This window comes from Nicotiana sylvestris, chromosome 3, assembly GCF_000393655.2.
Source record: "Nicotiana sylvestris chromosome 3, ASM39365v2, whole genome shotgun sequence".
Lineage (NCBI taxonomy): Eukaryota > Viridiplantae > Streptophyta > Magnoliopsida > Solanales > Solanaceae > Nicotiana > Nicotiana sylvestris.
In genome coordinates, this window is record NC_091059.1 from 176,635,393 (window position 1) to 176,707,481 (window position 72,089).

At 38.6% G+C, this 72,089-nt stretch overlaps 2 protein-coding genes across 2 annotated transcripts; both read right to left on the bottom strand.

The window, feature by feature from the left end:
- Positions 1 to 35,731: 35,731 nt before the first annotated feature.
- Positions 35,732 to 36,922, bottom strand: LOC138888407 (uncharacterized mitochondrial protein AtMg00810-like). The gene is made up of 2 exons (XM_070170265.1): positions 36,755 to 36,922; positions 35,732 to 36,622 (listed from the first exon to the last, which is right to left on the bottom strand). Exons 1-2 carry the CDS (start codon positions 36,920 to 36,922, stop codon positions 35,732 to 35,734), a joined length of 1,059 nt encoding a protein of 352 aa, XP_070026366.1.
- Positions 36,923 to 37,083: 161 nt separating this feature from the next.
- Positions 37,084 to 37,794, bottom strand: LOC104223386 (uncharacterized). The gene has a single exon (XM_009774816.1). It carries the CDS (start codon positions 37,792 to 37,794, stop codon positions 37,084 to 37,086), a length of 711 nt encoding a protein of 236 aa, XP_009773118.1.
- Positions 37,795 to 72,089: the final 34,295 nt, after the last annotated feature.

Genomic DNA, 72,089 nt, shown 5'->3' on the forward strand with positions numbered 1-72,089 from the left:
AGTCAATACTGTTTCCTTTTCAAATGTGTCAAAATTGACCAAACTACACATGTCTGATTCTCACCAGATGTGGGATATGTAGGCAACCTACATAAGGTTCGGTCTTATTTTTGAAAAAAAAAGAGTAATTGGTCAAATAAATGTAGTTTGGGGTTTTGGTCAAAATAAGCCAATCCAACTTTGGTAGTGTCTTAAGTCGTTCTTGCCGAGATAGCCTTAGAGTATCTTCAGTTGTCGAAAGGCTATTTTCATAAAAGAATGGACAAGTCCGGTAAAGTGTCATTTTTCCTTAAAATAGTTCTCCCCGGCCTCAAAATTTATTCGGAATTGGATAGGGTCCACGTTTGCAAAAACGATCATTTTTGCTAAAATTAGCATATAGGGGAAGGAATTATGGTCCATTGATTTTTCTTTTAAAAATTGAAAACCTGTTTTACAAAAAAGGGTCCACCGGAGTCAAATCTAACCTTAATCTCCCACGGGTACAAATGAACACTGCCCAGAACCCGTTATAAGTGGTCAGAGAACAGGCTCAGTTGCAGTTGCGTATGTGGTGGAATAATCTAGATGAAGATGGTCAGAAGTGGGTGAAAAAATAGTTGGGTACCCTTATAAACATTTTGGAAATCAAACCACGGGAAGATTTGATCAAGGCTTTGGTAACTTTTGGGGACCCTGTCCACAGTGTTTTTCGTTTCTCGGACTTTGAGATCACCACTACATTGGAGGAAATGGTCGGGTATATTGAGTTTGGCCGGGATTTGAGGAAACAACAACTTATATTTCAAAGTCTTCTTTGGTGCACAAGTTCTTTGACCTCCTGAATATCAGTAAACAGATGAAGAAGGCCCATGTAAGCAAAGGGTGTTGCTCTTTCCACTTCTTGTACTTCAGGTTTGGGCACTTAGCTGGGTTCGAAATGCATAAAAAGGGTGTGAGCAACAAACAAGATAAGGGCCTTTGGCAAATTCATTGTCGGTTCGCTTTTATTGTAGTGTTTTTGGGGATCATGGTCTTTCCAAATGCAGAAGGGACAGTGGATACTTGTATGGTCAGAATTGCACAAATCCTCACTACCAAGGAAAATCATACACTTGTCCCATTAGTGCACGCAGACATTTATCGAGCATTGACATTATGCAAAGCTGGGGCTCAATTCTTTGAAGGTTGCAATATTCTTCTACAAATGTTGTTGATCGAGCATCTCTGCCAAGCTCTCAAAGCAAGTCAGGTCGAGTAGACTATAGGATGGTTCCCAATGACAGAAGCCATATACATGACGGCTACTAAGGGTTACCTGAGGTTGATGAGTATGAGGAGTATCAAGCCATATGCACCACAGAGGATCTTAAGGCAGTTAGGAAGATATCAGGTGTTGCTCGAAGATGAAGATCTAACCACCCAGGTCATTGAGCTGCATCCAGAAGCTGCATTGCCTGAGACTTAGGTTCAGTAGGATTGGAATGGTTGCCGTTATTTGAAAAATGGCACCCAGGTACCAGATATTGCAAAGGGGGAAGTGGATCCAGGTTACGCTGCATGGTTTGAGAAAAGGTCTTGTGTAAACAATGAGCCTGAGCCTGAGCCCGAGAGGCCTGCCAAGAGACCTCATGTTCAAGCTTTTGATGAGAAAATCCAAGAAAGGTTGGCTTGGGGAGAAAAGGAGAAAAAATATCAAGCCGCAATTCACACCTTGGAAGAGAAGCTGAGAAACATGGAATTCAATAATGATCTCCAAGCACAAGAGGCTGAAGGTGAAAGAAGAAGGTTGGCCTAAGAGAATGAAGCTCTCCGAGCCCAAGTTCGAAAAATGAGAATAGCAACTGAGAACCTGGGCAGAAGCAGAAAAGATGAAAAGCTCATCTACAACCTTACACAAAAAGTATGTGACTATGAGGAGGATTTGCAAAAGACTGAAGCAGAGCTAGCAAATGCCCGAGCCAAGTTAGCTAAGAATGTGGAGGGACGGGCTAGTTTCATCCGGCAATTGAAGGAGAAGTATGACAAAGGAATGGTGAGTGTAAAGAAAAAGGTCAATGTCCTTGAGAATGAAATTGCCAAGCAGGCAAGAGACTTCAGAGCAGAAAGGGAGCACTGTTATGCCCCGATGTCATAGCTAGAGAAAGACCTACAGCAGCTTCAAGAGCAAAATTATATAGCCGTACAAGTTTTGGATGCCATATCTCAGCAGATCGAACGGTTGCTATATGAGAAGGGTATTATTAGGGAAAAGGTTAGGAGAATTGCGGACTACATTGTGATGAAGTGCAACGAGTGTAAAGACATGACCAGGTCCATATTCTTCGCTTCAGTTATGATTTTTGTCCGACAGATTATGGATGACTTGTTTCGCCTCCAAGAAGATATGGCGCAAAGGCCCGCAGCAAGGCCAACTGGAGCAGTAGTTGAGGCACTTATGTATTCTTGACTTTTTTTGTTCGAGTCTGTATTTTGTTAGTTTATTTTTCGAGTTTGTATTGTTAGTTTGTTAGTCTATTTCTGAGTTTGTATTGTCAGTTTGTTAGTTTATTTTTGAGTCTGTATTTTCAGTTTTCTTTTGAAGTTGTTAGTCCACTCATCAAGTCTGTCAGCTTTTATATTTAAATTTGTAATGGAAGGTGTCATAATCAAGATGTTTTATTTTATTTTATGAAAATTTGAAAACCCCAAAAAAAAAAATTATTATTTTATTTCGCACGTGTCCCAGAACTATGCTTGGTCTGATTCATGCAGCGTCATGATACGTAGGCAATCCCCATAGGATTCGATCATAACCATGAAATGAAAAGAAAAAAAGGGAGAGAAAATAAGAAAACTGTGGAAAAGAAGTAATGGCAAAACAAGAAAGGAAAAATGAGAGAATAAGAGAATAAAAACGAGAATCAAGCAAAGAAAAGCAGGAATGAAAAAAAAAGAGAAAAAGAAATTGGAAATTAGTGAAAGCCGGAATGATGTAAGCGGCCATTCAAATGCATAATAGAAATGGTTAACTGCTTAGGTGCATTGCATCCCCAACTTGCGGTTGCCTATCTGTTAAGATCTAATCGCTAACAAGTTTGTTAGTTGTCATCAAGTCCATGCAGGTGGTTAGTTTGATTGGCATTCTGGCAACTCACCCGTACAACACCAGGTCCAAAGACAAGTTGATCATGACTAGCCAAGAACTGGATGCAAGTGTTATTGATCCGTCAAGGGAGGGGGAAGAGTCTGATATTAATATGAAAGAGGAGTTACATAAGTTGAAACACCAGATAGCAGAGATGTACCAGGCATGGGTGAAAGGGCATCCACCACCATCATACCCCGCCAACGCTGCTTTCGTCCCGCCGCTGGCTCAATCCCAAGAGCTTCCCACTGTTGATTCATCTCCAGGCTTCCCCATGTACCACCACTACCAAGGTACCACTTCCCAAACCCCACAAGCACCACCACCCAAACCAATCCCATACCCCCCTCTGCCAGCCACCCTTGTTTTCGTGGCACCACCACCCACTACGCTCTATTGATCCTCCAGTGAGCCCTTATTCCAGACCCAAGATAACTAATACTATCCCCTGGAGCCTACTTTCAAGGCCCCATAGCACTACTCCTACACTCCTCGTTTCGACCTCCCTGTCGAGACTGAGAAACCACCTAAAAACCCAGAGTAGTAGGAGATGTTCAGGAAGGTAAGAAGACTGGAGCAGTCGTTCAGAAACATGTAGTGATTGGGAGGCTAGGTGAGCGAAGCCTACAAAGATTTGTGTCTATTCCCCGATGTTCAGTTGCCTGTGGGGTTTAAGATGACGAAGTTTGATTTGTATGACGGGCACAGAGACCCGGTGTCCCATTTGAGGAATTCTGCAGTAAAATGAGAGGAGCCGGTGGGAAAGATGAGCTATTGATGGCATACTTTATCCAGAGTCTGAGTGGCGCGATATTGGAATGGTACACTCATCAGGATCACAGCAGATGGTATACCTGGGATGATTTGGCCCAAACATTCGCTCGTCATTTCCAATACAACATCGAGATTATTCCAGATCGTTTGTCTTTGACTAAGATCGAGAAAAAGCCTAGTGAAAGTTTCAGAGAATATGGTTTTCGCTGGAGAGAAAAAGCGGCAAGAGTTAACCCCCCCCCCCCTCTCATGGAGGAAAGCGAAATGGTGGAGTACTTTCTGCAGGCTCTGGAGCCTACTTACGTTGGCCATTTGATATCAGCCATAGGCAAGTCTTTCAACGAGGTAGTGAAGACGGGTGGCATGGTGGAAGAAGGACTTAAGTCAAGCAAAATAATGAGCTACTCGGCCATCAAAGCAACTACCCAAGCCATTCAAAATGGTATTGGAGGAGTGATCAGAAAGAAGAAAGAAGATGTGGCAACAGTTGATTCAGGATCATGGTTTGGACCTAGGGGCCTGTCACACCATTATACCTAGCCTCGACCCCATCACCGAACCTACACCCAAACCCTATATAATTCACCCCAACACTACTTCCCATCACCAGACCCTCAGATTTCTGTCCACCACACCCAGACATATACTCAACCCCTTGCTACTCACAATGGCATGCCCCAGCCCCACAAAACACCTATCCAGCTCCACAAAATGCTTACCCACCTCTACGAGCCTACCGAAACCCTACGGCCTAGGTTTCCGATCCAATCCAGCATTAAAAAATGAGAAGTTGCAGCGAAAGAAAACTTTCACCCCGTTGGGGAAGTCTTATACCAGTTTATTCCATAGATTGAGGCAGTTGGATATGCTGATGCCAATTGAGTCGAAATTGCCAAACCCTCATCCAAAGAATCTTGATTACTCCATGAGCTGTGAATATTGTTCTGGTACTCCGGGGCAGAAAAAGTGCTGGCACTTGAAAAATGCCATCCAGGAGCTCATTGATACAAACCGGATTGAAGTTCAAACTCCAAAGGCACCCAACATCAATCAGAACCCATTGCCAACCTATGAGTGAACAAACATGATCGAGATAGTACACAAGGGGGGAGGGGGGAACCCAAGAAGCCTTCATAGTTCGTCATGATGATTCGGTCCAGTGAGGTCAAGCCAGTCAAGAAACCAACGGTTGATGGATCAGTGAACAAGTCGAGCATGACAAACGGTGAACCATCTGTGGTAGTTAAGAAAAGATCCCCAAGTGATGTTATAGCAAAGCAAGAAAAGTCAAAAGAGGTCGTGGGTTGGCAAACAAGCCTATCATAATTGTAGAGGGTGACCGTACGGATCCTGTCATCATCAAGCCTGTAACCCAGTTGCCGGTAATCAACACCAAGGCTATCCCACGGAACTATGAACGGGTGATAGTGACATATAAGGGGAAAAAGTGAAAGAATAAGTCAATGAGGCCCAGGGATTAACTCGTTCGGGAGATGCTTTGCCTCGGAATTGTTAAGGAAAGCTAAAACATACAGAGATAATCCAGTTCTAGTAAAGAAAGCAGTCACTGAAGAAGAGGCTGAGGAGTTTCTGAGAAAAATGAAGGTACAAAATTATTCCATCGTGGAGCAGTTGAGAAAGACGCCCGCTCAGATTTCCTTGTTGTCATTGTTGATCCACTCAGATGAGCATCGTCGGGCCCTGATGAAAATTTTGAACAAAGCTCATGTCCCTGACAAAATTTTAGTGAACCATCTGGAGAAGATCGCCAATAAAATATTTGAGGTGAACAGGGTCACCTTCTCTGATGACGAGTTGCCTGTGGAAGGTACTGAACACAACAAAGCTCTCTATCTTACGGTGAAATGTGAAGATTCTATGGTCACCAGGGTGTTAGTTGATAATGGTTCTAGTGCAGACATCTGCCCTCTCTCTACTCTAAACAAGTTGAAAGTTGTTGATGAGAGGATTCACAAGAACAACATTTGCGTCCGAGGTTTTGACGGTGGAGGGAAAGACTTGGTTGGTGATATAGTGCTTGAATTTACAATAGGACCGGTGGAATTCACCATGGAGTTCCAAGTATTAGACGTAGCCGTCTCTTACAATTTGTTGTTAGGTCGGCCTTGGATACATGCCGCCAAAGCAGTCCCGTCCACTTTGCACCAGATAGTCAAGTTCGAGTGGGATAGGCAGGAGATCGTCGTGCATGGTTAGGAGAATTTGTGTGCTCACAGTGATGCCTCCGTCCCGTTCATTGAGGTTGAAGATGACAAAGGGCCCTAGGTCTATCAAGTTTTTGAAACAGCGCCGTTCGAGAAGGTTCCAGAAGGGAAATGTGTTCCAACTCCAAAGATAGCCTCGGCATCCGTCATGGTGGCCTCTGAAATGCTGAAAAATGGCTTTGTGTCAGGTAAAGGTCTGGGTGCATCCCTGCAGGGCATCATACAGCCAGTGTCCCTCCCTGAAAATTTGGGTACGTTCGGTCTTGGATTCAAACCTACAGCGACAGATGTGAAAAAGGCTAAAAGGTTAAAACAGAAGGCGTGGGCACTTTCGAAGCCTATCCTGCATCTCTCCAGGTCTTTTGTCAAGCCCGGTGCCAAGAAACGCCCAGTGACGACAGTTCCAAGTTCTGTGGTTGACATTGATGAAGAGTTACTACCATCATCAACCAAAACTACCACCAACTATCGCCTCTAGTCGGCATTCACCTGTTAGCCATCACCACCAATAACTATTATATTTTAAAAAATTATATATTTTATTGATAGAATATTAGATTAGTTAGTATTTCATTTGGATTTTATATTTATTAATTTTCAAATAAAGATAAATTTTATACATTCGGATGTTAAAAATCACACAGTCTTAACTATTTAGTATTCAGATCTTAATACACATCTTAATATATTCAGATTCAGATGTCTTAATCTTAATACACATCTTGATATTCAGATGTGTATTCAGATTTAGACGTCTTAATCTTAAAAAAAAATGAGGCCGAATTAATCTTCAACAGAAGGAGCGGAGATAGTGTCGGGAACGAGTTCGACCAAACCCAGTAACTTTGGTACATACTTTATATTTGTCTTACAAAAATTTTTAAATATATAAAAATTATAAATTTCGAACCCAATAACTTAAAAGAATTAAAATTCCGAACTAATATGTTTGAAATTCTGATACGCCTATGCTAAATAGATGCGAAGAAAGAAGCCCTTAGATAAAAGCACAAAATGGTTCTGCTGGTAAATGGACAGATATTAGCTGCAAGTCAATCTCCTGCACATTCAGAGAACCATCAAATCGGAGAAGAAGTCTTCAAATATGAAATGACCAAACAAAAATATTTATTATTTTCAAGATCATTCGAAGCACTAAAGCCGCAGGAATTTATAAAAGAAGTTGTCAAAACGAATTAACGACACCAAATTTGTCTAACTAGCTTGAAGGATCCAAGGATGGAATCAATTTTTCGAACTCAATGTAATTTCAACTTCAAAAGTTCAAACCACGAAATCCCTCTAAGAAAAATGGGCTTATATTATTAATTATTTTGTTTATACTTAAATGTCCGATTTTAATGATAGTCCATAAACGTAATTCCAATTATAAGTGGGATAATTAATTATTGGGCCGTGTACGTTATGTGCTCGGTGAATCTTGTATGACAATGAGTGTAGGCTCAACCTAGTAAGCCCCATAATTGAAGAGCACGTCAGAATTTCATTAATTGCAGCTAGGTTCTCTTTCTAAATATATAAACACGTAGCCAAAAGTTATTTTATATATTTGTTGTGTGTGAGATAGTTATTTTATTGATGCCGACAATATTGACTAAGAGAATAGAGAGGAAGACGTAGTCTTTCATTTGGCTCAAACAGGTACGTAAATATCTGTGCTAATTTAAATCAATTTCGTATCCTAATATCATGTTTGATTAATATTTTATTGTTCTTACAATCCTATTATAGTTGTTTTACAACAGCATTTGCAAGACGGCGAACTCTACCTTAATAGGAGAGGCAAGACACAACATGCAATTTATGTGATTCAATTGATTTCACTTATGACTTTCATCTAGCACCTTAAACTAATCAAAATCTGTTTAATATTCAGCTGGAATTGAATTTTGATTCTAAGTTCAAATAAAAGTAGCATGGCTGTACTAATGTCTATAATACAACATATTTGTGATTTCACTCGGAAGCATTGTTGGCAGAAAAGAAAAGGGATGAAATTTTGTTAAAAAAGGGAATTACAATTGAGAGGCACTATTGTGACAACTGACAAAGGGTTAGGTCATAGAGAAGGTAAAAATAGTACGGTATAGCCAGTTTTCGGACTGGTCACTCAAAAATAGTCAGTATTTATGAAGTCAATGAAAAATAGCCACTATTTTGCTGCAACAGAGACCGGTCCAGCATAATATACTGGAGTTCGGTGCACCTATGTATGAACTCCAGCATATTATGCTTGACTGGTATACTTTGCTGACTCCCGTATAATATACCGAAGACTGAAGCACTCGCGCTCCAAACTCCAGTATATTATACTGGATAATTATACTTGCTGGAACTCCAGTATATTATGCTGGAGTTCTAGTGTACTTATGTTGGAACTCCATCATATTATGCTGGAGTTCCAGCATACTTATCTTGGAACTCCAGTATAATATGCTGGAGTTCAAGCATACTTATGTTGGAACTCCAGTATAATATACTGGCGTATTTTCCGGGTTTTGAACAGTGTTTTTGCTCAAATTTATTTTTACATAAAAAGTAGTTAAATTTCGATTACTTTTGAAATTGGGCTATTTTTGAACGACCAGTTGTAAATATAGCTATTTTTGAATTTCTCTCTAGAGAAGTGGGGATTATCAATATTATAAGCCTTGTAAAGACTTACCAGCTGCAATTTGGGCCAAGCCTTTATATTGGAATTGATAAAATATGAAAACTTTGGACCGCAAGCAAAAACTTCATTTCCTTTTCAAAAGGCATTTCTATTTTGACCACGAAATTGAGCCCTTACGTAAAGAAAGTCCTACATAAAAAGTAGAAAAGAAAAAATATTTATCTATAAAGTAATGAATATTCTAATGGTGTAAGATCTTTTGAATAAAATAATGCAGGCTTGATCCAAAGCATACAATATTACCCACATAGTAAGGAGTCGTTTAAACAAGAATTTTATTTACATTTTCCGGGGATAATTTTTCACTTTATTTCAAAATTAGTATTTGGTTATAAAGTTTTTAAATCCAACTTAGACTTGCATTCCAATTTTAGAAAAGTGCTCTGAACCTGTTTTATAACTCCATCTTCATAAATTTCAAAGTGCTCTTCCCTTCTTCATAAAACGTATAATCGACACAACTTTATCTTCAACTTCAACTTCATAAATTTCAAATAAAATGAAAAATATTTGAAATCTATGGCTAAACGCCTACTAAAAGTATTTTTAGGCTGTTTTAGCTCAATAATTGACACCAGAGTCCATGGTTTAGCAGGACTAGTATGAAAATGGCGAAAGGTAGCATAGGGCCCGGTTTACAATCTTTGCCCGTCTACAGGCCGGTTTATCCGTAGCTTTGAAGATGCATACACAATCTTTATCCGGTTTAATGCATACACAGGCCGGTCTACAGGACTAATATATACGCTATCTCAATGGGTAATTTTTTTTAAAAAACATACAATATTGACAAAAAGATGCTTGGTGGCTAATTTCTGTGGTGAATATTATTAACCTTTCTTTATTATACTATTTGTTACTTTTTTCATCCCAATTTGATTGTCTAATTTTAATTTTCTGATATTATAAGAAAAAAGGAATTCAAAATATTTATATTTCTCTCAAAAATAATCTTTGTTTTATGAAAACAAGAACGTTGAAAGAAGTCATGAACGTCCATTATGGTTCCTTCTTCTACAGTATATTAAGGATATTGTAGTTAGTATATTAAGGATATTGTAGTTATGGAAAGATTTAAACTCCTAAATATTAATAGTTCTTACATAATTCAAATAAAGAAAGTTTTAATAGTTAAAATTTTAGTTAATTTAAAAGTCCTAAAAATTAGGAAAATAATAAGATGACAATGACTATTTTGTCCAGCGTGAACTTTATTTTAAAAGGGTAAAAAAGACGAACGATATTTTGTTAAGGGCCTTCGTGCTTTTAATAGAGTACTAGTCTCTATGTACGTGCGTTGCACGCAAATATTTAGTCGGTTATTTATACGTAAAAGAGCGAAAATTAAATTTATCATAAATGTATGAAAAACAAGGAATTAGATTTATTAAAAGTTACATACAAGAAGGAAAAATCATTAAAAAGCAATTGTCTCAGTAAAACTACAACAATCTTTTAAATTGAAAATCAATCATATTATCAACATAATAGTTGAATTCAAAAGGAATGAACATCGTATTAAAAGCATGCTTTGAAAAAACAAATCATATTATCAATGTTTGTCTTTTCTGTAAAGCATTTCTAAAATTATTCCTGAATTTTATTATAATTTTCCTACATTAAATAATTAAGCCATTTGAAGAGGATACTCCTTCAGTCATGTTAGTGAGTCATATTGCTTTCAAAAAATTATGAGTTTTTTTTTTTTTTTTTTGCTAAAGAGTAAGTTTTGTTACGCATGCCAAATAAGAGATTAAGAAGGAAATTGTTATGAAATAAAGACTATAAAGTAAAGACAAGTATAGAGAGAAACTGATATATTATTCGAATTCAAACTGATGTACATAATGAACTGAAATCTCTTCTATTTATAGAAGAAAGGAAGTTGCTCTGTAAGCTGTGTCACACCTCCTTTTTCCGCACCCGCGGGGGCGCAAGGGAGTTTTTCCAATTAAAGGACAATCGAAACGGGATTTGTTTGTTTATTTCAGAGTCGCCACTTGGGAGATTTAGGGTGTCCCAAGTCACCAATTTTAATCCCGAATCGAGGAAAAGAATGACTCTATATTACAGTCTACGTACCAGAAATCCGGATAAGGAATTCTGTTAACCCGGGAGAAGGTGTTAGGCATTCCCGAGTTCCGTGGTTCTAGCACGGTCGCTCAACTGTTATATTCGGCTTGATTATCTGATTTTAAATATAATTATGAACCAATGTGCCAATTTTAACTTTTTACTGCTTCATTATTATTATTTTTAAGGAATGTGAACATCGCTTAAAACATATCTTTGGATTGCGTCACATGAAATGCACCCACAATCCGAGACATATTTTATTTGATGTTTTGGGATTTGGATTTGGGTCGCATGAAATGCACACCCAATTTTAAGAAAGTAGATTATTAAACACGCGCTTAAAGAGACTATCGTGTTATTATTTTGGGGAAGGCCGTGAAATTCGCTAGACGACCCTCCTGAATTCTAAGTAATTTTAAACAAGTATTTACTGAGGACCCCGCAATTTGCATTTTTTGTTTGTCGAGGCTCGTCCCATTTATTATTTTAAAAATGAATTTGCAACGTCATGGAAATGCATCTCAAACCACGTCACAGTCAATGTACCCGTGATTAGAGACACATTTCGATTTCGTTGAGACTTGGATTTGGGTCACATAAATGCGCACCCGAGTTTAAGGATAATAAATTATTAAATGCACGCCTAAAGCAACTAGCGCATTATTATTTTTGGGTAGGGCCGTGAAATTTGCTAAACGGCCCGTCCCAGAATCTAAGTATTTAATATATACATTTAGAGGGCCCCGCAACTTGTTTTTTTTTTTATTTTTGGCGAGACTCGTCTCATTTTTTATTATTTATTTATTTTTCTTTTTTTTCTTTTAGAAACAGGACAAGGCTAAAATAACTACGTATATAGTCATTTATATATAACGTAATTTATAAAATAACCACGTATATCGAAATTTGTCCCTACAACTTAATTTACACAAGGGACGAAAGGAACAAAGTATACTAAAACATATATTAGTCATTTAAGACACAAACATCTTTAAAATATCACTGTGCCATTCCTAAACACTATTACTACATAAAAACTTTGCAAAATTCATTTGAGCTAATTAAAATAATTTGAGAGGTGAATATATATGAAGGTAAAAAGCAAAGAGAAACAATCCATCTGCCAAATAAGTTACCTACTCTAGCATTAGAACATCTAACCCCAGAAACAAAGAAGTCACGATAAATAAGAATAAAAAAAAAACCTTAGCAGAATAGTTCTCTTTCAAAATCTACGCTCATGTAAAGGATGTAGAAGGCTATGTTCACTATCCCAAGCCTCATAGAGAGGATAGAAATACCCATCTACCATATAACTTCATTTCATCAAAATTTACTACACGAAATTTGAAAAGAAAGACGAGTAAGAATCTAACCTTAAAAGAATGAATTTGAACCTTGGTTGTTTGACAGCTTTAAGACCCAAAAACGAACAGAACCACGACGGAGCTTCGAACCTCGACTGAAACTCTTGTGTTTTAGTGATGGGAGCTGCTGTTTCGGGTTATTTTGGCAGCATTTTGTTTGCTAATTTGCAGCTGATTTTCGCTGCTCCTCTTGGCTGTTTTCGCCGTTGGTCGACTGGGAGTTGGTGGCTGGTTCAGCTACTGGCTGGACTACGGAGAAGGGGGCCTGTTGGTGTGACGGGAGGCTGGTTGTGGTCACCGAACGTGAGGATGGAGCTGGTTTCAATGGAGGAAGAAAGCGAGCTACTGGTTTTCCGACGAAGAAAGGGGTCGTGTGCTGGTTGTTACGGCAGGTGGTGATGGAGGTGGAGTTCCGACCGGGGCAGTGACGACGATGAGGGAGCTGCTGGTTTTTGGGTTATGGTCGCTAGGGTTTTTTCCTAGGTTTTCTTGAGGAGGAAGAATATGGGGAAGGTGACAGACTGGTTGCGATGGAGTTTGGGGGGAGACGGGGTGGTCGTTTGGTGGTGGTTTGGGCAGTGGTTGACGCGTGAGGTTGTTGATGGAGTGAGTAGGGTTTTCTCTTCTTCTTCTTTAGGAAGAAGAAGCTCGAACAGTGGAAGGGTCTATTTGGTGCTGCTGGAGGGGTCGTGACGGAGTGGTCGTTTGGTGGTGTTCGCCGGTGAGTGACAATAGGGTTGTTGATGGTGGTTTTGGGGTGTTGGTTTTTCAGTTGCTAGGGTTTTTTGCTTCTTCTTCTTTAGGAAGAAGAAGCGTGAACAGTACCCGTGCAAAAAATTTCAGAACCCCCTTGCTTTGGCCCTTTGTCCGTGTATTTGATACACAATGCCCAGAAAAATGAGCCCCACGCATGGTGGGGTTCAAGGTTTGTGTCCCCCACGCGTGGTGGGGTTCTCCATGTGTCCTGGACACGGTTTATTATGGGCTAGGTCCGAAATTAGGCCTAAAACCGGGTAGTTTGAACCCGAATATTATTCTTTTGCCCGGACCCGAGAAATAGGAACACGTTGCTTAACTAGTCCTATGTAAGCAAAATAACTACCAAAAATAAGACTAGTATTTAAACAAAACTATATCTTTTTTTAAATATTTTTCAAGATTTAAAATAGCTACAAAATATTAATAAAACTATTTTTTTTTGTAATTTTCGTTTTTATATAAAGATAAAATATAAAGTAATATTTTTTGCATTTTTTCCAAATTAAAATGACTACAAAACCTTAATAGAATTATATTTTTTGTAATTTTCGAAATTATATAAAGTACAAAAATAAAGTGCAATTTTTGTATTTTTCAAGTTTATGAGAGATACATAAACTAAAATTTATATATATATTTTTTGAAATTTTTCTTTTTGCAACGAAATAAAGTAAAAATAGTTAAAATAGCTATACTAGACCCAATTTCACATATTCACGCTAAAAATGTGAAAATTCTCGGGGAGGGTCAAAAATCACGTGCTTACAGCTGCCCCTCTTTGACTGGAAACACGAAGAGTTTTCCGACAAAGAACGACTAGACGTGTTTTTGACCCGACCATTACTTGGACGGACTACACTTAAGGAAAGGGAGGGAATGTGACCGAGCCCTGGTATCTGAGCTGCCTACATATCCTTGGTTTTACAGGAATCAGGCCACGTGTAGTTCGGATATGAGAGAGATAGTGAAGTGTACCGAGGTGAAGAGCCGATCGAGGTGTCGTTCCATTGAGGTTCCGGTCCGCGGTCCTGTCATTACAACAAAAATGAAAACTAAAAAGACTAACTAAACCTATCAGCTACTAGTTACAAGGATTCCTATCTCTAAGTCTTCTGAAACTTGATCTTGAGTCTTGAATGGTGCTTCATACAGACTTTGGATTTGAACCTTGATACTTGCTAGTTGTAGGCGCTAGTTCCTGAGCAGATCACATCTGTTCTCCACTTCCGTATTTTTCTCCTTTTTTGTTTTTCTCTTTTCTTTTTTCTTGTTTTTTTGTTTTGTTTTTGTGACCAGCTTCTGTTGATCATCCCAGACTATTGATTCGCGTTCTTGAGGCGAGCTTCTAACTTGCATTGAATGCTGGGGATTTCTGTTGTAATCCTTCTGCTTTCCAGTGGGTCACTGCTTGATCTTTGACAGGCGGACTCCTGACTTCTTCGATCTTTGACATACCACAAACTCCGTTCTACAGCCGGGTCCCTGACAATCAAAACAAACAAAACAAACAAAATTTCCTAACCCAGTTTGCACTGGGGAGGTTTGTGAGTCGTTAGCAAAATCGTAGCCCACTGATACTACTGGTGCAGTGCTGAGAGTGAACTAAACACTAGATTAGGATGTATTCTCTTGTTATGCAGGTGGGCGCCTAACTTCAATGCTTGAAATGTAAGGACTGAAATGTATTCCTCTCGTTATACAGGTGGGCGCCTGGCAAGAAATTTAAAGACTGGAATGTATGCCTCTGTTCTATGGGCGGGCTCCCAATTTCAACACTTGAAAGTAAAGACTGAATGTATTCCTCTGTTATTATGGGCGGGCTCCCAATTTCAACACTTGAAAGTAAAGACTGAATGTATTCCTCTGTTATTATGGGCGGGCTCCCAATTTCAACACTTGAAAGTAAAGACTGAATGTATTCCTCTGTTATTATGGGCGGGCTCCCAATTTCAACACTTGAAAGTAAAGACTGAATGTATTCCTCTGTTATTATGGGCGGGCTCCCAATTTCAACACTTGAAAGTAAAGACTGAATGTATTCCTCTGTTATTATGGGCGGGCTCCCAATTTCAACACTTGAAAAGTAAAAACTGAAATGTATTCCTCTCGTTATACAGGTGGGCGCCTGGGACAACAAAATGTATTCCTCTCGTTATACAGGTGGGCGCCTGGCTTTAGGAATGCAAATACTAAAATGTATTCCTCTCATTATACAGGTGGGCGCCTGGTTTTAGGAAAATGACTTTTTTCAAAATGTTTTTTTTTTAGCATCAAGATTCATCGGACTAAGATTTTGATCCTAGGAGAAGGTTCGTCAGACTAGGTCTCTATCTTAGGAGAAAAATTCGTCAGACTAAGTCATTTTTTGTTTTTGGTTATCTTAGGAGAAAGATTCATCAGACTAAGATTTTGATCCTAGGAGAAGGTTCGTCAGACTAGGTCTCTATCTTAGGAGAAAAATTCATCAGACTAAGATTTTGATCCTAGGAGAAGGTTCATCAGACTAGGTCTTTTCTTTTTGTTATCTTAGGAGAAAGATTCATCAGACTAAGATTTTGATCCTAGGAGAAGGTTCATCAGACTAGGTCTTTTCTTTTTGTTATCTTAGGAGAAAGATTCATCAGACTAAGATTTTGATCCTAGGAGAAGGTTCATCAGACTAAGATTTTGATCCTAGGAGAAGGTTCGTCAGACTAGGTCTCTATCTTAGGAGAAAAATTCGTCAGACTAAGATTTTGATCCTAGGAGAAGGTTCGTCAGACTAGGTCTCTATCTTAGGAGAAAAATTCGTCAGACTAAGATTTTGATCCTAGGAGAAGGTTCATCAGACTAGGTCATTTTTTTGTTTTTTGGCTATCTTAGGAGAAAGATTCATCAGACTAAGATTTTGATCCTAGGAGAAGGTTCGTCAGACTAGGTCTCTATCTTAGGAGAAAAATTCGTCAGACTAAGATTTTGATCCTAGGAGAAGGTTCATCAGACTAGGTCATTGTTTGTTGTTTTTTTTTATATCTTTAACAACCACTTAGGAGGAAATGCATCTCCTATGGGTAAAACTAAACTTAGGAGAAAATGCATCTCCTATGGTTAAAACTAAACTTAGGAGAAAATGCGTCTCCTATGGGTAAAAGTGAAACAAACTTAGGAGGAAATGCATCTCCTATGGGTAAAAACTTTAATGATTTCAAATTAAGAAATGCGTCTCCTATTAATGACATATTCACTTAGGAAGTGCGTCTCCTATGCGTGAACCATTTCCTTCTTCTTCTTTTTGAATTATTTACTTACCTGTGTTATCTTCCCTCGAAACTGTTGGGGATTATTTAGACGGGGATGACTTTCCTTTCTTTTTTTCTTTTTTTTTATTCTTTTTGTTTTTCTTTTTATTATTCTTTTTTTTTATTATTCCCTTTTTGTTTTGTTTTTGCATAGCTTCTTCTTTCAAAGACTACCTCCCTTGATTTACTTACCTGTTGGGGGGTAAAATGTTATCAGCTGGGGGTACCTGACTTCCAGAAAATTTTTCTAAATGGAAGGAAAATTTTCCGCCCCAGTTTGATAATATCCCTTGTGGCATGCGTTTCTGCATCAATGCCGTTTCCTTTACCTGTTTCAAATCAAACAAAATTGTTAGTTTAAAACATGGTGGTTGGTTGTGATACTCCCAACGGGATGGCTTTTCCTTTTTTCCTTCCTTGCTTTGCGTTGCACAACTTGTTGGGGACGATTTTATTTGCTGGGTACAATCCCTTTCTGCTGGGGATATCCCTCTTCTTTTGTGGCATAGCTCGGAAACTGGCATTTCCCCGACCTTTTAGTCTAGTATGGATTTCGCCAAATCATGCTCACTGCTTTCCTTGCTTTGTCCATGGGCCTTGGCCTTGAGGTTTATAACTTTTGATAAAGGCAACGGTATCCCTCTTGACGCTTGTCAATCCTTCTGTCAATTCCCTTTTGCTGGGGATATCTTTTTGACACTGGCCTCGCGTTTGTTCCCTGCTGACTATACCACTTGGATGTACTAGTCAGATCTCATTTTGGAAAGCTGATGGCCTATTTGAAGTCATTTCATACTTGTTCTGACCAGACAGACTCTATTGGGGATTTTCTATGAAAGGAAAAAGATAAAAGGGAACAGAATAAAAAGACAAAGGAAAAAAACATGACTCTTTAACAAAAGAAACTATAAATAAAAACCCTATCAAATGCAGATACCGACTCTAATGGCCATGACATGCGTATGTGGCTTATCCTCTACCGTCAATCATCTTTCAAGATCTTCAATTGGCGATTCCCCATCTGATTCTCAATCTTATTCGACTTGTAGTGCCCGGAGGGTTTTCACTATCAAGTCTCTCTCATTTTTGGGTTCTTCTCTCAGCTTTCATCGCCTTATGGTGCCTGTGAAGGTTTTCACCGATAAGACTCTCTCATTTGTATCACTTTCCAGCTGGGGATTTGGAGTGTCGCCGGTATGACTCTTTCTGCTGGAGATTAGAGTCCTTTCTGCTGTGTTATGTTCGCCGGTAAGACTCTTCATTTGTCTGACTTGGCATCTTTTGAAGACTGATCGGAAGGTCTTTCTTTGGACCGTAATGTGGGTTTTGGATAGGGCTAGAAAGAAAGGGTATTAAAGGCTCAAAAAATGCATTAATTTTGGGTTATTAATTACAACCTTCGGAATTAGATTTATTTACATCAAACGCAACTTTTGCCCCAGTTTCTTGCTTGGGGATATTTTAATTGATTTTTTTCATTTTTCAAAACTATGACCGAGCCGTGAAGCGCCTACGTATCCTCTTTGAGGAATCAGGTCAAACGTAGTTCCCAATTCCTCTTTTTCATTTGATTCTTTTTTTCTTTGTTATCAATTTTCTTTTCTTTTCTTTTCTTTTTTTTCTCTTTTTTTTCGTTGTTGTTTTCTTTCTTTCTCTTTTTTTTCGTTGTTACTGATTCCGAACGAGGGGTATGAAAGAAAAATAAATAAGGCTCAAAAGGGGTAACGAAGGATAAAGTGTTTAGGTAGCAGAACAAAATGCCTTCGTCATTTCAGTCTTCAAAACATGCCAAGTGCAAACAACACACTTTAAATTTGTAGTCTCTTCTGATGGTGCTGGACTTGACAATTATGTTAAACATTTTATTTTTCCTTTGTCATTTCTAAGCACCGTTGGGCGACACTCTCATTATCATGACCGACCCTCATGCCAATTTGGCGAATCTTGCTTTTAACGGTTTTCTTTGTGCTTAACTTGCCCCAGTTCCACATGACTCGAGCTCTGAATAATCTCAAACCGTCCTTATTTTCTTTAAATGGTCTGATCGCCTTTCCAGGGTTTTATGATTAACTTTAAAAACTAGGCCCAAAGTGTGTGCACATGTCATGTCACTAGAATCGGCACTGAACAAAATGACAAAAGGACTAAACAAAAGATGACTGGATATAATATAAGACCGGATTTTGCATTAGACCGGTGAAATGGTTTGAATAACAAAACAAACCAAATAAACCAGAACAAAATCCTGAAACAAACTGGACAAAATTTAAACAACCACTATAAAAAAAATGGAAAGATAAGAAAGTTTGACACAGGACAAAATCCGAATTATAACCCTAACAATCCGAACAACAGAAATGACCACAAAGTAAGCCACCACAAGCTTCTCTCTTGCTGACCAAGGAACGAAGTGTCCTCCCACTTTATCAAAACCTGGCATCTTAGCCACTGAGCTTTGCATCAATACTGCCAAGACCATTACCCGCTTCAACATCATCACCCTCCGTCAACAAGTTCTCGATAGGGTTCGAGTGCTCCATGTCACTGTTATTGATCACAATCCATCCTTCTTGGATCATTCTTTCTATCTCTTTTCAAATCCCGACAGCTTTCAACATTGTGCCCCTGGGCATTGGAATGGTATTCACACCTTTTAGAAGGGTCAAAGCTTCTTGCACGTGGGTCCACACGATTTGGAGGAATAGGTGCAATCATGTCATGATTCTTTAACTTCTCAAATAAGCTTTCATAGGACTCTCCTATTGGTGTAAAATTATCTTTCAACCTTTGCTCCCCTTTATACCACTGGCTTGGATGTGGGTTATAGGGCATCTGAAAATTTTGTGGAGACTTCTGGAGATTTTGTGATGCTCGTGCTCGCCTCCTGGGGTGTTTTGGTGGCTGGACAACATACTGAGGTGGAGCGACAGAGTATTGAGCGTCCTGAGGTGGATAATACTGCTCAGGGGAGCCATAAAAAATTTGAGGAGGCTGCTCATACCCTCGAGATGTTCTCCTGGGACCCCTTTTAGACCCTGATGTTATCATGATTTCTTCAATCTCCTCATTTGTGTCGCTAAGATTATCTGACTCAACCCGGACAGCCTGAGTTGCGGCCTTAAGAACAGCTTGACTTATAATTTTGCCTGTCTTAAGACCATTCTCTACCATTTCTCCAATTTTGATTGCTTCCGAGAAGGTTTTGCCAACTGCGGACACCATGTTTTGAAAGTAATCTGGCTCTTGCGCTTGAAGGAAGACAGTAATTAGCTCGTGGTCATCCATGGGTGGCTTAACTCGAGCTGCTTGCTCTCTCCATTTTATGGCATATTCCCTGAAACTTTCACTTGGTTTCTTCTTCAGGTTTGAAAGGGAAATGCGGTCTGGGGGAATGTCGATGTTGTATTGGAACTGTCTGACAAAGGCCTGTGCCATGTCATCCCAGACATACCAGCGAGACGTGTCTTGATCCATAAACCATTCGGAGGCTACTCCCGTAAGGCTTTCCACAAAATAAGCCATCAACAATTCTTCATTTCTTCCCGCACCTCTCAGTTGATTGCAATACCTTTTCAGGTGGGCTATGGGATCTCCATGTCCATCGTACTTTTCAAATTTTGGAGTCTTGAAACCAGGCGGCAAGTGGACATCGGGGAACATACATAGATCTTTGAAGGCAACACTCTTTTGGCCTGCCAACCCTTGCATGTTTTCCAACCATTGTTCTAAGCTTTTCACTCTTTGGGTCATTTCTTCCTGTACCATCTTTCGGGCAGGCTTCTCAGTTTTTGCAGCAAGATCAAACGAGTACGAGTGGTACTCAGGAGAGTGGTACTGCTCTTGTTGTATCGCAAATTGTGACTCATGACGAGGAACCCTCCGACTCTGAGTCTCTGGAGCACTTGTAACAGCTTCGACGTTAGTTGTCATTTTTCTTTGAGGCACAAACAGACCACCTCAACTTTCTTCACAATTCAACACCAAATATGTTAGAATAGACTCAGTCGGTCCTTATTATTATCAACATATATATATATATATATATATATATATATATATATATATATATTTATTTATTTATTTATTTATTTATTTACCTTTGTTTTTCTTTTTCTTTTTTTCTCTTTTTCATCATTTTTTTTGTGTGTGGTCGAATCTTATGGAGATTGACGTATCATGACCCCGCATGAATCAGACCTTGCGTAGTTCGGACTAATAAAAGATAAACAATAATAAACACATTTTTTTGGTATTTCCAACTTTCAAATTAAAACCAACTTGATTGCAAAAGTTTAAAAACTAGCCACACTATTGACAAGAGACAACAAACGGACTCGAAAATCAAACTAACTTGCACACTCTAATCAAAGAATTACCAACTCCAAACAGATAGCCAGTTCGTTTCCCCACTTGCTAAATGCAACCAAACAGTTATTTTTTGCTAATGTGGCCCCTTCCAAATTTCATATAAATTTTGAGGTCGGGGAGGATTATTTTATGACACTTTTACCAACTTGTCCATTCTATTACGAAAACAACCTTTCGACAACTGAAAGATACTCTAAGGCTATTTCGGCAAGAACGGTTTAAGACGCGGCCGAAGCTGGCTCGGTTTATTATGACAAAATTCAAACGGTATTCACCTGACCGCCGACTCTTTGTTTTTTTTTTCAAATTATAAATAAACCTGGTGTTGCAAACACGGCCCTTCAGCGCCTCGGGGGCGAAGATTTATAAGGCTGTGTGGGTTAACTCAAAATGACCCAAAGGTGGCTGTTTATGCCAAGTCAGTCTTCTGGCGTCCCTTTCGGGAGCATTGGGCTATTTATGACAAAACAGCATCACCTGACTTATTTATAACTCTTTTTATCGTTTTTCAAATTAGAAAAGTCAATATTGCAAACACGGCCTGTCAACGTCTCGGGGACGAAGATTTTTAAGGTTGTGTGGGTCAACTGGACCAAATCTTAAAATGACCCAAAGGTGGCAGTTTATGCAAAGTCAGCCTTCCGGCGTCCCTTTCGGGAACATTCGGCTATGTCTTGATAAAACAGCGTCACCCGACTTCTTTATGACAAAAACTAAAATTTGACATGTATTTTTTGTTATCATTATTATTATTTGTTTTTTGGCTTTTTTAGCAAAAGATGGGGTTGGACCCGATGAGGGTTGCCTACGTATCTCACATCCGGTGAGAATCAAACCCGCGTAGTTCGGGCAAAAGAACTACTTTAAAAGAAGAAAGGAAGCATTTTTTGATTGATTTTCTTTTTACAAGAAACACTTCTAAGATATATTTTTTTGAATTTTCATTTGCTTTTTTTTTCTTCATTCTAAAGAAGAAGAAAATATTTTTCGGAATTTTGCTTTTAATAAAAGAAATGCTTCTCAAAAAATGTGTTTTTTTTTTGAATTTTCTTTTCAATTTTGAAAAAAAAAAGAATCAAATATTTTCGGATTTGTTTTTTTTTATATTATTTTTTGAAAACAATTAGAAAGACTTCCTAAAGAAGTCAATAATGGAGAAAATATTTTTGGATTATTTTAATTTTGTCATTTTCATAAACAAACAAATAACACATATTTTAAAAACAATACTCTTTTTTTTTCATCTTTATGGCAAGACAAACTATTTTCTTTTCTATTAATGTTTTTTTTTTAAAATAAAAAGAAAAAAAATAAGACAAAACAATGATTATTTTTTCTACTTTTCCTTTGCTTTAATAAAACAAACTAATAAGACATATATTTTTTTTTTCTCAAAATTTCGGCAGAGTTTCGATACTACTTGGACATTGCTTTTTCTAAAAATAAGTAGTTATATCTCTACACTGTTATTTTCTCCTCTTTTTTCACGATTTTCTAATTTATGAAAAATGATGACAACATACAAAATCTTTTGAATTTTCATGTTTTTTTTTTATTTTATATATATATATATATATATATATTTTTTATATTTATTGTATTTTTTCAAAAATGTGGCATGGGGGACATAGGAAATTCCAAGACTTCTTGGATTCCGCAAATGTTCCCCTTGTGCTTTTCCCAAAAATGAAGCATGGGGGACATAGGGAATTCCAAGACTTCTTGGATTCCACAAAGGTTCCCCATGTGTTTTTTCCCAAAATGTAAAGCGTGGGGGACATATGGAATACCAAGGCCTCTTGAATTCCACAAATGTTCCCATGCTTTTGATTAAAATAAGATCATGCTGGAAAAACGTGCGGCCTTCTTATTAAACGTGATCAACATAACAATTCACCCTTGAATAAGTACAACATGTAGCACATAGGATGCCAAAAGATGGTCTATTATTTTCAGGTTGCTTGTCCTAGACGGACCCAACCCCTGTGTTGAGTCCCCTAAGTCAAATGCACATGATGCAAATAAACGTTCCTACTAGGGATCCAGCATGTGGCTTTGTTATACTAAGTTCAGAACCTCGGTATTTGTTCTAGACATGGCTTACCCGAGCGGACAGCTCGAGCCGGGGGGGGCAGCGTACCGGGAATACAGAAGCTTCACCGGCTTAGCAACTTGTCCGAACCTCGTTCTAAATTGGGATTTGACACTATACAGAAAAGAAGTCGTACGAAGTACACCCTTCTTCATGATTTAGAAGACTCAGAAAGGATAGGGGTTTCGGCACAATTTATATACAGTTCACGTAATATCAAAGCAGTAAAAGCAGCATTTAGCACATTAGGCTCAAAACATGTAAAAATCAGATAATAAATAAAGCCAAATAATAACAATTATTTTAAGCTCGAATTCTTAACCCTGAACCAGTGGTTCTGGGTTTCATTTATCTTCCCCAGCAGAGTCGCCAGAGCTGTCACACCTCATTTTTCCGCACCCGCGGGGGCGCAAGGGAGTTTTTTCCAATTAAAGGACAATCGAAATGGGATTTGTTTGTTTATTTCAGAGTCGCCACTTGGGAGATTTAGGGTGTCCCAAGTCACCAATTTTAATCCCGAATCGAGGAAAAGAATAACTCTATATTACAGTCTACGTACCAGAAATCCGGATAAGGAATTCTGTTAACCCGGGAGAAGGTGTTAGGCATTCCCGAGTTCCGTGGTTCTAGCACGGTCGCTCAACTGTTATATTCGGCTTGATTATCTGATTTTAAATATAATTATGAACCAATGTGCCAATTTTAACTTTTTACTGCTTCATTATTATTATTTTTAAGGAATGTGAACATCGCTTAAAACATATCTTTGGATTGCGTCACATAAAATGCACCCACAATCCGAGACATATTTTATTTGATGTTTTGGGATTTGGATTTGGGTCGCATGAAATGCACACCCAATTTTAAGAAAGTAGATTATTAAACACGCGCTTAAAGAGACTATCGTGTTATTATTTTGGGGAAGGCCGTGAAATTCGCTAGACGACCCTCCTGAATTCTAAGTAATTTTAAACAAGTATTTACTGAGGACCCCGCAATTTGCATTTTTTGTTTGTCGAGGCTCGTCCCATTTATTATTTTAAAAATGAATTTGCAACGTCATGGAAATGCATCTCAGACCACATCACAGTCAATGTACTCGTGATTAGAGACATATTTCGATTTCGTTGAGACTTGGATTTGGGTCACATAAATGCGCACCCGAGTTTAAGGATAATAAATTATTGAATGCGCGCCTAAAGCAACTAGCACATTATTATTTTTGGGTAGGGCCGTGAAATTTGCTAAACGGCCCGTCCCGGAATCTAAGTATTTAATATATACATTTAGAGGGCCCCGCAGCTTGTTTTTTTTTATTTTTGGCGAGGCTCGTCTCATTTTTTATTATTTATTTATTTTCCTTTTTTTTCTTTTAGAAACAGGACAAGGCTAAAATAACTACGTATATAGTCATTTATATATAACGTAATTTATAAAATAACCACGTATATCGAAATGTGTCCCTACAACTTAATTTACACAAGGGACGAAAGGAACAAAGTATACTAAAACATATATTAGTCATTTAAGACACAAACATCTTTAAAATATCACTATGCCATTCTTAAACACTATTACTACATAAAAACTTTGCAAAATTCATTTGAGCTAATTAAAATAATTTGAGAGGTGAATATGTATGAAGGTAAAAAGCAAAGAGAAACAATCCATCTGCCAAATAAGTTACCTACTCTAGCATTAGAACATCTAACCCCAGAAACAAAGAAGTCACGATAAATAAGAATAAAAAAAAAACCTTAGCAGAATAGTTCTCTTTCAAAATCTACGCTCATGTAAAGGATGTAGAAGGCTATGTTCACTATCCCAAGCCTCATAGAGAGGATAGAAATACCCATCTACCATATAACTTCATTTCATCAAAATTTACTCCACGAAATTTGAAAAGAAAGACGAGTAAGAATCTAACCTTAAAAGAATGAATTTGAACCTTGGTTGTTTGACAGCTTTAAGACCCAAAAACGAACAGAACCACGACGGAGCTTCGAACCTCGACTGAAACTCTTGTGTTTAAGTGATGGGAGCTGCTGTTTCGGGTTATTTTGGCAGTATTTTGTTTGCTAATTTGCAGCTGATTTTCGCTGCTCCTCTTGGCTATTTTCGCCGCTGGTCGACTGAGAGTTGGTGGCTGGTTCAGCTACTGGCTGGACTACGGAGAAGGGGGCCTGTTGGTGTGACGGGAGGCTGGTTGTGGTCACCGAACGTGAGGATGGAGCTGGTTTCAATGGAGGAAGAAAGCGAGCTACTGGTTTTCCGGCGAAGAAAGGGGTCGTGTGCTGGTTGTTACGGCAGGTGGTGATGGAGGTGGAGTTCCGACCGGGGCAGTGACGACGATGAGGGAGCTGCTGGTTTTTGGGTTATGGTCGCTAGGGTTTTTTCCTAGGTTTTCTTGAGGAGGAAGAATATGGGGAAGGTGACAGACTGGTTGCGATGGAGTTTGGGAGGAGACGGGGTGGTCGTTTGGTGGTGGTTTGGGCAGTGGTTGACGCGTGAGGTTGTTGATGGAGTGAGTAGGGTTTTCTCTTCTTCTTCTTTAGGAAGAAGAAGCTCGAACAGTGGAAGGGTCTGTTTGGTGCTGCTGGAGGGGTCGTGACGGAGTGGTCGTTTGGTGGTGTTCGCCGGTGAGTGACAATAGGGTTGTTGATGGTGGTTTTGGGGTGTTGGTTTTTCAGTTGCTAGGGTTTTTTGCTTCTTCTTCTTTAGGAAGAAGAAGCGTGAACAGTACCCGTGCAAAAAATTTCAGAACCCCCTTGCTTTGGCCCTTTGTCCGTGTATTTGATACACAATGCCCAGAAAAATGAGCTCCACGCGTGGTGGGGTTCAAGGTTTGTGTCCCCCACGCGTGGTGGGGTTCTCCATGTGTCCTGGACACGGTTTATTATGGGCTAGGTCCGAAATTAGGCCTAAAACCGGGTAGTTTGAACCCGAATATTATTCTTTTGCCCGGACCCGAGAAATAGGAACACGTTGCTTAACTAGTCCTATGTAAGCAAAATAACTACCAAAAATAAGACTAGTATTTAAACAAAACTATATCTTTTTTTAAATATTTTTCAAGATTTAAAATAGCTACAAAATATTAATAAAACTATTTTTTTTGTAATTTTCGTTTTTATATAAAGATAAAATATAAAGTAATATTTTTTGTATTTTTTCCAAATTAAAATGACTATAAAACCTTAATAGAATTATATTTTTTGTAATTTTTGAAATTATATAAAGTACAAAAATAAAGTGCAATGTTTGTATTTTTCAAGTTTACGAGAGATACATAAACTAAAGTTTATATATATATTTTTGAAATTTTTCTTTTTGCAACGAAATAAAGTAAAAATAGTTAATATAGCTATTCTAGACCCAATTTCACATATTCACGCTAAAAATGTGAAAATTCTCGGGGAGGGTCAAAAACAAGCTGCTGTGTAAGCTGCTACAAGCTGCTGTGTAAGCTGCTGCTGTACCAGATATGGATAATCTTCTACTGAGAGCAATATTTATCCATAACGGAGTACTGAATGGATAAGCTTATTATACCCGGTATGGATAATCTTCTACCGGGGGTAATGTTTATCCATAACTGGGTACTGAAAAGATAAGCTTATTATACCCGATATGGATAAACTTCTACTGGGGGTAATGTTTATCCATAACCGGGTACCGAAGTGATAAGCTTCTTCAGGAAGCTTATTTCCAATATAGTACTAAATAGATAAACATATTTACGGTGGAGTCCCATATGGATAAGCTTCTTCAGGAAGCTTATTTACAACGGAGTACTAAATGAACATCCATAATATAATATATTTATAACACTCCCCCTTGGATGTTCATTAAAAGATAATGTGCCTCATTAAAACCTTACTAGGAAAAACCACGTGGGAAAAAAAATCCCAGTGAAGGAAAAAGAGTACACATATTTAGTAAGACACATTGCTAGGTGCCTCATTAAAAACCTTATAAGGAAAACCCCATGGGAAAAACCTTAGTAAGGGAAAAAGAGTGCATCGCGTATTTTACTCCCCCTGATGAAAACCTTGTTTCAAATATTTGAGTCTCCGCATTCCAATCTTGTATACCATCTTCTCAAAAGTTGAAGTTGGCAAAGATTTAGTGAATAAATCTGCTGGATTATTACTTGAACGGATTTGTTGCACATCAATGTCACCACTTTTCTGAAGATCGTGTGTGTAGAACAATTTTGGTGAAATGTGCTTCGTTCTATCTCCTTTTATAAATCCTCCCTTTAATAGTGCTATGCATGAAACATTGTCTCCGTATAATATTGTGGGTCTTTTATCACATTCCAACCCACATGTTTCTCGAATGAATCACTGATCTCAATCATATGCATTCCCTGCTTGCTAGTGTGAAATCGAACTTTATGGGTATCGGATAAATAATCTGCATTACCAATATGATCTGCACCACTTTTGTTAGCATTAGCAAGATAAATAAGTGCACCATCTACACCGAGATAGAGTATTTCAGGACCAAGGAGTTCCTCGTCATCTTCTGGAGGTCGGAACAAATCCTTATTTACTTCAAGTGATCGAACAACCATTGGTGTACTCAATGGGTGCGCTTTGTCCATATAAAAGCGTTTTAAGACCTTTTCTGTATAGGCAAATTAATGGATAAAGATCTCATCTGCTAAATATTCAATTTGCAGACCAAGACAAAGTTTTGTCTTTCCAAGATCTTTCATCTCAAATTCTTTCTTAAGATATTCAATTGCCTTTTGAAGCTCTTCTGGAGTTCCAACAAGATTTATGTCATCAGCATAAACAACAAGTATAACAAATTCTGATGCCATTTTCTTTATAAAAATACATGGACAAATAACATCATTTATGTAACCTTCTTTCAGCAAATATTCACTAAGGCGATTATACCACATGCGCCCAGATTGCTTTAAACCGTACAAAGATCTTTATAATTTGATCGAGTACATTTCTCAAGACTTTGAATTATATGCTTCGGGCATTTTCAATCCTTCAAGGATCTTCATATAGATTTAGCCAAATAAGTCATATAGGTTAAGACTTGTATCTAAATGGTACGACATCTTCAAGTGTCTGGACTGCTAGTCCGATCCTCACAATCGTTTACAATATTGTGCACTATATTGTATTAAATGTATCGTCGACGATCATTTTGTGTCAGTTCCGAAGCGACATAACTTGTGGAGATCTCATCACTTTCTTTATTTTCAGGTACCTGAACTTTTTCGGGAGTTTCATGAAATGTTATGTCGTGGGCTCTTCTAGAGCTTATTTCCTCCTCATTATGATCATTTTGATCATTAGCTCCTACTATTTTTCAAGGATTGTTACCTTTGGAACCGATTGGTCTACCACGCTTCATGCGTACAGTAAACTCTATCCTTCAGGGACTTTAATTTTAATAGGAGCATTTGCAGCTGAAATATGATATTTAATTTTGGATCAGCAAATGCTTCTGGCATTCGACTTGAATTATCTTCTAAGTGAGGATCATGATAATTCGATTCATATAACATATTTTTCAACTGTTTATTCCATCCCTCAAATGTTAGAAAAACTAACATATATCCTCAATCATCTTTGGAAAACATATCTTTGTGTATTATGGTAGAGAAATTAATCACATACCACACAACAAAAGATAGTAAAAATATTTGGTTTCTGATCCTAAACCAATTGTGAAGGGAGGACTTATCATATATTGTTGATCTGATGCATACAAGTGCTGCTATATGCAATTTAGAAAATCTTAGACCAACACATGAAGCTTTGTTCTCATAAGCAATGGTTTAGACATTAATAGGAGGTATTCAATGCTAAACCAGCTTGGATATAAACCAGCATTATCAAGATGAACTGTCTTGATTTCATAATCTGAAAATTATGCTCTTAATCGAGAAAAGCAATTCCAAATGCCAAACTGCAGGTTGACAATAATTACACATGTAACCATCTCATATATGCACCTATAAGTGGTTCACATGATAGGTGAACGGGCCCATATTCACCTTTTATATATTTCAGAATCAGGGGTCTTAGTCCCAACTTTAGCTGGTATAATCAATTCATTATGAGAACAAACAACACATGAGAATTCCTGAAGAATCTTCTAGTTCTTTAGTATATGCTTATCTGAATTTTCAAATAGCTCATTTAAAAATGGCAAATGAAAACTTCAAGTTTATCATGTCATGTGCTATCTCTTAGTAAACTTCTGGTTTACTATGGCATAAACTTTTGCTTTAGTAAACTTCTTGTTTACTCTGATACATGATAGAGTACAAATTAAAGAATAAGGCGGGTAACTTCTCACATACATATTATTTTACCCCCTATGATTGTGGAAACATGAAGATTATCAATCTTCCAATCATTTGTAGCTTCACTATGATAGCCATTTGTATTAGTAAACTTCAGGTTTACTACAACATATGTTTTGACCATAATCATATAATATGAATGACATATTTGTATATAAGCTCTTCGAGAGCCTTAATTTATTATCCACAATCTAATATTTATCTGGCACTACTGGTGTCATGTATTCTTTAGGCAAACATTTAGCTCTTCAGGAGTTATTGATACATTTTGTACTATCAAATATTGCTCAGACACTGCTGGTGTCATGAGAGAAAATCACAATCAAATAAACAATGTAAAACAATTGTTTAAGCACACGAAAACTCTTCTTCATAATATTTTTCCACTTCAGGAGGCAATTTCAACTGTGTTACTTCTTCAGGAGCAAATTTAAAATACGAAATATTGAGTATATATTCTCTCAATTATATTAACTCTTCTGGAGGTGAATTGTAATGTATTCACATCAAGAGCGCGTTCATATTTACCCGACTTATTAGTATTGTCACATTCACTTCAGGGAATGGATTAATATTATCAAAAGTTCTCATCCTTCAGGAAATCGAACATAATTATCTGAATGCGCATTAATCACATCAAATTGTGATGCCTCAACCTCTTTTAAAATATTTACTACTTCAGGAGCAAATCGAGGCGTGCATTTAATATAGAGAATATTTATGTAGCTTATCTTCAATTGTAACTATAGAAAGCCTAAATTATCACTTCTGGTGATCATAGACATATACCACTTCTGGTGGTTAACAAAATATAATTACAATGAGATATATGAAATATAACTACTTCTGGTGGTTGTATATTTCTTGCAAACTCTGCTAGAGTTTAAGTTGATCTAATAATATTATCCATATTCTTTAAAATGACATAAATAAGATATATTATAGTAAACATCATTATCAAATCATAATTTTTCTTTATGTACAACAATTACATAACCATACTATCTATTACAAATAACAAAAATTAAAATATTTACATTTCTACAGATTCACCACCGATTACATGACTTGTTTCTCCTTCTGGGAGTGCAAAGTAATCAGCTACATCCAAATGCATGAAGTCTAAATTATCTTCAGAAATAAAATTTGCTTCAGCATTTTTCTCTGTCTTCTTCAGGGAGGCTTGATAAAGCTCAACCAGGTGCTTTGGCGTACGACAAGTACGTGACCAGTGCCCTTTTCCTCCACATCTATAGCATGCATTTTCTACATTTGGCGCTTGCACCGCTTCATGCTTTTGTTCCTTCCTTTTCCACTGCTGGTGGTGAGAAGGCTTCTTTGGTGCATTATTATTACCATGATTGGGGTTTCTTCCCCGACCACGGTCATGACCACGACTGGGGCCACGACCTCTTCCACGTTTAGCTTGGTGGAAGTTCGTCTCATTCACTTCAGGGAATGGACAAGAACCAATAGGTCGGCTTTCATGATTTTTCATTAATAGCCCATTATGTTGCTCTGCTATAAGAAGATGTGAGATAAGTTCAGAATACTTTTTAAATCCCATCTCTCGATATTGCTGCTGCAGGAGCATATTCGAGGCATGAAAAGTGGTGAAAGTTTTCTCCAACATATCATGATCAGTAATATTATCACCACATAATTTTAATTGGGAAATAATTCTGAACATAGCAGAATTATACTCACTGATAGATTTAAAATCTTGTAGCCTTAGATGAGTCCAATCATAACGTGCCTGTGGAAGAACGACCATCTTCAGGTGGTCATATCTATCTTTCAAATTATTCCACAGTATGACTGGATCTTTAATAGTGAGATATTCCATTTTCAGGCCCTCATCAAGGTGATGGCGTAGGAATATCATTGCTTTGGCACGGTCTTGGTTTGATGCCTGGTTTTTATCCTTGATGGTGTCTGCCAGACCCATCGCATCAAGATGAATTTCAGCATCAAATACCCAAGACATGTAGCTTTTGCCCGATATATCCAGGGCTACAAATTCAAGTTTAGAAAGATTTGACATTATTTAGGAAAAGAAAGTTCTTACCTCAGATACTTTCAAAATATTTGCTCGAGATGGTAGAGCTTCGTGCTGATAACGTGTTATGAAATAAAGACTATAAAGTAAAGACAAGTATAGAGAGAAACTGATATATTATTCGAATTCAAACTGATGTACATAATGAACTGAAATCTCTTCTATTTATAGAAGAAAGGAAGCTGCTCTGTAAGCTGCTACTACAAGCTGCTGTGTAAGCTGCTACTACAAGCTGCAGTGTAAGCTACTATAAGCTGCTGTGTAAGCTGCTACTACAAGCTGCTGTGTAAGCTGCTACAAGCTGTTGTGTAAGCTGCTGCTGTACCAGATATGGATAATCTTCTACTGAGAGCAATATTTATCCATAACAGAGTACTGATGGATAAGCTTATTATACCCGGTATGGATAATCTTCTACCGGGGGTAATGTTTATCCATAACTGGGTACTGAAAAGATAAGCTTATTATACCCGATATGGATAAACTTCTACTGGGGGTAATGTTTATCCATAACCGGGTACCGAAGTGATAAGCTTCTTCAGGAAGCTTATTTCCAATATAGTACTAAATAGATAAACATATTTACGGTGAAGTCCCATATGGATGGGAAGCTTATTTACAACGGAGTACTAAATGAACATTCATAATATAATATATTTATAACAGAAATGAATTTATGTTAGTTTCTTCGCAGTTCTTTCATAATATTTTTTTTTAATCACTCGAGTTTTAATTTATTTGCTTTTTATGATTGCGGCCGAGATAAATATTTGAATCTAACCTTGTTTGTCCGGTTATAGTCCAAGTAGGATTGGTATGCCGACATTGGAATTTTATGTTGCCCACGAAGAAGTAGGCTACTACCACAAAGGCGCAAAACGATAAAGACCCAAAAGAATTTGACCCAAATTCAATTTAATTTCAAAAGTTTGGCTTATATGTAGTTTAAATCGAAAAAGAATTTTAGCTTTAGATGATTTACAATTATATTCTTAAATTATATAAATATTTAAGGTTATAAAAGTTTATCAATATTTTGGGGCTATTTTATCGTGTAATATTTAACACAAATTATTTGTGCTTTTATAATAACAAGACCAACAATTGGCTTATAAATATTAAATAATTAATTTTAATAGAATTTGTCTTCTTCTTAATCTTTATCCAACTCCAAATCATATGATCGTTTAAAAATTTTACTTTTAGGTCCGACTAAATTTGTTTGTGATTATAAATTGGTGTGAATTAATATTAGTTCAAGTTTTAAGTTACACTTTTATCCAATATATAACTATATTATGAAGGACATAAAGGTCAATCAACTTTTTGAAGATATTTTTATCGTACAACATTTAGCGTGGAACATTCGTGCTTTTATAATAATAATCTCTATGCTCGTGCATTACACAAATATTTTATGCCGAATATTACAAATTCGTACCATAAATAAATGTTAGAGTTAGATGATGAGTTGCTTCAAATAAAAGTTATATATTTTTAATGCAAACCAAATCATAATAACTTTGTGATAATCATCACAAAATGGAACAAAATATTTTAAAATTACACAATGATACGAATAAATTTATACATTGGTTAAAGAATGCAACAATTCTTTTATGTAAGTTGTTTATCAAATGACAAGTATAGTATAAATATATTAGGAGTTTATCCAAATTCATAAATATTTCCAACGTGACCAATTTTGTAGTTTTATTAGAAGTCCTAGATATTAGTAGAGTAGGATTTGCTGTCGGCATACGTGGATCAGTTTTAATCCAGAAAGAATTCTATTCTTGAGGTAATATTTGGAATATTACAATTACATCTACCTTTAACTCAAAATTTTAAGGGCATAAAAGTCTATCAAAATTTCGAGGATATTTTAGTCGTTCAACATTTAACATAAATTATTCGTGCTTTTATAATAATATAGATAAATAGATAGATATAGATTAGGCTTAAAGTATGATAATCTCGACTTCAGAAAGAAGAAAGTCTTTAATTAAGAAACTAGTGCTAAGAATTAAACAGTTTACAAAAGTAAATTTAAAGCGATATAATTTGTGGTACTTACGTTTGATTTTTGGTTTAGTTGTTGAAAACCAAAACAAAAATCATTAAAAACAATTTTTCGGAGATCAGATCTGATTTCTGATTAGTTTTTTGTTAACAATTCTGCGGATCGGAGAATATTTGCATTAATTTTTCACAGAAACTACTCCTTTTTAGACTAAACTTTTGGGTTCTCAGAAAAGAGAAGGCTCTTTATAAGAAGCTAACGGGATGGACTGGCCGCCGCTTCCCTCAAGCTTTATTTTCTGATTTCACTCCAGACAGATCATGTTCAATGACTAAGTTAATATCTGTAACTGTTTGTACTTTCAGAGAATAATGTTTAACATCAACTGAATAAATATAATGCAATATTTCTTATTACAACGAACTATGGGAAAAACTGTCGTTCCGTCGAATCAATTTAAGAGGTAATAATTAGTTTTATAAGCCAAGTGGTGTCAACTTTTCTGTTTAGTACATAGTTGATAATGCTAGTGCACGTTACGTTTTGGCAAAATTCTGGTTCAGTTCTTAAGAAATAATAATCTTAGGATCCAAGTTATCCAACTTGGCCAATGAGAAGAGGAAAGTATATTAATGTGAAGTTGTAATGGCGTTCATAAATTTTGTGTGCCTTTTTTTTTTTGTTGCTTAATTGTATTGGGTACTAATATAGTAATATATCGATCGCTTGATTTTTCTTTTTCTTTAATTTAATGAATAAATGAATACTTCGTCCCTTTAATTTATGTGACACACTTTCTTTATTAGTTCATTTCAGAAAGAATGGTATATTTTTATATTTGGAGGCAATGTATTTAAACTTTTTACTTTACTCATTTTACCCTTGATGAAAAGTTTTTATAGTCATACAAATGTTAAGGTCTCACAAGGCTACTTTTATCTTTTAAGTTTGTAAGACCATAAGTTTTGTATTTTCTTAAACTCTATACCTAGTCAATTATATCGCATAAATTGAAATGAGAAGACTAGAAAATTTTCCTTCTACTTCTAGTTGCATATTGTGGTTTGCAAATAAGCTACTTTTAATATCAAAGTCTCTGACATGATTATTTCACTTAATTCCTGGATCGTCGATTCAAAATCCGGCATTAATGAAACAAATACCTCGTCTTCAGTTTCAGTAATCAACTTGCTTGTTATTAATTTGTTGATGTTGTAATAATTAGGGGTTTTTGAATAATTTAAAACAAATTGCATGTCTGTATTATATATTTATTTGTGTCATTGCGATTGTGTTGGATTAAGGAATCGTTCCTGGGTTAAGGTTGTAAAAGAAGAAAGTGTTTCCACGTACGAGGCATGCATAAAGCAATTAGTCCAGAGAGTTTTTGTTTAAACATGGAGTAATTATAATTAAATACGAGATTAGGGAGATCCAATCTTAATGGAGAATTATCAATGTGTGTCAGGCACAAAATCACCATCAAGTTGGGATTAAGAAATTGCAACTTCCTAATTATATAATTCTTATCGTGGTTAAGGTTTACCTTAATGACTAATTAATCATTGATATTAGATACCAGACTACTATGTCGTATACATAATTATATATTACTACCAAGTTTCTGGACCAATTGTCCCTCCTTTTGTTGATCTTTGAATTTGTGTTCATTCATCCATGTTCTCTGTATAACTGAAGTTTCTAGAAAAACGAGATGAGTATGGCTGATTCCTAAAATTCATTAAATCATGACTATTTTATAAATTCTGTGCTTGGTTATATCATGAAACCTCCCTCCCCCCCCCCCAAACACTAATAGCAACATAATACTTAATTACGTACATGACAAGGCATGAAGAAGAATATTTTCCAGGTTTTTTTCTTCAAAAAATATCATTTTCCTGGCAACCGACCTCTTGAAAATAACTTTCCTTGCTCATGTTTTTCTCCAATAAACAATCTAAAATGATTTCTAAATTTTAGAAAGTGTTTGATAGTAACATAAAGTTTACAACAAACAACAACAACATATTCAATGTAATCCCACAAGTAAAATAAAGTTTCTTCTGAAAATATTATTCTTCGTACTAAACACCATTAATCTATTACTAACTGTACGTAGTCATGAAGAAATCAGCTAACCATGGAGACTTGCCATGGATGAGAAGCTGTAGATCTAGACTATAGAGAGAAGAAAAGTGGTTCGATATTTCAGAGGAAGAAGAAGTTGTATTGATTCATTCATTCTCAGTATCTGTACATGCAAATATATAAAATCAACTCTAATCCTTAACTAGAGTTAAAACTAAAACTAACTTGAGTTACACTAACTCTAGTCTAAGGTAAGTTAGTTACAACTAATCTAACTAACTAATGAAGCTTAACCACCACAATCATTACTAATCTCAACACTCCCCCTCAAGCTGAGGGGTATGAACAAATTTTCAACCCCCAGCTTGCTAAGCAAAGAATAGCGTCGGACCTTCCCTAGATCTTTAGTAAGTATGTCTGCCAATTACAATTTGGTGTTAATGTGATGAGTCTGGATAAGGCCTTGCTGCAGCTTTTCTCACACAAAATGACAATCAATGTCAATGTGTTTTGTCCGCTCATGAAAAATGAGATTTGCAACTATCTGGATAGCTGTTTTACTGTCACAATGCAAGGGAATAGGCAGTTGAATCTGGATTCCCAACTCTTTGAATAGTCCTACTAACCATGACACTTCTGCCACTGTGGAGGCCATACTTCTGAACTCTACTTCTGCTGAACTTCTGGAGACTGTGTTTTGTTTCTTAGACTTCCACGATATCAAAGAATTTCCAAATTTGACCAGATACCCTGTAACTGATTTCCTGGACTGGGGACAAGAAGCCCAGTCTGAGTCACAAAATGCAACCAAGCTTTTAGACTGTTGTGAAGGCATCAATAGTCCTAATCCTGGTGCATTTTTGACATATCTGATCACCCTCAATGCTGCATCCATATGTGATCTCTTAGGTTTATGCATAAACTGACTGAGAACCAGAACAACATAGGCTATATCAGGCCTTGTCATAGTCAAGTATAGCAACTTGCCCACTAACCTTTGATAAGGTTCAGGATCAGGTAACACATTGTCCTTCACTCCTGCATTTGTAACATCCTCAGAACCCAAGACAACTTCATCAAATTTTGCTGTAGTCAGCCTTTGATTGCACTCTAATGGAATGGATGCTGGCTTAGCTCCCCCTAGCCCAGAATCAGCTATTAGGTCAAGTGCATATTTCCTCTGATTCATCAGAATGCCAGCCTTGCTGCAAGCAAACTCTATGCCCAAAAAGAATCTGAGCTCCCCCAAATCTTTCATTTTGAACTTCTTTTGCAGATTTTCCCTAGCAGACTGAATTAGGCTAGGATCATTTCCTGTGACTAGGAGGTCATCTACATAAACTAGAATGACAACCAAAGCTGACCCTCTCTGTTGTGTGAACAAAGAGTAGTCAAAGTGACTTTGAACAAATCCCAAATCTCTAAGGGCTTCTATCAACTTCAAGTTTCATTGCCTTGAAGCCTGCTTCAATCCATAGAGTGATTTCTTTAGCTTGCACACCTTGTTCCTGGACTCCCCCTTGATGTTGTACCCTTGTAGTAGCTGCATGTGCACGTCTTCAAATAAGTCACCTTGCAAGAATGCATTGTACACATCCATTTGATAAATGTGCCAATGTTTAGAGGCTGCTACTGCTATAACTGATCTAACAGTGACCATCTTGGCCATAGGTGAAAATGTTTCCTTGTAATCTAGGCTTCCTTTTGGCTGAAACCTTTGGCTACAAGTTTAGCTTTGAGTCTCTCCACCTTACCATTAGCATGATACTTCACTTTATATACCCATTTGCATCCTATAGGAACTTTGTGTGCAGGCAGATCAACAACATCTCATGTATTGTTTTCTTCTAAAGCTGTGACTTTTTGTTGCATAGCAGCTACCCACCTTGCATATTTTGAAGCTTCATGATAATGCTTGGGCTCAACTATAGAGGATTGAGCTGACAAACATCTAACATAAGAAGGAGATAACCTATCATAGGTCAGGTAGTCTGACATATGATATGCATAAGATGTGGACACAAAGTCCTGCAGCCATTTTGGTGGCCCTGTAGTTCTGGGATGCTTTCTGACTGCAATTGGTAGTGCATCATTCATATCTTGCAAATGTGAAGACTCAGTTTGCAATTGTGGTACAACATCAAGAGCAATACTATCAACATCAGGTACAGGAGTAGTGCCAGGTGGAGTATCTGGCTTTTTAGGGATTGGTTCATTCCTTTGTTCAGCATCATTATCATGGTCTGCATTATGATCAGGTGCTAAATCTTTACACAATATGTCTGAAGTACTTGATATATCAGTTGGCTCAAGTAGTGGAAAGAATGGAACATGTGATAGCTTCATTTGTCTAAAAGGAAATATATGTTCCTTAAAGACAACATCCCTGCTAACAATAAACTGTTTAGATTGCAAATCATACAATTTGTAGCCATTTTTAGTTGGAGTGTACCCCATAAACACTGCAGGTAAAGCTCTGGCTAAGAACTTATCTTGCCTCTTAACATTCACAACATAACATAGACAGCCAAACACTCTCATATGGTCTAAAGAAGGTTCAGTATTAAACAGCTTTTCATATGGAGATTTACCCCTTAGAACTGTAGAGGGTAACCTTTTTATGATATGTACTGTTGTAAGAACACACTCACCCCAAAATCTTAGAGGGATGGCAGCTTGGAATCTTAAGGCTCTTGCCACTTCTAGAATATATCTATGTTTCCTCTCCACAACACCATTCTATTGTGGAGTGTACACACATGTCGTTTGATGAATAATTCTCTGTGACTCTAAGAAGTGTTTCACATTTGAATTAACAAATTCTGATCCATTGTCTGTTCTTATAGCTCTAACAAAATAATTAAATTGTGTGTGAATCATGGAAATCAGTCCTTTCATCAACTAATATGTTTCATCTTTGGCATTCATCAGAAATAACCAAGTGGTTTTAGAGAAGTCATCAACAACAGTAAGAAAAAATCTTTTATTGTCATATGTAGGCACCCTGTAAGGCCCCCATACATCTGCATGCAAAAGGTCAAATGAACTCTTTGCTCTACTAGTACTGACAGGAAATGGCAACTTAGTTTGCCTGACTAATGGACAAACAGAACAATCAAAACATATAGTCTCTGATCTTTCTTTTATGAAATGTTGTTTGAGCTTGACAATTTTCTTAATAGCTTCCATAGGCATATGTCCAAGTCTTTGATGCCAGACCTCTAGGTTTATTGAGCTCTGCTTATTCTGTGTTGAAATCTGCATAGTTTTGGTATTTACATTTGGTGTAGATGATTGTTTCTCATGAAGACAACTCCTAATAATGTATAGCCCATTAACTTCACTACCAATCCCCAACACCTTGCCAGTGTAGAGGTCGTGAAACACACATAGATCAGGAAAAAATGCAACCAAGCATTGTAACTCCTTAGTAAGTTTTGAAACCGACAGTAGGTTAAATTTAAAATGTGGAACATGAAGCACATCACTAATCTTGCAATCCTTGAGAATATTAGCTGATCCTCTATGAGTAATTTTAGCTAGATTTCCATTTGGTAGGTGAACTGAGCTACTACTGTTTAATGGAGTTGTATTATTCAATAAGTCAATCATTGAAGTCATGTGATTGGAGGCTCCACTGTCTACAATCCAGTCTTCCTGATTCAAAAAAATCATGAGACATGTGATATTACCTGACTCAAGATTTGCTGCATTAGCTGTGATCTCTGTAGGCTTGCTATTTTGAAGTTGCAAAATCTGCTGGTACTATTCTGGAGTGAAGGTTTGTGCAGTAGGAGTTGGCATGCATCCTGCAGGTGCAGTTTGTTCAACTGCTATGTTAGCTGCTATTTGTGTGTTGTACTTCTTCCTAAACTTGTTATCATTTGGATACCGCACTATTTTGTAACAAACTTCTTTAGTATGTCCCTTCATTTTGCAAAAATCACAGAAGAGGTTGTAATTCTTCCTTATTTTCTGTTGATTTCCAGCCCTATTAGCCATCAATGATATCATTTCAGCATTATCCATGTTAGCAGAAACACTTGCCATAGTCTTTGGCTTTCACGTTCCATTAGCATAGAATATGCCTTGTTCACTGATGGCACTGGAACCATCATCAAGAGTTGACTACGAGCTTGTTCGTAAGACTCAATAAGTCCCATCAGAAATTGTAAAAGCTTTTGACGCTCTATAAACTGAACAAAGTCACGAGAATTTGCAACATCACGACCAGGAATTGGTGCCAAACTGTCAAACTCTGCCCAAAGTACTCTTAATTTTGAGAAATAAGTAGAAATTGAGCTAGTGCCTTGCCTAGGTGTAGCAATTTCTCTATGGATCTGAAAAATCCTAGAACAATCAACTTTGTCAAAACGCTCCTTCAAATCATCCCAAACTTCACTAGCATTCGAGAAATACACCAATCCACTCAACAATTCTGGTGAAACACAGTTCATCAACCAGGATAAAATAATTGCATTACATCGTTCCCAGAGATCAATGAGATTCGTACCGTAATTCTCCTTTTTGCATGTCCCGTCGATGAAACCCAGTTTGTTTCGACCTAGAATTGCAATTCGCATTGCCCGACTCCACACAGAGTAGTTTTCTGGTCCTCTTAGTTGCAATGAAGTCAAAACAGCTCCTGAATTATCCTTGGAATTCAGGAAGAGTGGATGATTATGACCTAACTTCTCTGGTTCAGTATTATCGAATCCTTCAAGTGAGCTTTGTGAAATCTAAATTGAGGATGAAATTAAGACCACACTAATGGCCGTGTGGCTCTGATACCATGAAGAAATCAGCTAACCATGGAGACTTGCCGTGGATAAGAAGCTATAGATCTAGACTTTAGAGATAAGAAAAGTGGTTCGATATTTCAGAGGAAGAAAAAGCTGTATTGATTCATTCATTCTCAGTATCTGTACATGCAAGTATATAAAATCAACTCTAATCCTTAACTAGAGTTAAAACTAAAACTAACTTGAGTTACACTAACTCTACTCTAAGGTAAGTTAATTACAACTAATGAAGCTTAACCACCACAATCATTACTAATCTCAACAAGTCACAATCTAATCTTAAAATACTCAGAGCTCTTCTAGAAAATCAACTATATATATTAGAACTAGCCATATATTATACTCCATCCATTTACTTTTACTTGTTCACTATACTAAAAATATATTTTCACTTTTACTTATCCACTATACTAAATCAAGAGAAAGACAATTATTTTTCATGTTTTACCCTTATCATTAACTACTCATTCCTCAAATCATTTCTCAAGATTTTTGTGGAAATGCTATTATTATTATTATTATTATTATGGGTAAAATTGTAAACTATTATTTTATTTATTATTTTTAAGGGGCATGAAAAGTCCAACATGGACAACGAAAAGTGAACTAAAGGAATACATCAGAATCTCTTATAAAAAGGGTGTACTTCAGCCGGGCCCAAAACATTAAAATCGAAAACCTTAAATGCAAAGATCATGCACTACTTTTTGCATGAAGTGTCCTATTCCGCAAAACTGAAACAGTTTTCTCCTAATTAGGACATGAGTAACAGCTAACCAGCAGCTTAACAAATTATGGAACCAGAGAACTTAATTAGCTTGTCTAAAGAGACTATTGAGGTCAATGTGGTATACATGTAAGCATGTAGAAAAGGTAAGATAACAAGCATCTCACTTGTCATGATTTTAATTTGTTAATACATAATGCTTCTTGCCCTCTTTGGTGTTGGGGAGGTTTTGCAGTTTGCTGCAATTGTATTTTAGTTATATCACTTGTTTCAAAGAAATCCATAAAAATTAACATAAGAAATTGTTGGACTTTAAGCCATTGGGCTTTAAAAGAGAAGAAGTATGAATTGGAAATGGAGGGAAATAAAATGGAGGGAAAATAAAAATTTGAAGAAGTGAACTTTTGTCTTGCACTTTGTCCCTCATTGGTGAGGGACAATCACATTTATGTGCTTATATATAGATTCACTTCTTAAAGCTCTTAAAAGGAGTTGAAGAGAATGAACCCTCGCGCCGTCGTCGTCGCTCGCTCGGCTTCGGCTTCGGCTTCGGCTTCGGCTTCGGCTTCGGATTTGTCAAATGATCGATAAGATTATTTTTGGACAAAATTTATTTAATAATTAATTAAATGCCAAATCACTGCTAAACGTTCAGAGGGCCTCGCTGGCCGCGATTCTGCCGCGACCGCGGTAGAATCGCGGCAGTCAGATTCAGAGAGGCTCTCTGGCCGCGGTTCGGCCGCGATCGCGGTAGAATCGCGACAGGCCGCGTATTTTCTGAAAAGGCACCTTTCCAGACACCTCTTCTGATATTTGCCTATAAATTCTGAGGCAAGGCTGCATCTTCCAGACACGAAAAGCACTCTAGAAGTTCTTTCTTTCTGAATATACTACATCCTAATTCGCAGTCTCTCTCTCTCAAATTCGTAAGTGTGTTTTTGCTCCGTTCTTTGAGTTCGTTGGTATCCTGCAGTTTGTATTGCCACTGTTGCAGGAAGGTTTATTCCGTTTTATCCTGGGAGGATTTAATCCATTACCTTGGCAACGTGTGAGGGGGTTAAAATTCCTTAAGGACGCACAAGAAAATTGTGGACTCGGAATATTTCTGATTCTTTACTATTTTATATATTTCTTTATTCTTCTAACAGTTTTCTGATTTTTGTTTCAACTCAGTATCGTTCACAGAAATTGTTCGTAAATAAACACAGAGATATTGAGACCGAAAAGCCAGGCGGCTACTCCTTTGCTCATGTTTGTCTTTTCATTTAGAATTTGTATACTATTTGCTCATGTTTCAAGAATCATGATGTGGAGTCTAGCTGGATTCTGATCTTGCTCCTTTTATATCTACTCTACCTATTGGCTTAACCCAAACCAAGTCCGACTGAGAATTACTTCTTGTGCGATACCACTTTTGCCCAAAACCAAGTCACTTCAACAGTACCCTTTAAAAGATTATTATTTAAACTTCTATTCCCTACATTGTATCCTATATATCTAAAAATTTACTTTATCATTGTCGTAATCATAGTATTTTATTACTGGCTGATCAAATCATTCGATAAGAATTCTCTCTCCTTTTGTTTTATTTCTATTTCTCTCATTATTTATTATTCTTATTATTATTATTATTATTATTATTATGATAAATCGATTGTTAGTGCCCAAAATAAAGGTTCCCGTTTCACCTGTTCCCTTAATGACTTCAAGAGGAGATGATAGTGGAAAAACACAGTCAAAACTTTTTATAATAGTTTTGTTTGTTCATTATACATCTATAATAATATTTAATATTTCTATCTTACTTATGTGTTCTAGTTAAAAAAAAAAAATGAAACTCTCTGTTCAATTTGTTTATGTTATAAAATATAGTAATAAAATTATTTAATTTAAAATTTTCAAATGATATTTATTTGCACTAGTTAAAATGTAAAAAAGCTACTACAATATTCATTGGCGGAGCCACCTTATAGGAAGGGGTATAAGGGGTGTCATTCGCGAAAAAAAAAATACACTATGTAGATAGGTAAAAAAAAATTATATGTACATATACTATGTATTGACTCCCCTTAATTTCTTGGTATGTTTACTTTTATATATTTTGATAAACCGTTACGAAAATTCTGGCACCGCCACTTACCATATTGACGAGGTGGAATGTGTGGAAAATGATGCAACACAAAAAGTATCCTATTTTATCTTTTAATTTCTCATATTTCAAGTTAACAAGAGTTTTTGGCATTCTTGATTCCTCGTTGAAACTTATAAAATTTATTAATGTTATGTCTCCAATAAAATATAAATAATATATTAATTCTGATTATTGCAAAATAATAAATGTATAGACGTTTGTGAAGAATTTACAGAAACTGAAGGGCTGTAACAAAGATGCAACGTATTGTCTATTTCACTGCCTCTATTCTCCAACTTTGTCTCTATTTATACACATAACTAATCTGTTGAATTATACTCAATTACTAACTCTATAACTATAAAACGTCTACCTTCTACACAGATTAGGACTTCAACTCCACGTTTCCAAACTCCTTCATGGACATGGAATTGGATTCCTTTCTCAACTCACTTTCAGTTTGATCAGTAAGACTACTATAGAGAGGTCATATACCTTTATAATAATGGATGTTACTATTATAGATAACATACTGTTATAAAGAGGCAGAATATAATATAAAATCTGAATTAAAAAAATGGTATATATTAATAAAATTTTGTTATAAAGAGTGACCTTAGACCAAACATACCCTTACGACAACAGAAAGGTGCCCGGCGCCTTTCGAAGCACTTTCTATTTCTAGATAGAAAGGGCTGCCCTCCGAACCGGACGTGAGAGTCTCCCCTCATCCGAATGGGATCGGGTGTTTTCACGTCTTACCGTAGTGCCCGTTTTATCTTGATTTCCGATTGATGAACAAGAAGAAAAATGAAACAATTTTATTTTTAACTCGCCCCAAGAGAAAGATAAATATATATAAAATACTTTAAATGCTATGAATTAGCGAAGGTTGTCATTTATCTTTAGAAATCTTATTCGAATTATTATTATTTAAATTAATATCTGCTCTGATACATGGACAGAAGAAAAGATCCTAAAAATTGAAGTTATAAGACTGAACCGCGCTTCCAAGCTTTTTTACTTTGAAGAGCCGAAGGGGCACTTTTTATTAAGTACATTTCTGACAGTAAATGTGCTACATTTGCTGAACTAGCTAATTTAAAAGTCCTAAAAAGGCATTTCTATGGGTTCTAATTATGTATTATGAAACGGTGTTAGTATCAATACATATTTTCCTGTTTTTCCAAAAAAAAAAGATTTTTGAAAGCCACTTTTCTCCGCCAACGGCTATCCTTAGCTATGTATAGGGTAAATTTGTTTTACCTTAAATGATCGAGATGGCAACATAACACGTGGAACCGAAGACAGGAAGAAAGTAAATTGCGTAGTAACCAGTACCAAAAATAATAGTTGCAATTGACATCGGTCTAACCCCGAAGGGAGCATGATCAACGTGAGCAGAATCAAATCCTTGCCATCGGATAGCATTCAGTGAAGAATATTCTCTGGCATCAAATAGGCAACCATTTCAGAGAATATTTGCATTCATGGCATGTTGTTACATATACATCAATGACCCTCATTGTTGTCATTTAAGAGGGGTTTGATCCTAAAATCTTATTTCCTGGGTATAGCTATAAATAGTAGACTCAACAGCCATTGTAGGACAGGAAACTCTTGGCAAAACTTATGCTACATTCTATTCTCAAGCTAAATCAAATAACTTTACTTGTTGTTTTATATTGTTCTTATTTCTGTCCTCGGAGGTATTACTCCCGGAGCCAGGCTTGTCATTTACTTTGATTTTAATCGCTAAGTCTTATTTTTAATATGGTTTATTTATCATTTTTTGGATCAAATCAGTTCGCATATCTATAAATCACATAACAAATTCAACTATACAGTTTTACGGGTAAACAGTTTGGCGCCCACCGTGGAGCTTAGATAGCTGCGTAATTGAGTTGATCCGTGCGTTTATTACTAACTTGTTTGATTCTTTGTTTCTTAGCAAAAAATAAAAAATAGCAGCTAACGATGTCAACATTGCACACAACATTAAGGGACATGAAAATCTACCTCAACACGAGGATTCAATCAGAGATACACCCAACTAGGGATATGAGGTAACCCCGATCCAGTATTCCAATTCACATACTTCGCATTCGAACACTAGGGTGAGAATAGTATTAGATACGGCAACAAGGATGCCACAAAAATCGGGACTACGAGACCCGAAAACAACAATGTCTCATCGGGATTGGGGATTGCATAGCCAGTCCCGTAGAAACAAGTTGTACAAGTTAGCCACATGTATTGGAAATTTTTTTCTAGCAATCGAATGCTTATGTACCTTTAAAGATGGAAGGAATAAAATAAAGTCCTTTTGTTTTTATCTCGTTTCTTATTCAAAGGATGAGTTAATTTTATCATTTGAAAGATAGTAGAAAACATCAAATGCTTGTGTCGGAATGAACATGAGACGTCTTCTTCAAGAGCACCATAAACATAAGAGGGCCCTCTCTTATACAACCCTCATAGTAAAGGGTTGGTTCTGGAAGAGTTTATACATGAAACAAAAAGCTATTGGACGAAAATACAACCGAAGCCTTATCTAATTCGATGCAAAAAGAATAAAACTTTGCACAATACTTAAGCAAATGTCTTCTTTATTTATCAAAATACCAAACGACATAAGTACAAAAGTACAAAGGAAACTAACAAAAGAAAAGAGGAAAAATCTAAACATCGCCACCAGAACTGGGGGGAGAGAGGCATCTATGCTCCCCTCCCCCCGCGAGAAGTGGGCGGATCAGTCGCCGATTCTGGACTTGGGCCTTTATCATCAGTCTCTTCAAGCTCCTCCTTGGTTCTCGAAGACCCAGAATCGGTGCTCAAAGAGTTAGTTGTGTCAGGCTAAGCCAGGAGACATTCTCGAGTAGCTAACTCCAGTGCTCGGGCCTTGGCAATATCATCATCAATAATAACGATGCCTGTTTTGGACTCCTCCAAAGTCTTCCTCTTCATATGATACATTGCATTAGTTTTTTCAAATATGAGGGAGTCTTCTTGGAACTGGAGTTTGACCTAAGCTTGTCGACCTCGGCCTGGAGACCATCCCGCTCAGATCTTGTGGCACCAAGGCTAAAATCAAGATCACGAGTTGTTGATATGTGAAGCCGGTTTAGCTCCATGATCTTCTTAAACCTCTCTTCCATCTGAGCATGCTTTTCCATGCAACCTCTTCGGTTTTGGAGCTCAAGGCTGCCTCCAAGTTATTTACTTGCTCAAAGGAGGTAGACTCGCACTCGGCAGCAGCAAGAGCAACATCTTGAAGCTCAGCCTACCTAACCTTAGCATTTTGAAGTTGTGCATGTAGCCGAGTGGCTTCTTGGCATGTGGGCCATCACTTCTTGCTCACTCTGCTGTAACCAGGCCTCAAGCTCGACCATATCAGCAGCCTTTGCCTCCAGCATCGGGAGGCGCACAATAAGTTGATTCTTTTGGCCAACAACTGATACCGTTCGGACATAAGTCCCTCTTTGTCAAGGATCAATCTCTGAAGGCCCTCGGAAGCAAGGAAGTTGGCCTTCAAAACGTATATCAAAGTTAGAAACCCTGTTATAACAAATAAGTAAAGAGAAAGCAGTAAAGAACAAGTACGGTACCGATGCCGCATTGTGCATGGAGTTATTCAACATACACTCTCCTGAAAGAGAGTGTATCTTCTTCTTATCTTTCTCTAAAGCCAGCAGATTCAGGTAGTTGGCAAGTTCCAGCGGCCTAGACAGTAGATGACACCCCTTTGAAATCGAGAGAGTGACACTCCTCCTCCCTCGGGGATCTAGAGAAGGGGGTGAATAATTTTGCCCTAAATTCCCTTGGTCATAGGACTGGGGAGGAGAAGAACCCTCCTCTCGGGCATTTATGGTCGGTGGAAGAGATGCAGCAGATGCTGATGGCGAAGGTGCAGCTGGTGTAGAGGGGTGTGAGGTTGTTGGTGTTGTAGGATGAGAAGCACCTGTGGCGGGAGCAGCGCTGATTATTGGTTGCTCATCAACCGAAGGCAGAGAAGGCCTAGGGTCCTAACACCGTGGACTAAAAATAGCAACGGGGACAGGACAACTTAAGTTGGATGATGAAGATCGTTGTCTCCTTTGAAGGGAAGCATCTTCATCACTAGCTTCCCAGTCATCTTCAATGACCACTACAGCCATGGTTGGATCAGTTGTGGTCTTCTTTATTTTCTTATTTTTATCACCAACCGAGGAAGAACACTGCCTTTTTGGTCGGGTGTTCTCTGGCTAGGGACTCCGAGAGAAAGTGTCCCCACCAGAAGCTGACCCGAGGGCACCACTTCAAGCGAGAGCACTTTGTAACAATCTCGCGGCCTCCACAGGATCGGCCAAAACCTCGACCTTGGGGCAGATGACAGAGACCTGTGGGAGTCCTAAATCAAACAAAAGATAAGGTTAGTAAATTTACTTATATACGTATAGAGGCAGTGGATAGAAGGTGTTACAGCCCATGACCACGATAGTAGGGTATATAAAGTGTATTAAAAGTGAATAGTATTTTAAGTAATTTGAGATAATTTTTAATTGTGTGAATTATTGATTAATAGGAAAATTAACAAGTTAATTAAAATTAGCGGGTAATTAATTAATAAACTTGGCATAAGCTTAACCCCTCTCCACCTGGCAGCCCATTAATATAATCTTGTAACTCTTATATAATAATTGAAAGGTGGAAAACACTTAGTAGATTAAGTGACATTAGTCATCAAAGTGGGACCCACCTAAAAAGAAATAATAATTATAAATATGATAAGGATAATATTGTAGTCTCTTAAAAAAGGATTTCAGCAAAAAGCTTTCCATTTAATACATAGTAACAATGAGCAGTAACGTTATAAACCTCTTGAGAAAGAGAGTTTCAACAAAAATGTAACATTTTATAATCTCTTGAGAAAATTTTCAGCAAACTTTCCCTTTTATATACATAAAAATGTTATAAATCTCTTGAGAAAGAGCTTCGACAAAGATGATTTTGCAATAGCAACGTTATTGCTTTGAGCATTTTATACGGATTGTTCCCTATTTCGATCTCGTCGTTACGTGTTTCGTCACAATTAATGTGTGTCAGAGGGATAGTCAAGAGAATCGACTCAGGTATGTTAAGGCTATCCCTCCTTTCTTTTGGCATGATCTATACGACACAAATGAAATGAGAAAATGCACAACTTTCATAAATAACTCTGCTCATAGAAGTATTAGAGGTGCCTATGTTCTTAAATTTCTATGTGTCCTATTATTTTATCATCTGTTCATGGGTCTCAAAAAAATACATAAGTTGAAAAAACGTTTACTTTATGGCATTATTCAAAGGCAAAATGGTCTTATGACACTCCGAAAGATTTTATTGACGTACTTCTCATGCATTGCATTCATTTATACATGTACATTGACCCATGACCAGATGACGTTATATACACATATATATGTATATTATATCTATATGGGATATGGGAAAAGGTTATGGCGTTATATACGCACCACCACCTGATCAGTTGGTATACGTTGATGATTTTGCCCACAGTGGCCGAGATGATATGATGGGATGCCCTCAGAGGCTTGATGATGTTATGAACACATGTACTTATGCACGGCATGACATTCATACGCATATGCATGAAACTATAAGTATTTTATGATTTACAGAGTTATCCAGACTTACAGATTGAGTCATTTACTCTATATTTCTTCCATGTCTTTTATGTACTTATTTATGTGCCTTACATACTCGATACATTATTCGTACTGACGTCCTTTTTGCTTAAGGACGCTGCGTTTCATGCCCGCAGGTCCCGATAGATAGGTCGAGAGTCCTCTAAGTAGGCTATCAGCTCTGCGGAAGATATTGGTGCGCTCCATTTGCTCCAGAGTTAGCTTGTTGGGTCAGTATGATTTAGACACATATTGTTTGGTATGATGGGGCCCTGTCCCGACCTTTACGTTAAGTGTGTACTCTTAGAGTCTTGTAAATAGATGTCATGTATACAAATAATTGTATGGCTTCGTCGACCTATGTTTTGAGTTTACAAATGATCATGTTGGCCTTATAGGCTCGTATATCACATGTCTAAGTTTTTATATCAGGTTGGGTCGTCCTATATTGAGTATTCCTCTATGTTTATTCTGGTTAGCCCATGACGGCCCGTTTGGCCATTTTCCAATGAAAGTAAAATAAGAAAGATATGTTATGTTGGTACTCGATTAAGTAAGATGCCGGGTGCTTATTGCAACCCATAGGTTTGGGTAGTGACAAAAGTGGTATTAGAGCAGTAATGTCCTAGAGAGTCTACAAGCCTTGTCTAGTATAGTCTTTTTTATGGGTGTGTCGTGCACCACACTTATAAGCATGAGGCTACAGGGCATTTAGGACTGTCACTATTTCTTCTTATTCTAGATCGTGTGGTAGAGCTCAGTTGTAAGAACTCAATTTCCTAAATTATATCTTATTCGTAATACTACGATGCCTATATCCAAAAAGACGGTTGGTAAGAGATATAGCTGTGGAAGAGTTGAGTCAGAGGAACTCAATTTTTACATCATGCTTATGATGGATAAATATGAGGTATTCATCAGATCATGTGTATATTAAGAAGTGTAAGCTCTTTGGTAAGGATCCCTAAGGCAGGAATACTTATCCACTCTTACGGTAAAAGGGTATAATAGAATCAGAAGGAAGACACAAGTTTCGGAATGTAAAAAAAAGCAAGGTGAATAAGGGTACGAGGTACCCAATTAATAAAGATTATCATTATTTACCATTCAGGAAGGGAGATATAAGCATTTTGAGTTACCTTCAACAGTGACAGATGTACGTACAATCGGCCACACTGATCTCAGTTATGCCCTATGGGAGCTAACAGATATAGTTTAAGAGAAGGATGGGTTATCAAGATCCGGCTGGGGTTAGAGTAACCCAAGAAGACTACAAGAACAAGTCGGAGATAGATAAGATTTTGTAATTCCTAGTTTAAGTCTAGCTTCTTGTTTTCTTTTGGCACGGTGTAATAAGGAGATCGAAAAGCAGTAGCAACAGCATGCAACAGTAGTAACAGCAAAAATGCAGTCCCATGGTAGTCCCAGCTACCAAAGCTTCCCGAACTATATTAACCTGATTCCCTTTTAGCCAGGGATATGTTGGAAACCTGTGAAGCAAAGGTTCGGTTAAATCTTTTCAAAAATGCTTCACACGGAGTATTCCAACGGGCAAAAAATCGCTCGTATCCGCCCACTTTATCTTTGCACGAAAACTCTTTGTGTTTTCGGACAAAGAGGGGTAGCTGTGAGCACGTGATTTTTGCTTCACGAAAACTACTCCAAAAGAAATCGAAAAATAAAACAAATTGCCTTTGGGTACAATTTTGAGAATTTTGCGTTTGGATAATTAATTTTTGTCTGTGAATGTTTACTTTATTTTAATTAATTGAAAAATACCAAAATACATGTTGTATGCGTATTTAGGATTTAATTATGCATTTTTGAATTAATTAAACCATGTCCTATTTTAAAGAATGAAAACCACAAAAAATATGAATTTTTGGTAGCTTTGTCATTTTTATTGTTTAATTGTGTGATTTTATTTTAATCAATATTTGATCTTGTGTGTTAATTATTGTTAAGGGTTAATCAATATCTTTTTAAAATAATCCTGGTTTTACAATTTAATTTAGGAATTTTGGTTTTTAGGAATTAAAAGAAAATGAAAGAAAAAAAAAGAAAAGAGTGAAAAATTGAACCAAATAGGAACTGGGCCGTTTTATTTTGGCCAAAAATCAGGCCCAAACAGATGCCCAGACCGGTCCAAATCTCACAGACGTTCGAACGACGTCGTTTCAACGGCAATCAATCACAGCCGTTGGTCCTGCATGATCCAACGGCTCAAAAGCCGTCTCTCTTACCCATTCCCTGGCCCGACCCATTACCCGGTTCAAACCGACCCCCTACTTAAACCAAACGATGCCGTATTGGTTAATCTCCTTGATCCTAGCCGTCAATCTTCATTGATCCAACGGATCACATTAATCCCCTCAATCTAATGTACCAAAATACCTAGACCCATTACCCCTCTCTAATTTCCAAACACCCTCCCCCCTGTTCAGTCGTCTCTCTCAGAGACGACCCCTCGAAACCCTAGAGCCGCCACCCCACACCTCCGCCTGAAACCCGGTGGCAACAACGCCGCCGGTCACCCAAATAACACCCATGAACCCTTTGACCACCCTCATTACGAATCCATTAACCGCTTGCCTCGAATCAACCTCTAGCTTCTCGAATCATCAATCGAAGATTCGAGCAAAACCTAAACCTACCCCAACCAGTCCCAAGTTCATACCCCAACTCCACCTGACCTCCCTCGTCCCAAATCCCATGTTAGTCTTGCTCAAATCAAGCCAGAACTGGACGAATCCTAAATCGACCGCACGAGCCCTAGAAGAACAAAACCTAGGAATCTATCCAAAAGATTTGAGGTCTTAACCGACTTTAGTCAAGTGTTCTCAGTCGAGAACACTCGATTAAGGTCCGTTTTGGCTTCAAAGTCTCGAGGCGAAGTTCAAACTGAAACAGATGGGGTTTGGTCTGAAATATCGAGGTATTTCTTTTGTTTGCCCTTTTCTTTTGTTGTTGTCCTATTTCTGACTGATTAGTTCATCATTTAGGTCAATTAATCCTCTTCCTCTTTCGGACCTTTTTCTGGTCCAGTTTTTCTCGTCTTGGTCAATTGGCATATGTTGCATCGTTTAAATATGTTTGTCTTTTTAGTTTGGTTGTAAAGGTCAGTGTCCGTAATGTTCTTGCACAAAAACTGTGTCTAGTCTTGTAATTGGTTACTAGTATTACTAGTTCAAATGATCTCACTTTCTGCGATATCTGGTTCCTTGTTTGTTTTGTTGTTCATCATTTTACATATAAATTCAGTTATTTTTCATCTAGTATGTGATAGTATTTCATTCATTTTTGTTTAGTTTAGAGTTATGAATATGGTTAATCATTACCATGTCATGTGTCAATCATGGTTGGAAGTTCTAACCTGGTTATGTTCAAATATGTTTTGTTCTGATTCATTGGCATTCGTTTGGATACCATTTGATCTAATCTGAGTTCTAAGTTCGAACTACTAAGTGAACTTGAATTAAATTTGTTATAGCTGCTGTAGTTTGGTGATTAATTAGGAATCAGCTTAGTTATCTGTTTAAGGAGATTGGTTATAGCTGATGAGGTATAGGGGATTGGGTAGGACAGTAATTTCAGGGACCCTAGGAGAGTATTTTGGGATTTGAAAGGTTTGAAATTGGTTTAAGTTGAATGGTCTGACAGTAGGCTACTAAAGTACTATTAAACTAATGAATTGTTTAGTAATAGTGGGGAACAAAACATAATAGCATGGGGAGACCTAATATGTATTTAATTAAAGTATGCACTACCCATAATCATTGAATAAAATAAAGAAAAGACAAGGGTTAATGGGGGACAAAACAGACCTTAGTGGAGTTCTAGAGAAGATAATGGGAAAAAATGCTTGATTAATGGGTCTAAATGCTCCTAAGAGCTGGAAAAAAAAAGATAAAAAAGTTTGGCTATAAAGGAGAGGGGTCGGGACAGTGTAAAAAAAGGAGAATTTTCGGAGAGGGTAGAGAGGGCATTGTTAACAGAGTCTTTGAGGCTGCAAATAGGCTGAGAATATAGGCATACAAACTGGGGGGTCTCTTTTCAGTCCTGGGGATATCTCCTTCAGTCTAGTTTTGGTTTTCTTTTGGGGCAGACCTTAGAAGAGGAAAAAACCTGAGAGAGAGAGCTTAGGAGATTGAAAGGAGAACATTCAGAGAACTCTAAGGAGTAACACTGTTCCTTTGAGTGATTGGGGGGTTTCTAAAGGTTTACTTAAGGCTGGAACAATTTCTGGTTAGCTAATTGTTGAAATAAGTTAAGTCAAGATAGGTTAGGGTCTTTTGTTCATTTGTTTTGAAAGTGTATTCCTGGGCTGGTATTTCACTTTTCTGGGTTGGAAATTGATTGAAAACTGCTGCTGATCACTGCGCTTGTTACTGTCCTGCTGCTGCTGTTTTCTTCTTAAACTGCAAGCTCACTTGTCCTTATTTTGGCTGCTGTAATCAGGTACACTTTCCTGTAACTCTGTTGGCTGTGGAATGGATTGGAGAAAATGAATTAACTGTGAGGAAATTGAAGCATGAAATGCATTTCAGTTCATTAGAATGGTTCTATTTATTCTTCTGTAGTTTTCAATTACACTATGTTTGTAGTTGATTTGTAATTAGTGTTAGAATCATTTTATGTGTTAGTTTTATTTCACCCACCTCCTTGACTCCTTCAAGTATTAAATGTGCAAGCCCCATTAAACAATTGTAGAAGGTCTAATGCATGGTAATATAGCCTAGTCTAACCCATAGTAGTCAAAAGTGTTGAAGGTTTCAAGGTTCATCCAGTTACAATCTTTTCACCGTTTGTAGTAAGTGGACTATATAATTATTATTATTATTATAGGCCTGTACTATTGTTTGAACTCCTGATTTAATTTCGCGATTGAAGAAGCAGTGTCAAAATGGTCGTGAGCTTCAGTAGCTACTCTTAGTTAGTTTTGATAGTTATAAAGGGGGGTCCGAAATGGTTATAAGCGCCAATAGCCAATTTCAATAATCCCAGTCCAAGATATCGAAATCACTTGAGTGTTGAGAGCTGGTTTAGTGGTGTTGATTTGAGTTGATACTACTGTTGTCAAGAACAAACCAAGTCTTCATTCGGATTTGAAGTTGTGATAATATTTAGGAACTCATTAATAGGAAAATAAATAGGATAATCTAAGTTGGAATTAGAACTCAAATGACTAGTGCTTCATTGGTTTGAAGTAGGTGAGTGTCGTTTCTTCTTCATTACAAATTGCCAACACACTTTGAATGACTGGAAGAGAATTTTAGCGAATAATTGTGTAAACCATTGAGGCCTGGTTTACTATGACGGTTTGGGCTCAATAGCCCATTTGCACAAAGTGAAGGCTTCAATACCTTAAGGAGCGGTCCAGGTCCCCTTTTGCTGCATATATATGTTTGGACCTGGGCCCAGGCCCATACTGTCCACTTATTTTGTTTATAAGATGCAATCTTGATTGTTTTGAACGAACGACTAACAATGCTTTGTTTGTCACTTATCATGTTATTGGAATTAGTCGACTTGAGCTTGAATTGTGAGGATTTGGTCGTTTCAAGTACATTAAGCAACTAGGATTATTTCTTTATTTTTAGAGACAAGAATAACTAGAAAAATCATAGTCGCTTTAGGATCAATCTTTAAATAAAAATCAGTTGAGCCTCGCCAAATAAAAATGCAAATTGCAGGGCCCTCAATAAATGGCTATAATGAAGTATGTAGAATTCGGGATGGGCCGTTTAGCGAATTTCACGGCCTTCCTCAAAATAATAACGCGCTAGTCATTCTAGACGCGTTTTTAATAAAGTACTTTCTTAAACTCGGGTGCACATTTATGTGACCCAAATCCAAATCTCAACAGAGTCGGAATGTGTCAATAACCACGGGTGCATTGATGTGACGTGGTTTGATATGTGTTTTCACGACGTTGCAATTCTCATTAAAAAATAATAAAAGCGGTAAAAAGTTAAAATTTGCACATAGGTTCAACATGTATTAAAATCAAATAAATAAGCCGAATATGACAGTTGAGCGACCGTGCTAGAACCACAGAACTCAGGAATACCTAACACTTTCTCCCGGGTTAACATAATTCCTTATCGGATTTCTGGTTCGCAGACTGTAATACAGAGTTAATCTTTTCCTCGAGTCGGGATTCAACCGGTGACTTGGGACACCATAAATCTCCCAAGTGGCGACTTTGAATTAAATAATAAATCTCGTTTTGATTGTCCTTTAATTGAAAAAACTCCCCTTTACGCCCCTTTGCGGGGTGTAGGTAAAAAGCAGGTGTGACAGCTCTGGCGACTCTGCTGGGGACCGAACCCAGAATCTCTGGTTCAGGGTTCAAGAATTCGAGCCTGGAATAATTGTTATTATTTGGCTTCATTTATTATTTGATCCTATTACATGTTTTGGCCTAAATGTGCAAAATGTTGTTTTTATCGCTTTGATATTATCTGAACTGTATATAAACTGCTACGAAACCCTTCTCTTCTCACCTCAGGGGATGTGCTTACTGGTTGAGACTCCCTATTCTGTTAGTGTCATACCCTGAAATAAGAAAGAGGCCGGACAAGTTACAAAGCCGGACGATCTCACGGGTCCTCGGTACGTAGCCCCCTCCTCGACTCGAGTTGTCCGCTCGGGTACACAGTCTAGAACAAATACCTAGGTTACGAACCTAGAATAACTCAGCTTCATGCAGGATCCCTAGTAGGAACGTTTGTTTGCATCATGTGCATTTGACTTTGGAGGCTCAACACAGGGTTGGGTCTGTCTAGGACAGGTGTACCAAAACGACAAAAGACCATCCTGATGCATCCAACTTGCTACCTGTGCATTTGTTTGCTTCGGACTTGCATGCTGACCGGCTTTTGAATACTTTGAGGAAAGAGAGATAGAGGTAGTTAATCGCATGTTTTGAAAAAAAATCAATGTCCAAATAGCGTCGAAACTCTGTCGGATTTTTGAGAAAATGAAAAAAAGGGTTTTGTTTATGAAAAATGGTTTTATTTGCCATTGAAAAGAGTCTTGTTTTCAAAAGAAGTTTGTTTTATCTACCCGAACTACGCCGGTTTGATTCTCACAGGGTGCGGGATACGTAGGCAACCCTCATCGGGTCCAACCTCCCATTTACAAAAATGTCAAAATTTTAATTTTCGTCATAAATAAGTCGGGTGACGCCGTTTTTGTCAAAATAGCCGAATGTTCCCAAAAGGGACGCCGGAAGGCTGACTTTGCATAAACAGCTGCTTGTAGTCATTTTTTTGGATTTTTGACCGATTGACTCACCCAGCCTCAAAATCTTCGTTCCCGAAGGGCTGAAAGGCCGTGTTCGGAATCGGATCTTTCTTTTAATCTGTGAAAAATTAAAAAAAAAAAGCCAATTGGTTGAGTCAAATAAATTTTATTTTTTGCTTAATCACCTTAAAAATGTGCAGGATGAGCACGATGCAAAATGAACCTTTTTCAATAATGACTAAAATCCCTTTCAAGTTGCGGCTATGGTGGGATGATTTAGGTGGTGTAGGGCAAGATGAGGTCAAGAAATATCTAAAAGATCTTACGAGTTTATTGGAAATCCAGTCTCGGGGGGATATCATAAGAGCTTTGGTCACCTGCTGGGACCCGGCACACAATGTCTTCAACTTCTCCGATTTTGAACTCACTCTAACTTTGGAGGAAATAGTCGGGTACATCGGAAATGCTGAAGTTCCGTTGAGGCAAAAATACTTGGTTACTCCAAGAGCTGTGACTGTGCATCGGTTTTTAGATTCGTTAAAGATACCCAGGACGGTCCATAACCCAGATTTGGCCGCAGGTTTTTGTAATTCGCGCTTCATATACGACAGATACGGTCATGTCGGAGGATTTAACAACCTGGGTAACAAGTTATGCAGCAAAAGTAACCGTCAGAAATGGGACGAGCATAGACGAGTGGCTTTTATGATAACCTTTTTGGGCCTTTTGGTATTTCCAAAGAAAGACGGAAACATTGATCTGAAAATAGCCGGGGTCGTCAGTACCTTGCTCATTCAAGATGAAAGCACTCTTGCGCCTATGATAGTATCTGATATCTTCCGAGCTCTCACAGCCTGTAAAGCAAGAGGGAACTTTTTCGAGGGGTGTAACTTGTTGCTACAAATATGGATAACTGAACATCTCTGCCACCGTTCCCAACTCTTGAGTTATGATTCCTCGAAGAAAACTTGCATAGAAGAGTTCTACACAAGAATCAAGGGGTCAGTCTACCCGAGGGAGTTACGGCGTGGACATCATTCTTTTGGACACTAACCGCCATCCAAATACAGTGGACACTAGGATGGTTGCCCGTTGACGAGGTCATCCATATGCCGTCACCTAGGACCCACTTTCTATTGATGGGCCTCAAGAGCATTCAGCCTTACGCGCCATATCGGGTTTTGAGACAACCCGGGAGATGCCAAACAGTGCCACAGGAGGAAGATCTTAGTGCTCAAGTGATTGAGATTAGCCCTGACGGACAGTTCCCTGAAGCAAGAGTCCGTCAGATCTGGAGTGAATGCCAATATTTAAAAGCAAATACTTGTGTGCAGGATCAGGCCAAAGGCGAAGTGGCGCCAGGATACCTTGCTTGGTAGATGAGAGAACTTGAGCACGAAAGGCCGGCTAAAAGACCCCATCTCTAGGAATTCGTCAAGGCGTCGCAAGAACAGTGGGATTGGTTGGCTAAAGAGCACGAGTACAGGGTTACGATAGGCAAGTTGGAGAAGCAAGTTATAGATTTGAAATTTGAGAAAGATTTGCATATCGCTGCAGATGAGGGAGAAAAGAGAAAACTAGCTCAGGAAAACGAGGTCCTCAAAGCTCAAATCCAGGAAATGAAAATAGCTACCGGAAACCCGAAGAGAAGCCGGGCTGATGAAAGGCTCATAAACTATCTAAAGAAGAAAGTCCTCGAGTATCAAGAAGACCTGGAAAAATCTAAAGCTGGTCTAGCGAGAATCCAGGTGAAATGGATAAAGAAGGCAGAAGAGCGAGCACGGTCTATGCAACAAATGAAGAGGGACTACGAAAGGAACACCGCTATATTGAGAGAAACAATATCCACTCTCAAAGAGCGGATCTTCAGACAAGCCCGAGATGCCAGAGCAGATAGGAAGCGCTACTATGATCTAATGGCCCGTATGGAGAAACAGATGAATGAGTTTTAGGATCAACTCTTTTACAACGCTCAAATGCTAGGGACGCGAAATCAACAAATAGAGCGATTGCTTATGGAAAGGGACAGAATCAAGGGAAGAATCGACGATATCGGGCACTACATCACCATAAAGTGTCTAGCTTGTGAGGATACGTCCCGTACCACCTTCTGTACTTCAATAATGATTTATGTCCACCAGATCATGGAAGATTTGAAAGATCTGCAAAAGGGCCTTGCACCAAAGCCCGCGGAGAGGCCGAATGACGCCCCGCGGGCGCCAAAATTCAAAACTCTGAAACATTCATAGTTTGAGTCTGTATTTTCCTCATAGTTTGAGTCTGTTGTCTGTCGGAGTTTGTATTTCCCTTTTTGGCATAAAGTCTGTAGTTTGTATCAAGTTTGTCAATTTCCTTTCAAAAATATTTTGCCTTGTAATAAAACGTTTTGCTAGTAAAGGTTGAAAAATCCAAAAATGGTGTCTTTATTCTCCGCACTTGTCGCAGAACTACGTGCGGTCTGATTCATGCGGGGATATGATACGTAGGCAATCCACATAAGATTCGACCACCACTAAAAAGAAAAAGAGAAAGGCAAAGTGAATAAAAGAAAGTAAAAGAAAGAAATAAAAAGAGAGATAAAGAAAGTTTCAGAAACACTTAAATGAGGCACAAACAAAGTAAGCCGGAATGACGCATGCGGTCGAAGCAAAGACACGATAGAAATGGTTAAACTGCCTAGGAACATTGCATCCCCCAACGTGAAATTGCAATATGTGTTAAACTCTAACGCTAACAAGTTTGTTGTCCTTCCAGAGATTTCGAACCAGTTAGTTTGTTAGAACGTTCTGGCAGATTACCATTACCAAACAAGATCCAAAGGGCCCATACTAAAAAGCATGACTAGTTCAGACCAAAGTGTCGAGGATGAAAGGACGGAGAATCAAATGTTGAAGGAGGAAATGGATAAGATGAGACAGGAGATGAAAGAAATGCAGCTGGCCTTAGCTAGGGTACAAAAAGTGCCTAACCCTCCCGTTACTCCCACTCTCCCACCAGGACACTCGCCGGAATACCCTCCCCCCGGCCCTTCGACAAGCTTCCCCAGTCACCAATACTATCATGAAAGAAATGCCTATGATCCCTAAGCTTCACAACCCAATTAGAACCCTCCTCCACCAAATGTTCCTATTTTCGTGGCACCCCCACCAACCACGCTGCAAAGATCATCCAGCGAGCCATTGTTTCTGGCTCACGATAACCAATATTACCCCTCTGAACCAACCTTCAAAGCACCCGAGCCTCATACTTATAATACTCACTTCGAGATCCCGGTAGAGACTGAAAAGCCGGCTAAGAGCCCAGAGCAAGACGAAGTGCTTCGAAAGTTTAAAATCCTGGAGCAGTCCTTCAGGAATATCCATGGGTTAGGCAACCAAGTCAGTATGGCCTACAAAGATCTGTGCCCTTTCCCTGACGTTCAATTGCCGGCAGGGTTCAAGATGCCAAAGTTTGATCTATACGAGGGGCACGATGATCCTATGGCACATTTGCGAGGCTTTTGCAGCAAGATGAGAGGAGTAGGTGGTAAAGATAAGCTGCTGATAGCTTACTTTGGTCAGAGTCTGAGCGGTTCTGCACTGGAATGGTACACAAGACAGGATCCTAGCAAGTGGTACACCTGGGACGATATGGCACAAGCCTTTGCAGGCCACTTCCAGTACAACCTTGAGATCGTCCTTGACCGACTCACATTGCTGAAACTTGAGAAGAAGCCCGGGGAAAGCTTCCAAGAATTTGGGTTCCGCTGGAGAGAGCAGGAGGCAAGAGTTGATCCTCCAATGAGAGAGGGGGAAATGGTGGACTACTTTCTGCAGACTCTGGAGCCAACTTACTTCGGTCATCTGGTGACGTCAGTTGGCAAATCTTTCAACAAAGTAGTAAAAATGGGCGGTATGATTGAAGAGGGACTTAAGTCCAACAAAATCCTGAGCTATTCGGCAATTAAAGCAACCACTCTAGCTATCCAGAGCGGCACGGGAGGTGCACTTGGAAAGAAGAAAAGGGAAGATGTCGCAACAGTCGAGGCAGGTACTTGGTCCAGATCCAGAGGTCCCCCCCTCACTACCAACCTAGACCCCATCACTCAAATTACCCACACATTCCATACGGCCTTCCACAGCCCTACTACCCATCACAAGAGCCACATTTCTCTGTCCATCACGCCCAAACTTACACCCAGCCTCCGGCTCGCCCGCAATGGCGTGCGCTGGCTCCCCAGAATACATATACACCTCCACAAAATATATATATATATATATATCCACCTCCACAAAACACATATCCACCTCCACAAAACATATATCCACCACCAAGGGCCTACAGGAATCCTTCGGGACCAAGTTTCCATGGGAATCAGACTTTCAGGAATGAAAGGGTGCAGAGGCAGAGAACATTCACTCTGCTGGGAGAAACCTATACTACTCTGTTCCACAAATTGAGGCAGTTAGGCCTATTGAGTCCTGTGGAGCCCAAATTGCCAAATCCCCTTCCCAAAAATCTGGACCACTCGATAAGCTGTGAATATTGTTCGGGGGCTCCCGGGTATGATACTGAGAAGTGTTGGAAGTTGAAGACTGTCGTACAAGATCTTATTGACACAAATAGGATCGAGGTCCAGGAGTCAGAGGCACCTAACATCAATCAGAACCCATTGTCGGCACACCATGAAGCCCACATGATCGAACTAGTGCATGAAGGAGGGAAGCTCAAGAAGCCCTCACAAACGGTAATGATGATCCGTGTCAGTCCGAAAGAAAATTCGATCAGTGGGGAGGCGGTAGTACAGTCGGAAAGGGAAGAAGGCAAGCCAGTGGTGGTAATGGGGAAGAGTTCGTCTGATGTTTCCAAGAATCTAGATCCGGTCAAAGTAACGGTGCAAGGGATATCAAGCAAGCCAGTAGCCGTGAAGGGGGCATGCACAGGGCCAATTGTTATCAGGCCAGTAATGCAGTTGCCAATAATCAGCGAGAAAGTTGTGCCATGGAGCTACAGTCAAGTAATGGTAATGCATAAGGGGAAGGAAGTTGTGGAGGAAATATGTGAGGCACAAGGGTTAACTCGTTCGGGAAGGTGTTTTTCTCCCGCAGAGTTAAGAAGGGCCAATCCAGTAGCGACAAAGAATCCAGTTACCGAGGAAGAGGCAGAAGAATTTTTAAGGAAAATGAAGGCGCAAGATTACTCCATTGTAGAGAAGTTGAGAAAGACCCTGGCACAGATCTCATTGTTATCGTTGTTGATCCATTCAGACGAGCACCGCCGGGTATTGATGAAAATTCTAAACGAAGCCCATGTTCCGGATAAGATCTCTGTGAATCATCTGGAGAAAATAGCAAACAAGATTTTTGAGGTCAACAGGGTCACTTTTTCAGACGATGAGTTGCCCGTGGAGGGTACAAAACATAATAGATCCCTTTATTTGGCTGTGAAGTATGAAGACTCGGTAGTCACTCGAGTACTGATTGATAATGGGTCCAGTGCCAATATCTGTCCTTTGGCCACATTGAACAAATTGAAGGTCGATAGTGATAGGATTCACAAGAACAACATCTATGTTTGAGGGTTTAATGGTGGTGGTACAGACACAGTGGGTGACATCGTACTTGAATTAACAATTGGTCCAGTCGAGTTTACCATGGAGTTTCAAGTGTTAGATGTGGCATTGTCATATAATCTTCTGTTGGGGCGACCATGGATCCACACCGCCAAAGCAGTGCCTTCTACATTACATCAGATGGTCAAATTCGAGTGGGATAGGCAAGAGGTCGTAGTACATGGGGAAGACAATGCAAGCGCCGTAAGTGATGCCATCGTACCCTTCATAGAGACTGATGATGATAAGGGACCATGGGTTTACCAGGTTTTCGATACGGTTTTAGTGGAAAAAGTTCCCGAAGGTGAAAGCATCCCACTTCCCAAAATAACAGCTACAACTGTCATAGTAGCCTCGGAGATGTTGAAGAATGGGTTTGTGCCAGGCAAAGGTTTGTGGGCTGATATTCAGGGTATTGTTCAGCCGGTTTCTTTGCCTAAAAATTTGGATACCTTTGGATTGGGGTTCAAGCCTACAGCGGCGGATGTGAGGCGGGCCCGCAAGTTGAGAAAAAGAGTTTGGGTCCTTCCCAAGCCCATCCCGCACCTATCCAGATCGTTTGTCAGAGCAGGTATCAGAAAGTTATCGGTCCCGAAAGTTCTTGGACCACTGATTGGGCCAGATGGAGATTTGAATGAGGGCTTTGAAAGGCTGTTTGCCGATGTCAACATGATAGAAGCTGGATAAGGGGCCAGTAGGTATTAGATGTACAGTTTGTGGGGCCTAGGGCAAATATCAACAATTGGATGGCTACTCCCCTTCCTACCCGGAGGGAGTCTTGGTAGTGGGCTCTGATTTTTCTTTCTTGTCTTTTTGGATTATTCCAGGGTTGTAATCCAGTTTTGTTTTGTATTCGGCAAAGTGTGAAACTCTGTTATCCCGTATTTTAATAAAGTGAAAGCTTTTTTCTTCTTATTTTGTTCTAATTTTGTTTTCTTCTTTTCTCTTTCTGCACAGTTCTCTTTATATTGGTCTAATGACATGGCATGCACGACGGATCTTCAACCCAGTCTAAGAAATCAATCTGATTCCGGACTAATTGTACAACGGTCGATTATGATGATGAATCGGAATACGATGAGGATGAAGCCTTCGAAGAGATAAACAGAGAGTTAAGCCAGTTTGAAGAGAAATCCAAGCCCAACTTAAATGACACAGAAGCCATCAATTTAGGGGATGCAGATGATATCAGGGAAACTAAAATAAGCATCCACATTGCACCGAATATCAGGGAAGAACTAATCAAAGCACTTATTGAGTTCAAAGACGTTTTTGCATGGTCGTATGATGACATGCCGGGGTTAAGCACGGATTTAGTGGTTCACAAATTGCCCATTAACCCGGTATGCCCTCCCGTCAAGCAGAAATTGAGGAAGTTCAAAACAGACATGAGTGTGAAGATTAAAGAGGAAGTAGCCAAGCAGCTGCAAGCAAAGGTTATTCGGGTCACTCGATATCCTGATTGGTTGGCTAATGTGGTGCCAGTGCCGAAGAAAGATGGGAAGATCAGGGTGTGTATCAATTACTGCAATCTGAACAGGGCAAGCCCAAAGGATAACTTTCCATTACCCAACATCCATATCTTGATCGATAATTGTGCTGGACGTGAGATCGGGTCTTTTGTGGATTGCTATGCTAGGTATCATCAGATTATGATGGATGAAGAAGATGCGGAAAAGACGGCTTTCATTACGCCGTGAGGGACTTATTGCTACCGGGTAATGCCATTTGGTTTGAAGAATGCTGGGGCAACGTACATGAGAGCAATGACTACTGTGTTTCATGACATAATACACAAAGAGATTGAGGTATACGTGGATGATGTGATCATAAAATCCAAGCATCAGGAAGACCACGTAGCAGACCTGAGGAAGTTTTTCCAAAGACTTCAAAGGTATGATATTAAGCTCAACCCAGCCAAATGTGCATTTGGTGTTCCATCTGGAAAGTTGTTGGGATTCATTGTCAGTCGGCGAGGCATTGAGTTGGACCAGTCAAAGATCAAATCCATCCAAGATTTTCCACCGCCGAAGAACAAGACAGAAGTAATGAGTCTGTTGGGAAGGTTGAATTATATCAGCAGGTTTTTTGCTCAACTCACAGTAACTTGTGAACCCATCTTTCGGCTACTGAAGAAAGATGCTGCGGTAGAATGGACGGCAGAATGTCAGGAAGCATTTGACCAAATCAAAGGATATTTATCAAATCCACCTGTGTTGGTTCCACCTGAGCCGGGAAGACCGTTAATTCTTTATCTAACGGTCCTGGAGAATTCGTTTGGCTGCGTACTGGGGCAGCACGACATTACAGGAAGGAAGGAGCAAGCCATCTATTATCTCAGCAAGAAGTTTACAGGCTATGAGGTTAAGTACACTCAACTCGAGAAGACATGTTGCGCCCTAACTTGGGTGGCCTAGAAATTGAAGCATTATCTGTCATCATATACTACTTATCTCATTTCACGCTTGGATCCACTAAAGTATATTTTCCAGAAGCCTATGCCCACAGGGAGATTGGCGAAATGGCAGATATTACTCACAGAATTCGACATCGTCTATGTGACGAGGACGGCCATGAAGGCCCAAGCATTGGCTGATCACTTGGCTGAGAATCCTATTGATGAAGAATACGAGCCCTTGAGAACGTATTTTCCTGATGAAGAATTGATGCATATAGATGAGTTGGAAATGACCAAGGAACCAGGATGGAAGCTTTTTCTTGATGGAGCCGCAAATGCGAAGGGAGTTGGAATAGGAGCGGTACTTATTTATGAAACAGGACATCATTATCCTGTTACGGCTCAGCTGTGTTTCAATTGTACCAACAACATAGCTGAGTATGAGGCATGCATTTTAGGTCTACGGCTAGCTGCAGACATGGATGTCCAGGACGTCTTGGTCTTGGGAGACTCCGACCTCCTGGTGCATCAGATTCAGGGTGAATGGGAAACAAGGGATTTGAAGTTCATACCATATCGACAATGTTTGCACGATCTGAGCAAGCGATTTCGATCAGTGGATTTCAGACACATCCCAAGAGTTCATAATGAGGTTGTCGATGCTTTGGCCACCTTAGCATCAATGTTGCACTACCCAGAAAAAATTCATGTCGACCCGTTGCATATTCAGGTTCGTGATCAGCATGCTTATTGCAACATGTTAGAGGAAGAACTGGATGGCGAACCATGGTTCTATGATGTCAAGGAATACCTCAGGATAGGGATATACCCGGAGCAGGCCACCGGAGATCAAAAGAGAGCCATTCGGCGACTGGCAAATGGATTTTTCCTCAGTGGAGGAGTGTTGTACAAAAGAACACCAGATTTGGGATTGTTGAGATGTATAGATGCTAGTCAAGCCATGACAGTTATGACAGAGGTACATGCTGGAGTTTGTGGGCCACATATGAGCGGATATGTATTGGCGAAGAAGATTCTTCGAGCGGGGTATTATTGGCTCACTATGGAGCATGATTGTATCAGTTTCATGCAGAAATGCCATCAGTGTCAGATACACGGAGATACAATTCATTCACCGCCGACAGAAATGCATACAATGTCAGCACCATGGCCATTTGTTGCTTGGGGCATGGATGTCATTGGACCTATTGAGCCGGCAGCTACCAACGGTCATAGGTTCATTCTGGTGACCATCGATTATTTTACTAAGTGGGTTGAAGCTAAAACTTTCAAGTCAGTAACCAAGAAGGCGGTGGTGGATTTTGTTCATTCCCATATCATCTGTAGATTTGGGATCCCAAAAGTGATCATCACGGATAATGGTGCTAATCTTAACAGCAATTTGATGAAAGAGGTATGTCAACAGTTTAATATTACACACCGCAATTCCACCCCATATCGTCCCAAGGTGAATGGAGCAGTTGAGGCAACCAACAAAAACATAAAGAAGATACTTCGGAAGATGGTAGAAGGTTCGAGACAATGGCATGAGAAGTTACCATTGGCATTGTTGGGTTATTGCACTACTTTTCGTACTTCAGTAGGTGCAACTCCTTATTTGTTGGTATACGGAACTGAAGCAGTGATACCGGCAGAAGTTGAAATTCCATCCCTTTGGATTGTCGCTAAGGCTGAGATCGATGATGATGAGTGGGTCAAAACCTGTTTGGAGCAGTTGAGCTTGATTGATGAAAAGAGATTGGCAGCAGTATGCCATGGCCAGTTGTATCAAAAGAGGATGGCAAGAGCATATAATAAGAAGGTGCGTCCCAGGAAATTTGAAGTAGGACAGCAGGTGCTGAAACGAATCCTGCCACATCAGGCTGAGGCAAAGGGCAAATTTGCCCCGAATTGGCAAGGGCCATTCATTGTAACCAGAGTATTGTCCAACGACGCTTTATGTTTAACAGATATCGAAGGAAAATGCGTCGACATGACTATCAATTCTGACGCAGTTAAGAGATATTATGTATGATTTCTTTTAATTGTAATTGTTGTTTGTTTGCATTTGGCACGGTATCAGAGAATGAAATGACGGAGGCAATTTGTTCTTCCATCCAAACACTTCAACCTTTCCTTCCCCTTTTGAGCCTTATTTATTCTTTCATACCCCTCTTTTGGAATTAGTAATGAAAATGAAAGAAAAAGAGAAGAGAAAAATAATGATAATAAAGACAAAAGAAAAATCACAAGAAAAACAAAGGAATTGGGAACTACGTTTGACCTGATTCCTCAAAAAGGATATGTAGGTGCCTCACGGCTCGGTCATAGTGTAACAAAAATAAAAATCCCCAAGCAAGAAACTGGGGCAGAAGGTGTGTTTGTAATTTTGGGAAGGAAGTTTGATTCCAAGAGTTATAATGTTTTACTCATCAAAAGTATTTTGAACCTTTTGATACCCCTTTTTCTTTTAGCCATACACAAAAACCCATATTGATGTCCAAAAAAGACCTCCCAATCAGTATCCGAGAAGTGCCAAGTTGCAAACGGAAGTCGGGAATAACACTCTGATCCCCAGCAGAGAAGAGGATCATAAGCTGGAAATGAATTGGTAGCCGAAAAAATCCCCAACAGAGAGAGTCATATCGGTAACACTCCAATCCCCAGCTGGAAAAAATAAAATAAAATGAGAGAGTCTTATCGGTGAAAACCTCCACCGGCACCATAAGGCGACGTAAGTTGAGAGAAATAAAATGAGAGAGTCTTATCGGTGAAAACCTTCACAGGCACCATAAGGCGACGGGAGTTGATAGAAATGAGAGAGTCTTAGTAGTGAAAACCCCTCGAAGGGCACTATGAGGCGACAAGACAAGATTGGCGGAAAGGATCCGCATTTGGCAAAGAGATGAGTGCCTGTTTATCCCCAGCAAGATGAGGCCGTCTGAAAGATTGATTGATACAAATAGACTGGGTTGATTAATCCGGAATGCACGACATGATCGTTGGGATCAGTTATATCATTCAGATAAGTTCTTTTCTTTCCTTTTCCCCAACATTTGTTCAGAAAGACTTCTTCTTTTTCTATCTTTTTGAAATCATCACTTTTTCATTTCTTGGTTTAAAGACTTTATCTCCCCAACAGTTTGTTTTTGAAAAGGATTTTCATATCTTATTACCAGTTGCCAAGATAGTGCAAAAACACAAAGTGGATAGGACGGGCCAAAGATAATGCAATGGAACGAGAAAGACATTCATTGCAAATGATGGATTGGTCTAGGATTTCGGGGGGAGTATGGAGAAAAGTGGGAAGCATTCCCAACGATTGGTGAATAAAGAATCGTCAAGAAACAAGGGCATCCCTGGCAGACTATCGACCAAATTCCAAAAGGGTCGTACAACACGGAGTAGGGGAAAGAAGAGGGGGAGAACCATCCCCAGCAGGAATATGATCGCCAACAAATAATCTCATCCCTAGCAAGCTTTGGTGATGTAATAGAACACAAAGCTGGGAAAGAAGAAAGAGAAAATCATCCCCAACAGGAGTAGCACGACCATTCGCCACGTTTTAAACTAACAAAATTTTTCTTTCTTTGATTTGAAGCAGGGCCAGGAAATGTTATAGATGATGAAAAGATATCATGATACAAGAAAGATTGTCAAACTGGGGCAAAAAATTTTCTTTCATTTTGAAAATTTTTTGGAAGTCCGGTACCCACTTGGGGGAGAAGCAAGATAACACAAGTTTGGGGAAAAATGGTATCCCCAGTAGTTTTCGGAAGAAGGTCAATCAAGTTTTAAAGGAAGCAATTTCGGAAGGAAGATAACACAAGTCTTAAGGGAAGTAGTTCCAGTGGAAGGAAAGCACCAGCTTTAAAAGAAGTAGTCTTTGAAGGAGGAAAATAACATATTTTTGAATAAAACACCGGTGTTATCCCCAACAGTTTTTAGAGGAATGAAACACCAGTTTTGAGGGAAGCAGTTCTGAAAGAAGATAATTTCAAGTTAAAAGGAAAATGGTCCAGGAGGCAGGAAGGAGCAACAGCAATAAAACGCATTTTTTAAGAAGTTGTTGAAGTCAGGAGCCCGTCTGGAGAATGGGGGTATTATCTTTGAGTTGTTTACTGAAGTCAGGAGCCCGCCTGGAGAATGGAGGTATTACATTTTTAAGAAGTTGTTGAAGTCAGGAGCCCGCCTGAAAAATGGAGGTGTTATATTTTTAAGAAGAAGTTGAAGTCAGGAACCCGCCTGGAGAATGGAGGTATTATATTTTTAAAAAAGTTGTTGAAGTCAGGGACCCGCCTGGAGAATAGAGGTGTTATGTCTTTAGGAAGTAGTTGAAGTTAGGAGCCCGCCTGGAGAATGGAGGTATTACATTTTGAGTTGTAGTTGAAGTCAGGAGCCCGCCGGGAGAATGGAGGTTGTTATAATTTTAAGTTGAAGTCAGGAACCCGCCTGGAGAATGGAGGTGCTATATTTTTAAGAAGTAGTTGTAGTCAGGAGCCCGCTTGGAGAATGGAGGTATTATGTTTAGGGAAGTAGTGAAGTCAGGAGCCCGCCTGGAGAATGGAGGTATTACATTCTGAGTTGTAGTTGAAGTCAGGAGCCCGCCTGTAGAATGGAGGTTGTTATATTTTAAGTTGAAGAAGTCCGGAGCCCGCCTGTAGAACGGAGGTTGTTATAATTTTAAGTCGAAGAAGTCAGGAGCCCGCCTGTAGAATGGAGGTCGTTAAATTTCAAGTTGTTGTTGAAGTCAGGAGCCCACCTGGAGAATGGAGGCTGCTTTATCTTTAAATTATTGTTGAAGTTAGGAGCCCGCCTGTAAAACGGAGGTTGTTATAATTTTAAGTCAAAGAAGTCAGGAGCCCGCCTGTAGAATGGAGGTTGTTAAATTTTAAGTTGATGAAGTCAGGAGCCCGCCTGTAGATTGGAGGTTGTTAAATTTTAAGTTGATGAAGTCAGGAGCCCGCCTGTAGAACGGAGGTTGTTATAATTTTAAGTCGAAGTCGGGAGCCCGCCTGGAGAATAGAGGTGTTATAATTTTAAGAAGTCGTTGAAGTCAGGAGCCCTCCTGGAGAATGGAGGCCGTATTATCTTTTAAAGTCAAGTTGGAGTCAGGAGCCCGCCTGTAGAACAAAGGAGTACACATTAAAGTTGAAGTCAGGAACCCGCCTGCAGAACAGAGGAATACATTTCAAGATCAAGTCAGAAGTCAATAATACGAAGGGTTACAACAAAAATACCCCCAGCATGAATCCCATCGCAGAAATTAGAAAGAAGACTACAAGAACAAGTCGGAGATAGATAAGATTTTGTAATTCCTAGTTTAAGTCTAGCTTCTTGTTTTCTTTTGGCACGGTATAATAAGGAGAACGAAAAGCAGTAGCAACAGCATGCAGTAGCAGTAACAGCAAAAATGCAGTCCTATGGTAGTCTCAGCTACCAAAGCTTCCCGAACTACATTAACCTGATTCCCTTTTGGCCAGGGATATGTAGGAAACCTGTGAAGCCAAGGTTCGGTTAAATCTTTTCAAAAATGCTTCACACGGAGTATTCCAACGGGCAAAAAATCGCTCGTATCCGCTCACTTTATCTTTGCACGAAAACTCTTTGTGTTTTCGGATAAAGAGGGGCAGCTGTAAGCACGTGATTTTTGCTTCAGGAAAACTACTCCAAAAGAAATCGAAAAATAAAACAAATTGCCTTTGGGTACAATTTTGAGAATTTAGCATGACATTTTGGATAATTATTTTTGTCTGTGAATGTTTACCTTGTTTTAATTAATTGAAAAATACCAAAATACATGTTGCATGCGTATTTAGGATTTAATTATGCATTTTTGAATTAATTAAACCATGTTCTATTTTAAAGAATGAAAACCACAAAAAATATGAATTTTTGGTAGCTTTGTCATTTTTATTGTTTAATTGTGTGATTTTATTTTAATCAATATTTGATCTTGTGTGTTAATTATTGTTAAGGGTTAATCAATATCTTTTTAAAATAATCCTAGTTTTACAATTTAATTTAGGAATTTTGGTTTTTAGGAATTAAAAGAAAATGAAAGAAAAAAAAAGAAAAGAGTGAAAAATTGGACCAAATAGGAACTGGGCCGTTTTATTATGGCCAAAAATCAGGCCTAAACAGATGCCCGGACCGGTCCAAATCTCACAAACATTCGAACGACGTCGTTTCAACGGCAATCAATCACAGTCGTTGGTCCTGCATGATCCAACGGCTCAAAAGTCGTCTCCCTTACCCATTCCCTGGCCCGACCCGTTACCCGGTTCAAACCGACCCCCTACTTAAACCAAACGATGCCGTATTGGTTAATCTCCTTGATCCTAGCCATCAATCTTCATTGATCCAACGGATCACATTAATCCCCTCAATCTAATGTACCAAAATACCCAGACCCATTACCCTCTCTCATTTCCAAACACCCCCCCTGTTCAGTCGTCTCTCTCAGAGACGACCCCTCGAAACCCTAGAGCCGCCACCCCACACCTCCGCCTGAAACCCGGCGGCAACAACGCCGCCGGTCACCCAAATAACACCCCTGAACCCTTTGACCACCCTCATTACGAATCCGTTAACCGCTTGCCTCGAATCAACCTCTAGCTTGTCGAATCTTCAATCGAAGATTCGAGCAAAACCTAAACCTACCCCAACCAGTCCCAAGTTCATACCCCAACTCCACCTGACCTCCCTCGTCCCAAATCCCATGTTAGTCTTGCTCAAATCAAGCCGGAACTGGACGAATCCTAAATCGACCGCACGAGCCCTAGAAGAACAAAACCTAGGAATCTATCCAAAAGATTTGAGGTCTTAACCGACTTTAGTCAAGTGTTCTCAGTCGAGAACACTCGATTAAGGTCCGTTTTAGCTTCAAAGTCTCGAGGCGAAGTTCAAACTGAAACAGATGGGGTTTGGTCTGAAATATCGTGGTATTTCTTTTGTTTGCCCTTTTCTTTTGTTGTTGTCCTATTTCTGACTGATTAGTTCGTCATTTAGGTCAACTAATCCTCTTTCTCTTTTCGACCTTTTTCTGGTCCAGTTTTTCTCGTCTTGGTCAATTGGCATATGTTGCATCGTTTAAATATGTTTGTCTTTTTAGTTTGGTTGTAAAGGTCAGTGTCCGTAATATTCTTGCACAAAAACTGTGTCTAGTCTTGTAATTGGTTACTAGTATTACTAGTTCAAATGATCTCACTTTCTGCGATGTCTGGTTCCTTGTTTGTTTTGTTGTTCATCATTTTACATATAAATTCAGTTATTTTTCATCCAGTATGTGACAGTATTTCATTCATTTTTGTTTACTTTAGAGTTGTGAATATAGTTAATCATTCCCATGTCATGTGTCAATCATGGTTGGAAGTTCTAACCTGGTTATGTTCAAATATGTTTTGTTCTGATTCATTGGCCTTCGTTTGGATACCATTTGATCTAATCTGAGTTCTAAGTTCGAACTGCTAAGTGAACCTGAATTAAATTGGTTATAGCTGTTGTAGTTTGGTGATTAATTAGGAATCAGCTTAGTTATTTGTTTAAGGAGATTGGTTATAGCTGATGAGGTACAGGGGATTGGGTAGGACAGTAATTTCAGGGACCCTAGGAGAGTATTTTGGGATTTGAAAGGTTTGAAATTGGTTTAAGTTGAATGGTCTGACAGTAGGGTACTAAAGTACCATTAAACTAATGAATTATTTAGTAATAGTGGGGAACAAAACATAATAGCATGGGGAGACCTAATGGGGATTTAATTAAAGTATGCACTACCCATAACCATTGAATAAAATAAAGAAAAGACTAGGGTTAATGGGGGACAAAACAGACCTTAGTGGAGTTCTAGAGAAGATCATGGGAAAAATGCTTGATTAATGGGTCTAAATGCTCCTAAGAGCTGGAAAAAAAAAGATAAAAAAGTTTGGCTATAAAGGAGAGGGGTCGGGACAGTGTAAAAAAAGGAGGATTTTCGGAGAGGGTAGAGAGGGCATTGTTAACAGAGTCTTTGAGGCTGCAAATAGGCTGAGAATATAGGCATACAGACTGGGGGGTCTCTTTTCAGTCCTGGGGATCTCTCCTTCAGTCTGGTTTTGGTTTTCTTTTGGGGCAGACCTTAGAAGAGGAAAAAACCTGAGAGAGAGAGCTTAGGAGATTGAAAGGAGAATATTCAGAGAACTCTAAAGAGTAACACTGTTCCTTTAAGTGATTGGGGGGTTTCTAAAGGTTTCCTTAATGCTGGAACAATTTTTGGTTAGCTAATAATTGAAATAA

Excerpts from the sequence above, each read along its gene's own strand:
- LOC138888407 (XM_070170265.1), bottom strand. The coding sequence starts at position 36,922 with ATGGCCAAGATGGTCACTGTTAGATCAGTTATAGCAGTAGCAGCCTCT. Across the intron at positions 36,623-36,754 it reads AGGGGGAGTCCAGGAACAAG|AGAGGGTCAGCTTTGGTTGT; the intron begins GTGTGCAAGCTA and ends TTCACACAACAG.
- LOC104223386 (XM_009774816.1), bottom strand. The coding sequence starts at position 37,794 with ATGAGAGTGTTTGGCTGTCTATGTTATGTTGTGAATGTTAAGAGGCAA.